This window comes from Hirundo rustica, chromosome 5 (genome assembly GCF_015227805.2).
Source record: "Hirundo rustica isolate bHirRus1 chromosome 5, bHirRus1.pri.v3, whole genome shotgun sequence".
Classification (NCBI taxonomy): Eukaryota; Metazoa; Chordata; class Aves; order Passeriformes; family Hirundinidae; genus Hirundo; species Hirundo rustica.
In genome coordinates, this window is record NC_053454.1 from 26,129,222 (window position 1) to 26,183,688 (window position 54,467).

The 54,467-nt window shown below is 38.8% G+C and overlaps 2 protein-coding genes across 9 annotated transcripts; one reads left to right on the forward strand and one right to left on the reverse strand.

The window, feature by feature from the left end:
- Window positions 1–5,549: 5,549 nt before the first annotated feature.
- Window positions 5,550–21,817, reverse strand: OCIAD2 (OCIA domain containing 2). 8 transcript variants are annotated; one of them, XR_005700934.2, is made up of 9 exons: window positions 21,701–21,817; window positions 17,937–18,071; window positions 15,503–15,593; window positions 14,630–14,683; window positions 12,767–12,814; window positions 11,690–11,795; window positions 10,385–10,472; window positions 7,668–8,687; window positions 5,550–7,335 (listed from the first exon to the last, which is right to left on the reverse strand). XR_005700934.2 is itself a non-coding variant. In XM_040064934.2 (8 exons), exons 2-7 carry the CDS (start codon window positions 17,994–17,996, stop codon window positions 10,391–10,393), a joined length of 441 nt encoding a protein of 146 aa, XP_039920868.1. In that variant the 5' UTR covers window positions 17,997–18,071; window positions 21,701–21,817; the 3' UTR covers window positions 5,550–7,335; window positions 10,385–10,390. The 8 variants fall into 8 exon arrangements, 4 of the variants coding, with proteins under 4 accessions (XP_039920868.1, XP_039920869.1, XP_039920870.1 ...); XR_009207869.1 differs by having other exon boundaries at window positions 7,668–8,236; window positions 17,937–18,074; window positions 21,701–21,780; XR_009207868.1 differs by having other exon boundaries at window positions 7,668–9,478; window positions 17,937–18,074; window positions 21,701–21,780.
- A 5,061-nt stretch (window positions 21,818–26,878) lies between these two features.
- On the forward strand, window positions 26,879–53,327 carry CWH43 (cell wall biogenesis 43 C-terminal homolog). The gene is made up of 16 exons (XM_040064930.1): window positions 26,879–26,969; window positions 27,807–27,998; window positions 31,801–31,921; window positions 32,033–32,187; window positions 33,537–33,738; window positions 34,707–34,795; window positions 36,083–36,337; window positions 39,104–39,229; window positions 41,360–41,439; window positions 42,387–42,492; window positions 45,258–45,393; window positions 46,586–46,735; window positions 49,368–49,512; window positions 50,127–50,188; window positions 51,257–51,412; window positions 52,874–53,327. The coding sequence occupies exons 1-16, from the start codon at window positions 26,927–26,929 to the stop codon at window positions 52,959–52,961; spliced, it is 2,106 nt and encodes a 701-aa protein (XP_039920864.1). The 5' UTR covers window positions 26,879–26,926; the 3' UTR covers window positions 52,962–53,327.
- The last annotated feature ends 1,140 nt before the right edge of the window (window positions 53,328–54,467 follow it).

A 54,467-nucleotide genomic window follows, 5' to 3' on the forward strand; every position in this document is an offset into this window, starting at 1 on the left:
TTAATGTGCTAATTGGATAATCTTGAAGTTTTATCAGAAATTTACCTTGTAGAGAACGCTTCTCATGGCTGTAATGAGTGAACTCTGAAAATACACAGTCTGCCAGAATTGTATTGCTGTGTTTTTCAGTGTGCTATTCCAAAGCTGATTTGCTTTATCATGAAAATATTCACAGAGTTTCTTAGTTGTCAGTTATGCAAGTAACAGGAGGCAGAAAATTGACATTATAATAATAGAGCAGGTTCCTATGATGCTGCCTTCCTGTAAAGTGTCTTGCCTCACATTCATATTTTTGGGTGGACAAACACAGTGTTTTATATAAATTGTTTCAGATTTTTTCTTCCTTTCTTAGCGGAGAAAATAAAAGGCATGTCAATTTATGTTGTTATGTTGTTCTGCTTGGGGTAACATTGTGTATTGATAGGATTTTTTAAATTGAATATACAGCTTTCATTCTGTTGCATCTAGTTACTCTCAGAGAAGATACTATTTTTTTTTTTTTTGTACTTGAACAGGTTTGGTTTGCTGTCAATTTAAAATTCTTTTGATTTCACACCCTTAGTACACATTAAATACAGGAGAGTTCACAATCATAGCTGTTAATTTAGTGGGTATTGGGAACTGATGTTTTGTCAAAGTTGGGTCACACCCAGTTTGCTGTGAAAATGTGTATGTTGAGCCCCTGATTCACTGAACAGCCATAGGAATTCAATCTTCTTCTTCCCTTTTCCTACATATCTCCCAGTAGTACTCCCTTGCTTGAGAGTGGGCCTTTACATTCTCATGGTTTTGTAGCAGCTACCCAATCATCCATGAGCAGCTTCCATGAATTTGGGAATTTTTAACTGAAACCAAGTGTCTTAGAGCTGATGGCAGGGTTACTCTTGCTGGGAGCAATGTGACTAGATGTATAGAACAATGGTGTTAAAAAATTTTTCAAGTTTTCCTATGGACCCCCATACCTGTATATTTATCAATAATTGAGAATTAACTCAATGTTTATTGTACAGCTAAGTAAATTTTCTTTTCTTCCTCAAATTAAAAATAACATTAAAAAAATTAACTTTTATGCCTTAAATCAAACAGCAGGAAAGGAGTCAGAATGCTTCACTATGAACATTTCTAAAAAACCCCTATAAAATAATTGTTTTAGCAGTTTCTTAAACCTTAAAAATAAGCAGGCCTGTATAAAGGAGCTGGTAGCATTATCCCCAAGTTCGTTGTTACTAATATACATGAACAGAGAGAATAGGGTTGCAAAAATGTGCCTCAACTCTTTCATAGCCGGTAAAGCTACCAAAACCCCTGGTCCTGAATGTTTCTGTGTTTCCCCAAATTAGTGGGCATGTTTAGAGCCCAAAGTAGGTACTAACCTGACCTCTGCTTTTTTCCCTACTGAAGTTGTTTGGAACACAGCTACATGGAAGAGAAAAGTGTAAATGAAAAGTGATTTGATTTGATTTGCTTATTGAAAGCTAAGCAGATTTGCAGAAACCTGGGGAAATCATTAATATTCCAGACTGAACCCCCAACTTTCTTGCCTCTTTGAGATTCAAGAAGAAATACGCACTTGTCCACTGTTTGCTGGAAGCTGAAAGACCCGTTTGTTCTCCTCATGGGGGACTCTTGTGTGTGGCCCTGAGTGAGGACCTTGCCCAGCTGCAGGAGGCATGTCCAGCTCAGCTCCTTGGTTCCCACAAACACACCAGACCTGCCATAAGAAGGCTTTGCTTGCAGCCCAGTCTTCTTCACCCACAACCAAAAGAAGTTCTCTGTAATCTTGTACATGAAACAGGGAGTCTCAAAATAGAATTTTACTTTTTGCAATTTAGTTTCCTATTAAGTTATTAGTAGAAATCCACAAATCCTTGGATTTTAATCTCAAGGCACCAGCTGGGACAATTTGCATCCCATTACCCTTTCAGACCCTTGCCCTGGGTTTGTGCTAGTTCGGCACAGCCAGTGCAGCTTTGGCACACATATGCCTTGAGTTTATACTTTGAAAAATATAAACCAAGAGCCTGGTATGGGCTGCTTTCACAATGTGATGCTGCAGTAAGCAAACAAAGGATATGTGATAAAGACTCTGTGCAGTCATCTGATACAATGGACATTGAATCAAGTAGAATTTTCACCTATCCTTGAAAGGAGAAAAAAAATCTTAAGGTGAAAGAGAAATGGAGAGTTAGATTTCCTTTGCCAAAACTTGAAGTAAATTATTCAGGATTTAAAATTCATAGTGCATAATCTTTGTGTTGTTGTTTTTCCAGTTGCTCACTTAGGGTTCCATTTTCAGGATATGAGATCTTGCATGAACAGCTTCTAAACCCCAAAATTTTCAATTCATTCCTTACACAGAATGATACACATTCTTTTCTACTTCTACTAACTCACAGAGGAAACATATTTCTAGTGCATTAGATTTTTATTTTAATTATTAAGCTAAAGTTATTTTCTATATAAATCAAATACCAAAATAATAATAAAAAAAAGTTTGGGTTAATTTTATACTTTAAATACAATTATTAATCTTAACTATTTTAGGGTAACTAGCATTTTAAACAGTGCAACTGATACAGGTAAGGGTGAATTTGGTCGCAGTGGCTGATGCCTAAGCATCAATGCTGGGTTATTAACAACATCAAAATAACATTAGCTATGGTAAGTAGAAAACATTTCTGCTGGTACAGTGCCGTGGAGTCAGTGCGTATGGCTGTGTGTTCGTGCAGGGGGGCGAGGTGTGTTTTTTAGGGTCCCCTGAAGATGTTATGTAAGACCGCATGCATTTTTCCTCCCTGCCCCTCCACACGCCAGAAAACGTGCAGCTGTCAGCCCGCTTTGAGTCTGCATTGTGGCCGGGAGCCGCGGGCGAGCGGGAGCCGGAGCCCTGCTGGAGCCGCTCGGACCTGCGGCGGCCGGCGGCCAGAGTTGCCAGCTGTGCAGCGTGAGACACGAGCGGGCTCCGTGCCTGGCACGGCTCAGCACGCTACGGCACTACAATCTGCTGGATCTGCAGAGCTAAGCAGGAGAATGGGAGTGAGTAAATGGCCAGCGTTTGCTGCTGGAAAGGTTTCCTACAAGTACTGCAGATGTGACGGTGTAAAAGGAAGTATGCGTGGGCATGTCCAGCCCAGCCCTGGCAGACCTCAGCCTCCAGCGGAGTGAAGGGCAGGTTTAAAATGTGCCTCTGGGAGGAAGTATTAAAGATCTCGTTCTGAAATACCTGAGCTTGCTGATGTGCCTGAACACAGGCTACAGAAAGCTCAAAATGCTCACATAAGAAACATTTCAAAGTCTGGGTAAGTGGGGTTTTTCTATACAAGAAGTTGGAAGTGCCATTGCTCTCAAACAATCTGAATGCCAAAGACAATGGGAAAAGCATCCACTATCACCCTTAGTCTTTTTCACCCTTCATCTGCAGAGGAAGTCACTATACTGTAATAAAAATAATTTAAAGGTGTGTTTTCTCAGGAAGGGTGAATTTTGTGCTTTCTGCACAAGAAGATGTTTTAGTCTCCATTTCTAGATATGCCCTACCTGGGGTTTAGTTCATTCGGCAAGGCTCTTAACTTGGTTTTTCAACGGCTATAACAATATAGGAATTGCCATGATGGTCACCCTGTCTTCCACGCTGGCTAGTGATCCTTCTAGGAGGAGAGCTTCACTGGTGCCCACTCACGTCCTTCACTGATCAGAGCTGTGCAATTTCCTTACACAAAGGCTGCATTTGGATCATGTAAATGCAGGTGTTTTGTAGCCAAGGCTCTGTGTAGGTCATGTGTCTTGAAGCTGTTTTGTTTGCTTCTACCATATCCTGTGGCAAGAATGCCCCTGATGTAATTGTGCTGTGTAAAGCAGAGTTTCTTTTCTGTTTGGTTTAAATCTGATTTTGCTGAGTGCTGATGAGTTTTGATTTTACAAAAACATCAGTTACTTGCTCCTTATTCATCTTTCACTCTTTTACAGACATAGTATTCCTCACCTTGAGATGTTTTCAGCCTGGAAAGTAAGTTAATCTATTGTGATGAAACCAGTTTCAATTCCTGATCATTCATTTTTACTTTATTTTTTCTTTCTCCTGTTTCTGTCTCTGTGTTGCACAATTTCTGAGATACACTGGAAGGACCAAAATATTCAAAACGAACACATGCCATAGATTGGTCTGTAGTCTAAATCTATCTTTTCCCCATTTTTTTCCCTGGGAATTGTTAATGTTCTATTTGCCTTTTGGCTGTCATAGACCACTGATCCTGCATCTTGCAAAATGACTCCGAGGTCCCTGTACTGAAAAAGTCAGAGTAATTTAAAATCAACTGTGTGATGCAGTTAGTATTTTTCTGCATGACTATGAAGCTTATTAGTCAGTCTCTCATATAAAGGTTTTTTTTTTTTTTCCTGGCTCTGTAATTTTGTCATCAAGAAATACTTGTGCTTTCCTTTGTCAGATTATCTGTTAAAATCTTGACCAGATGCCCCCTAACATGTCCCCAAATGCCTTCTCAGGCATTCTAGATTTTAGATAGCCTTGAGAAGTCTCATTTATTTCCTGGAGAAACTTACTTTTTTGAGGGACTTACTAGGAAAAAAAAAACCAACCAAACCAACCAAAAAACTCTCCATACCCATACAGTGTACAAGTGGCTTAGTATTTCAAGGATACTGAACTACTGTAATACTGATGTCAGAAGTTGGATTCTTTCTTTTCTCAAATGGATTTTTTGTGTGTGATACCAAAAACAAGTTGGGTGAGTGGGATAAATTACCAACACTCTTTCACTGGTAGAAATGAACATGAGGAAGGGACTGCTGCTTCCAAGTTAGTGTTGCTGCCACTTCTTATTTCCCACAGGGCCTGGTCCAGCTTGCTCCTGTTGTAAATCCTGCCCCAGAACCTGCTCTCCTCTTACCAGTTCACTCCAGAGCTCCTCTCCTATTACCTGTTGTTGCATAGCATGCCCTATTCTCTAAAAATACAATAAAATGAGCCCCAAATCTTTGTTTTGATAGGGATTTATAAAAACCTGGATTGTGAACTCTCATGTCCCTTTCATTCCCAGTTTTAGAAGAGAATTATAGATCAGCTGGCTTGACTAGAGTCCACCGACTAAGGATTTAAACAGGAATGTGCTCTTTTCAACCTGTAATTGCTTTCTCTTCTAAAACACCTTTTAAAAAAAAAAAATTGGAGTGAATACCATATTTGTAAAATGAATGCCAATTCATTTGGCCAATGAATCAATTAAAAGTAAATTCTTTAATCTGCTTGTATGGAATGCACAATAGTAACGGCCAACAATGATTAGCTCATTAAACTACACATAATTACTACAAAACAACTGCTTTTAAAGACCTTCAAAAGAACAGTTTGCCCATTAGCTGTGCTCATTTTTCCTTTGATATGCATGAATTTAGTGCAAATACACCTTAGATTCACAAACTGCCTTTTTTCATACCTGTATCAAGTAACTCATGAACTTAGATCCACACAATTAGATAATCAGCCTTTTGCAAAGTATGGAAACAAAGTTAGAAAAAAAGGAGACAAGAAATTTTATACATCAGTATATTTATTACAGAAAAATAATCAAAAGTAAAAACCAAAATTACATTTAAAGCAAAGTTCAGTAGCTAAGTTTTAATCACAAGAGGTAACGCTGGCCACAAGAACAACCTCTGAGAGTCTGACATGCAAGGTCCTCTGTCCCACACGTCACTCTCCTTGGCATCACCTGCACGTAATGGCTTCCCTCAGATAACCCAGGCACGAACCTTGGTGCAGCTTCTGGTGGTTATCTTGACAGCAGATGAAGGGGAAGTAGCTCAGACATGTCACCATGCAAGTTTTGATGGCCATCACAGTACCCCCATGACAATTACATGATTTTCACAACGGAGGTCGCCTTCTCTGTGGTTGTGTAACTCCCTCTCCCTGGAGCCCCTGTAGAAGGCTCCCCAAGGCTCACCTGCCTGTACACAGCAGCAGCTGTGACACAGCACTCCTGTGTATCCCTGATTCCAACTAAAAGCACTGTGGAAAAATACTGTAGAAAAGTAGCAACTGTAAAACTGAAGCCCCTGTTGAGACAGGGGTTCATAGTGGCTCAAGAATTCAAGAGGCTAAACATCAAGTATAAAAGTATAAAATTTTATAGTAAAAAACAGAACAGAGAGGCTAGTCAGTCTAACCCTTCCCCTTCTGCCTGGCGGTTGCTTGGCTAGGAAAGGCCATCCAAGTGCTTTATCAGAGAACTAAGTATTCAATCTAATCACTTTGTCAAATCCAGAATGTCTTTTGTGTTTACTAACCAATTAGTAGTTACATTACACTCTTCCACCCTATATATTTTGCTTACAGAATTTCTTTGGGGCCAGGTAAAGATGTCCATAGAAGCTAATTCAAAAGAGGGGCACTAACCAAAGGCATAGTATAAAAGCAAACAGAAAAAGCCCACAGAAAAGTGTCTTCATCAACTGACAGCAAAGCCCAAACTTTTCAGTAGCTGCACATTTATTTCCATGGGAAAGCCATCACTGTGTTTAGGGGAAGTGCCTGCTTTTGATGTCCTGAGATGTTTCATGGAAGACTGTGTGTCCTGCTGTTTGTAGAGAGCATGTGCTATCTAGGTTTGGGTTTTTTTCAGCATCTGGTGGCCTGAGATTTTGTGCAACCATAAACTGTTCCAAAATACTGTGTGTTCTTGTTCACATGCTTTTGAATATCCCTGGCAAAGCGGACCTTTGTGTGAAACTGGCTTATAGGAAGTTGGTTCAGCACAGTAACCGCAGTCTGACAATACTCTGAATTTGGTACTCTTAAAGTACTCCAGAACCAAGGGCTGAGCTCAGAGACTGAACAGCTGCTTCACTGTGCAAACCATTTCCCAGAATTCACAGAATCACTAGGCTGGAAGAGACCTTCAAGATTATTGAGTCCAACTCATGCCTTAACACCTCAACTAAACTATTTAAACATCCTCATAACCCTTTCCGTTTGACATAGACAAACGTTCCAACATAAACCACTTTGTTACCCAAAGTATTTCCAGCATCTAGATGCACTAGACAAATGTAATTTTTCAACACTAAGAGCTAAATTGCATTGAAGAGAGGAAAATAAACCAACACGTGCTGGAAAGAGAGGAGTGTATTTCAAAAATTGCATTTCAAAAAACAGGTAGGTAGTACAAACAGAACTAAGTAACAATATACAACTATTTCAAATAAGTGAATTTATAGCAAATCTAAAAGACAGGATCACAAAATTATTATTTCTAGTCTACAGGAAAGTGCCTTGAAAGAAGTTGGTCTGTAAGGTTTTTATCACGTTCACCACATCTGTAAACAGAAGAAAAGGACCTGTTATTTATGTGAGTGCCACCTTGCTTTCAATGCAAAACATGGAGATTCTTGGTGATTTCTCTGAGAACATTCCAGAGTCCCTGAGGATAAAAGATACTACCTTTACATTACTCCTAAACATGAATACAATTTTATCTTGGTGGTCTTCCTAGGTACTGCCAGAGCTTGCACTATATATTTCACATGGATAGTAGCAGGATGTGCTCAGCACGGACTCTGTACATTTTTAGAGCACAGCATGCTAAATTAATAATTTTTATTGGAACATAGAAAAGGTTTAACAATACAGAAAACAACATAATGCTTACAGTATGTCCTGGTTTGGGGCAGATTCGGGAGGAAACCTCTGAATAGCATCCCTCTGGGAAGCAAACCCAAATAGGCCTCCCCCAATCAGTCCGGGAAAAAATCTCCTTAGAGAAAAGTGGAAAAAAACTTTATTTAACAAAGTGCCCACAAGCACGAAAGATGAATAATATGAAATAACAAAAGCTCTCGTAGCTCTGAGGTGAGATGGCAAACTCAGAACGTCCTTGCAGGTGTAGCTCGGCTCACTCAGTCTCTTATCACTCCTTCTGGTGCTGGAAAATGCCCAAGTCCAGGCCCCGGTGGGCTGCAGGTGTGAGCTCCTGGTGCTCTTCTGGGTTTTCAGTCCAGAGCAGGTTTGAACAGTCCCCAAAAAAAGAATAAAACAGTCCAGGGAACTTCTCTGCCTCAACTAGCTAAAAACTAAAGCAAAGGAGGTCTCTGTCCCACTGTCTGTCCGTGCCTCAGATGATACAGTCCAGGAGTGGAATGTGGAATGTGTAGGAGTGAGGGCAGTTTCTGCAAACAAACTCCGCGCTTCTTCTTGTCCCCCTTCGCTCTCAGAACCAGTCTTAAAGGTACAGAACACAATATCCAACACAAACAGAACAGAGGATTGGGGATACAAGCATCATAAAGTCACTCCAGGACACAGTACTTCTTTTCCCAAGTTTCTAAAACTTGTCCATCAAATTTGATTTCCAGCAAATTCAAAAGACCACACTAGCCCAAACATAGTGGCTTTTTCATTACAGCAATTAAAACTTGAAAGAACTACACATACCTTACATAAGTTTCTGACTAAGCTTTCAAGCCCTTTTAAAAACCAAACAAGAAGACCTAAGCTGCTGGTAAAATGTGCAGCAATCAAGGTCTTTGATGAACATGTGAGCTGGAGGAGGGAACAGGTTCCACAGCAGAAATTTCAGGATCCATTACAGGAAAAAATGAGGAGAGGGGCCTGTGGCATTCTGTGTTCTTCTCCTCAAAAAGCTGCAAGGCTCCTTTGTATTTGAGACAACCTGGAATTTATTTAAAAGCTAATTGGTACTTCAGGTACACACCTGAAAAAATATTGTCAGCTGACAGAGGAAGGCTGAAAAATAAAATTTATTTGGATTGAAGGTTCAGCAAGCTGCAGCTCTGACAAACAATAGGGTAAATCCCACAATAAATATTTGATTCCCCTACACAGATAATTGCTAGTGAGTGACCATTCTCAGTTAAATATGCTTTGGGGTCCTTATTTGAAATAAGTGAGCCTACAAAAGCATTTATTTAAGACAAAATCTTCAAAAGCAGTTAATCAGCACAGTATTGCAAGATGTTAATTAAGCTTCTAGGTGCTAATGGATTTAGAGTGTTATTTATTCAGAGTTATCTCAGTCTGTCTCACTCCCTCCTTCATGCTGGCACCAGCGAGAAACCCTTCAGAAAGCTTTGGGGGATTTTTTTACCCGTGTCCTCATACCAAACAAGAGCAGAGAGCTGGTCTGGAGGGCGAGCTCACTTCATGATCTCTATAGCTGGCACAAGAGAAGCACTGCTTCTTTTGGCACAACCCTATTAGGTGAGCCTAAGCCAAAGTGCATTTTCTCCTGGTGGCTGAGCACTTGCAGCACTTGATATAAAATGCCGAACCAGTGGCAAAGTTGATTAAAATCAGGACTTTATTCTAATGGCTTCTTTAAGGACTCCGAAAACTCTTCAATCCTCACTGCCACAATGTATTGTTGCATAGTAAAAGTCCATCAATATCTCTCTTCTGGGCAAGTAAACAGGTTCTGATAGGATATTCCTCCTTGCAGATTGTCTGTGGGCATGCACTTTAGAGTAAGAAAAGGACCATTACCAATACCTTTGTCCAAATTCTTACATTATATATACTTGACTCAATCCAACAATTTCTGCATCAGACTTCTGTTTTTAGCTGTATAAACTCCAGTGGCAGGGTTTCAAACAGGCCCTCTGCTCTCCTCTCTTGCAGGCAGCCAAGCTATTTGCAAACACTTTCACACATTCTCGTGCCTGAGGGAAATGCAGAGCAGCTTACCACAAGCAGAAAGTGTGAAAGCATTCTTAAAAAACACAGCCGCTGGCCCATTTTTCATACAGCGCAAGTCCTTTTAAGCACTCCCCTACCTTCTACCCTGTAAACCCTCCTTTTTCACAGAGGGAACTTCCCCCTTTCTGGGGTGAGAACACCACATGAGCCCTGCCCCACCACAGCAGACTGCTCTTGCACCTCTATTACGCTTCCCCACTAAGGCTCTAGCCAAACTGTAGTACTGAATTCAAAGAACCCAGACCCAGTTGTGCCTGCTTTTAGCTCTCAATATTTCAATGCATTTCTAAACATCAACATTATCCATAATTATTTTATTCTTAAGTAAAACAAGCTAGAAATTGAAAGAAGTTGTATTTGTCTTAATACAGGCAGTCAATCCAAATTAATTCCACTTAGGTCAATCAGCAGTACTCAGCTACAGCTAAAGAAAAACTTCTTCACAGATGGGGGATTTAAAATTAGCATGAAAGGTATGTACTGTAAAAATTAAGAAACAAAATTAATCAGATATTACAGAATGTTTCCTTGAGTAATGATTGGATTTTGATCCATTATTAAAATCTGTGATTTTCACTATATTGTTCAAAAGAATACCATTCAACATGGAAAATAACATGAGATTTAAAAAAAAAAAATTACAAGGTTGCCTACCTGGGACTAAGATGCTGAAGGAATTGAACCTTCTTTCTCATTCGATCCCAGTTTTGCTTTACATTCTTTGCAAGCATGATGACACTGCCTACAATATTGAAAGCAAATAAAACATTGAAGAATTTTGCTGGATTTCTTCTAATACAACCATATAGCATGATGGCAAAAGTTCTTGAAGAAATAATCTTTTGCTTATATTCCCAATTTTTTTTTTAATATGGGATATAAACTGCAAAATATGACATCTAAATGTCTCAGCCAAAAATGCCCATTAATTAGCATTAAGTACTCCTTCTAACAATTGTTAAAATATAACAGGATTTTCTAAGCAGCAGAAAACAGTGCTTGCCATTGTACCTACGAGCAAACTGAGCTAGGAGTAAGGTGTATAACATTTTGTGTAATATCAAGTATATACTTCGTTATGTGGGGGAAGAATAGAAGTAGAGAAATAGAGGGATAACAAAGGAGTTTCCCATTATCAGTCAGGCATTTTTATAGGCATAAAGGCTCATGCTGGTCTGGGGGAAAGATGTGGAAAGACAAAGGAGAATAATTTTTCAGACAGTATTTTTGGAAATGTGTTTTGTAAGTGAAAGATTTAGACTTTATTAAGTATAAAGCCATATTTAGAATGGAGAGTATAACAGGCAGCTGAAGGAGGAGATGGGAAGGAAGTCAGAGTCTGATTTGATGTGAAGGAGTACTTTATGTGAAGCTGAGAAAACAATGACTAAAACATGGAGGCACCAGGTGACAGAAATCAACCATTGAGATCTTACAGTTAGAGATGCAAGGTAGAAAAGCACCCTCTCAGTTTGTGCTCTTCATGGTTTGGTATGACAGCATGAGCTTGGGCAAAGCCACAGAGGAGAGAGAGGTTGGAATGTGGGTTGAGATTGATACTGTTGTTAAAATATGAGAACGTTATAAAGAAATCTGTAGCATATTTGGCCTGAGGTATGTTCCAAAGGAAGATTTAACGGATTGAAGTGATAGCATGGACAATCTTAGCAGTATGATACTAGATGAAAAGAGAATGAGTAACTGTTGTCACATCACACCTAAAAGGACAATAATTTCATTTAAATCATGGATATCCTAGTAAAAGGTATCACAATGAGTTTAATTTGCATTTTCTCAAGAATGTGTAGTAGTTTCTAATACTGCAATATATAGCCCAATACTATGATTAGTACCTCAGGATCTAATCAAAGAATATAAATTCATCATTTTGCTGCATATAATTTTTACTGTGTTTTAGTTTATTTTGATCTAAGCCTAATAATTTAAATAAGCACAGACCTTTTTTGTTGTGGACCAAATGGTGCAATACCAATTTTCTGAAACTTTTTTTGGCATTCCCCCATGTATGACATCTTTCCAAGGGCAAAACCCAAGATACCTGCAACTATAGAGAGAGAGCAAAACATTGTTAATACAACAGCTTAAATCAGGAGTGTGCTATTGGCTCCATTTTTATTCTTCTGACAAATTGTGTACCACATCTTCTCAGAACATGTCACAAACACATGTGAAGTTATACAAAGGTGAATTCAATAATTACTGAAAATTGGTTACTTATCATGAGAGAGAGCAACTGGTCCAAAATAATATTCCTGCATACAGGAAAATGATATAATATTTAGAGGAACAGATTATAGAAGATAAGATTAATTCACAATGTCAGCACTAATTGTTCTTGCATTTGATTGCACACCATGGTTTACTTCTAATGATCACTCTTTTAACCAAACTTCTCTGGCCTTCCAAGAAGCTAGAACATCAGCTTGCCATACTGCTGCACTGTGCCTTTCACTCACTAGGGTCAGAATAAAAGACTACTTCAATGTCCTTGATGTCCTGCTGAATTTCTGCTAAAGTGGGAATCAATTTAATTTCTTATCATTTACACGCCACCTCACTGTACAGTTTTCTGTGCTTCTATTTGTTTTCTTTATCAATCCATGGTTCTGAATTGCACAGTTGAGATCAATCAAATAAACACACCAAAAGGATCATACCATTTTATGTATTACAGTATTGTGACTTCTTGATACCATAAATTGTGCAATCTGCCAAGCACAGCTGATCAATGAGGCTGACACAATTTATAAACAAAGTGGAGACTAGAGTTTATACCAATTTGAGAAATTGCATTACATAAATATAAGCTGCTACTGAAAATATTTACACTAGAAGAATCTTGTTTCATACATTTCTTTTTAAACACATCAGAAATCTGATTTCCTAATCTGCTAGGGTAACATACAAATTCCAAAAAGAGAAGATTTTGGAAAGAAATTCAGCGAGATGCATCTAAAGTCTGCATATTGCCTGTAAATAATCTTTTCTTTGCTTTTAGAATTGGGTACAACTTACATGCCATCTTGGGATATGGACCAAATCTTGGGCTTGCTGAGAAAATGCCTACAATAAAAGGAAATAGTCAGAAAGCTTATTCACTTGAGGAACTCACCAGCACTCAAAACCAGGGCACTAATTTTCCTACGGCTTTTGTATTTCTTAAGGTGAGGATGGTATGAAGTCCACTAACTCAGATTTCAATACATTAGGGCACTTTCTATTCCACTAGTTCTTAGTGCACGTGTTTTGGGGCAGTCCTAGAGTCATAGGAGGAAGAGAATCTGGACCTTGCAGGATTCAGTTCAGGTAGGAATTCAGAGTGTAAACCAACATGAAAGCAGCATGTCTGCCACTGGTGACACCAGCAGCACTGCAGAGGAAGTGATGGTGGCTTATGCTTCAGCACAAACCAATCCTGCATATAAAACAGCAAAATTAAATCTCTTACACAGGATCCAGCTTCTTGTGCTGTGATAAGTAGTATGAAACTGCTCTTTGGTAGCTTTCTGTGGCTATCAATTAAAACAGTACCATTGGTATCTAGCCTTCTCCTCTGGAGAGGAAAGATCATACATTTTGGCCTTCAAGAGGAGAACACGGTGTGCTAAACAAGAAAAGCAAAAGACTATCTTTAGCTTCTCCACCAAAATCCACGTTCCCGCGGTGAATCTCAGGAGGTGAAACCAGTATTCCTCTGAGAACTAGTGTGTCTGGCAGAGTAATGCCATACTGTGGAGGAGGGCTCCACACAGCAAGGTTACCGTGGCAAAGGGAAGTGAACACTGGTTCCACTGTTACATACATTCAGACAGTAATAATGAGGCTTAGAAGCTCCAGCATCTTCTAGAGGCAGGGTACTGTGTGCAGCCACCAGAAGAAAGTATTTAGACAGAGGAGCATTCAGCCTACGCTAAGCACAAAGGCCTTTGCCCGCTGTGATCTGTGCAATTTTATATTGTGTCTCTAGGGGGAGGGGAGGAACAAAATGTTTGTTTCTAATCATCCCTTTCCAACTGTTGACACACAGTAATGATTATTTAAAAGGCATTTGTTATTTCACAGCTGGTCAGAAACATCCAAGTGCAATGAAGAGAATTAGAGAAGAGTACCTGATGCCAGAGGCTGGCATGTGAGCTACGGAGACAGCCCCAGTGCTGTTCCTATCACTGCTCACCCTCTCTCGAATGTGTGATCCTTCTCTGACACACCCTTACTCCTTCCCTCCCTGTCTCCCTACAAGCTCACAGGTCAAGGATGGAATAGGGAACCCACATCAGCCTCTTGTGATACAGCTTAGCAGACTTCAGGATGGATGCCCCTCACTCTTGCCCCAAAACACCAACCTCAACCTTATACATAGTCAAGACCCGCAGCGGGGAAACTGAAGGTGCCATGTGGAGAACCAGGCTCATCCACACATAAACAGAATACAATTTTCTTTTGTGTTAGCCTGCAGATCATGAGCCATCTCCACAGAAAGCTGTCTGTCTCCTCACTTTGGCAGTACTCCTTGTCCCTTTGCAGCAAAGCTGTAGTCATATTGATACATGGTCACTGTAAAAACATTGCCAGCATTTTCAAACAACAACAGTTAAAGCTACAGTACCCAGTTCTAATGCCTCTGCTTGGGTTGTACAATGCTTTGCCCTACCAGCTGCCCCAGTGAAGACTCTACTCAAATATATGTGAACTATGGTGACAAAATCCAGCCACCAGTCTCTGGATTTGAGAATTCTCTTTTCAGTTCATGTTCTTGCAAAAGGATGATTGTGGCAATGCACACATAATAATCAAATCACCATAGCAATGATGGTAATGAGCGAGAAGAATATTGATCTTGCAAAACAGCACTTCATTGATGTACTTTTTTATCTTTACCTTTTGAGATTAGCCCCTGGGTGACAAGCATGCTCCCAAGAGATAAAGGAAGAGCTGTGAAAATGAAAAGGAGAGTAGCTGGTATCAGCCAAAAATTGTTTTGTATTTGGTAAATACTCTCTTTTATGTTAAATGTTTTCTGTTTCTAATGTTAAACACATTATTTCTAAACATTAACTTTGCCTACTGTCTTAATCACCTGTCACATGTGCTCATTCAGATGATATTCTCTTCAAAGAAAAGATGTCCTCACACAGTGCCAGGCATCAGCCATGCTATAACATCTGGAGCTAATGCAATATATATGTATTTTTTAAATAATAAATAATTAATAGTTCAGTTTCCACAATCTGAGTATCTCCTCTAACTACTGCAACACTTGTAATGACAGCAGCTCCAATGGAATGCTGAAACCCCTTCCAACCTTCTCCATTAAGGAAACGTAATTTAGATCCAAACTGAGAGGGTGGAAGTAAAGGCACTAAAACACCAAGCACTGATCTTTTAGATGTCCTAACGTATGAAGTATTTCACAAATCAAAGACACATAGCCATGCCTGCCTTTCATTCAAAGGCAAGGGTAAGTATGTAACAAAGTAAAACATTCCTAAGGTGGTTGTAATAACGAATTTCAAGAATTCAACAACTGCTAAATTTCATATTAAACAAGACCTCAATTCAACCACCTTTACCTAGAACAATTATGCAAACAATTCAATTAAACCTTTAAGAATACAAAGCTTAACTTAACATGAGAGAGTTAACTTACAACAGTGATCCAACAAAAAAGCATTTGGCAGACAGTTTTGCAAACATACATCAAGAAGTCATTCTGTGTAGTAAGTCTGGTAAGAATTACTTCGGATCACTCACCTCTGTACCAGAAACTTTCCTGTTTGCATTCTCTACTGATCTTTGCAATCTCTTTGTCTTGAATTTGGGAGATGGGACAAAATAACATTGGCTGAAAGTATAAACCTGAATTAGTTTACTGAATTCAATCTCACAGGAAGGAAAAACAAACAAACAAACAAACAAACACAACAACAACAAAAACTTCCAAGCAAAACTCCTTATTCTGTTGTAAGCAGTGTGATGAAATCTTGATACCCCAATACAGAAACAGAAAGAACTACACAGGTTTTAAGTTTAAACCACCCATCTTGTTGGTCTTTACTTTCCTAAAATTGCCCAGCTGCTGCTTACCCCAGAAGCATATTGCTGTACGCCTGTTAGTCATTTCATTCTCATGAGCTACATTATGTCTCCCAGAAAGAAATGACAGGAAATAAAGGCAGAATGGCAGTTTTGAAAAATCAAGTTCTGCTCTGTACAGAAGTCAATTGAAGTTAAATAAGAGCAGATTTTGCAAGTATTTAGAAGAGGGTCAACACAACTCTGCCAGACTCCCCACAAGCAGAACTTTCTCTCTGAGCAATTTAAATATATCCATGGCATTAACTGAACTCAACCATACTGGCTTCACCCTAACACAAATCACGCCTCCAACAGACTTCTTTAAGGTAGCTCTTTTTTCACCCATTGTGATTGTGAGGAAAAAGGGACAGTATTCTCCCTTGCATTCTACTATCCAGGGTATTGACATGCAGACGTAAGATTATTTTTCTCTCTTTAAGAAAAGACTCAGTGTTGGCATTTGAAGTGTCATTATCAGACATAGGAGATAAATGGGTGTACTGGTTTCGACTGGACCTTTGAGAATTTATTTTCTCCACAGTAACTGATATGGTGCTCGGTTTTGACTTTATGACCAAACCAGTCTTCACAATACAAGGATATTTAATTACTGCTGATCTTACACAGAGTCAAGGCCTTTTCAGTTTCTCAGGCTGCCCCACCAGCAAATCAGCTGGGGGTGTAGAAGAATTTGGTAGGAGACACATCTGGGATAGCTGACATTCCAATATCATTATTGGGATATTCCAATTCCATACCAAGACACTGTGCTCAGCAAGAAAAGCCAAGGGAAAGGAGTTGTTATTAAATTAAAGTTAATTGAAATGTAAACATTTTTCTGTAAAAACACAACATGTTCAAACATACATATTCTTGAAAGAAAAAACAGATATCATAGAACAAACAATGCTTTAGAAAAAAGAGTACATTCATCTATTACAGGATTCTATCTCCTTTTATGTCTGACTGATCCATGATTTTATAGCCATAATAAGGAAATGCATTTATTGGCCATAGCCACCCATTTCACTTTATAGGTATAATTAATATCTCAGCCCTTCTTCAGGCACTGCTCCCACAGAAGTTAATGGTGGTGCTGCTTGGGCAAACAATATACAACTGGCTCCACTCCAGACCACAGAGAACCACATCAAACTGGTTTCAGAGCAAGGTCATAGGAAATACAGTAAAATACAAAAAGGCTGACCAAAAGATAAGGAAATGCATGTCAAGTGCACTGACAGGCTTTGCAACCTTTCTGCCTCCATACACACCTCGCCAGGTGTTTAGTTGCTTGGGCTCAGAGTCAGCTCTGTCATGGCACAATTGTGTAACACTGAGTTAGACTGCTGTGAAAACAGAAAACCTTGGAGAAAGCAGCAAGAAGCTTTGCCCAGCGCCTCTACTCTTCAGCTCAGGAGCTGTATATAAGCTTATATATAAGCTTGCCTTAACTGTTGTATGTATACCATGGAGATCCTTACCTTGCCTCACTAACCTGATCGCCTGGCTTAGCATCAGACTTGCCTGGCAATCACTGAACTGACTGCAGGCTGACTCTAGTTAACATCACTGGATCTGCTCTCCTCCCCTTTTTGGGTACTGTGGTACTGTGCTCCCTGTACCTGAGGCCCCAGCCACCCTGCTGTAACTTGTGTCCCTTTCTTGCAGATCAGCCCAATACTGCTGCCCTCTGGTAGTGTCTGGTTAGCAGAAAGTCATACCACACTTAAATTCCTCGGTTTCTCCATCAGAAGAGAATGTTCACATTCTGCAGTGCTGCGGACCAGATTCTTGTGCTGTACTGTTCCCTTCTCCCCTTCTGAACATGTGCATGCAGACCTTGATGGGGACAGGTTGTACTGGACTTGTACTCAGACACCACGGCTATGCCAGCTTGTAACTCAGGGCTTAAATCAGAGCCTTAAGATTCACAACTCCTAGCCCTCTGAGGACAGTGAACCAGGAAAAATAATACACCATCCTTTCCTCTCTTCATCCATATGCTTAAGCTGACATCTATTTCTCTCTTCAATAAGAGCAACTGAGACAAAATCCCAGTTATTCATTAGCAACAGCATCGAAATATAAGGGGGGAAACCCAGCTTACCCATCCAGGTTGCTTAACTGGAGGTGTCTGACTTCCCTGTTGGACTGTTTCAGAAGACATTGTCTCTTTCCTTGTAGTCTGCTACTGCTCTTGTTCAGCAGAAGCTATGCGTTTTATGCTTGGCTACTTCTCTTTCTGCTAGGTACAAAGGTAAAAAGTCAAGATATCATACTGATACTCAAAAGTCCAATGTTCATCTAGAAAGAAAAATTATCAGGTTGAAAGGAGTGTATTTTTTTACAGCAGATAGCATCCAGCCACTCAATACAGTTTATAGCACAGGTTATCACTTATCAGCAACACAGAGTTGTGTGCTACTTAAACAGGTAACTCAGTAACTAGAATTAAATGCTGAATCATGACTTAGTACAGTGTGCTCAATCATAAAGAAATTAAAATAAATATGAGCAAGTAATTGAAAACCTTTCTAATTTTTTAATGTATTGCAGGTCCAAGAAATAGCTTCTAGAATGCTGTGCAGAATTACTGCACTACTGCTACCCCCACTGCCATCATCTGAAGCCTGGATTCCATGGGCAGGAATGCCTATTCCCCACCAGGCATGCCTATCACAAACCAGATCTGTATCTCCAAAAACCCAATTCGGTTACACACATCCTTTAAAAAATAACACAAAAGAACAAATAGATTCCAAAGAGTTTTAGAGTTGCAATCTTCCATGCTTGAGAGCTGCGCTGCTAGGGAAAAGCAAGAAGGAAACTTATTTCTAGAGGAATTCAAACATCTAAATTGCAATTTTTACTGGCACTTTGCTGCATGGTCTGGCACTTTATTAACACAAAGGGCACTTCTGCTTTTCCAAAAGTACCCTCTGAGAATGGTGGCACTGAAAATCCAAAGTGACTGCAAAGGGCAGGGTTAAATAGAAAAGATATGCAACAATTTATTGAACTAATTTTTTTTTTTTTTTTCTATTGATAGTATTATTGTATAAACCAATCCCTGCACTTATTTTGGGGTCAGTTACACAGCTATGAAGTTCAAGCAATACTTCACCTACATTAGATATTGAAACAGCACAGCTTTTTTCAGTAATAGAAGCAACATAATCTCCTCTCCCCTTGGTAAAAAAAAAACAAAACAAATAAAGCATTGCATTCACACCAATCTGCACTTTGTTCTCAGACATTTGCAAAAATCACAATGATCACTATATCTTTGAAAACACCTAAGTCTGAAAACCATTAAGGAAAGGAATGAAATCCTGAAATCAGAGAACAAAGTCTAACAAATCCTCTGGAAAGGAGATATGATCAAATAAAATGCAATTGAAAAAAAAACCAGAAAATTTGGAAATGGAGTGAGTATGACCAAATGGACTGAGATGAAATGAGGGGCAGTGAAAATGACCAAAACTTGCCAAAGTTACTCCAATTAAAATCCTGAAATCGGGGAAGAAAAGTAACCAAAGAGAAAGGAGAAGAAACTGAAGAAATGTCATTTTCAAAAAAAAAAAATAGGAAAAATTCTGAAACCAAGTGAAAACAGCAAAAAGTGAATGGGATGACAAGAAGTACAGGGAAATGGACCAAAGCTTGACGAATTAATCCTCATGGAAATTGCAAGATTTCATTCACATATGAGGAAAGCTCACAGCCCTACACCATCCCCTTAGCCTGAGAGCAATTTAATTTTCATCAGTCTCTTGGCACTTAATGCAAAAAAAAGGACACAAAATATGAGAAAGATGCATAAAACTTTAAAGAAATTTGTGTCAATCAAAAATGAATCAAACTTTCTTATTCTTATCTGCTTTCTTATTCTTATCTACTCACAAAGCCTATTTGTGCAGAGGGCTGCATAAAAATAATCACTGGAAACAGTTTCTAACTGCTGCAACAGATTTAAAGTGCTTGTCCTTTTCATGATGATAAAACAGCTGAGTCAGAGGAGGAAAAGAAATAAAACAAAATGAAGGAAAAATAAAGGGTATAAATTAAGATTATAAAGATTTGCAGTTTGCCTTTGGCCTCCTATATTGTCCTAAGTACATGTTTCTCCTGAATTTTAAGTTATTCAGCCATGCTACTGCTTCAACATAAGAAGAACCCCAAAAATATTTAGCCCTTTAAGCAGCCTCATGGTACATCTCCCACGTGGGATGAAAGCTGAAAGCTGTACTGGCAAGAATGAAACAAAGAGACAGAGTTCATGTCATCAAAATATTATGTAACTGAATTATTAATATTCATACCTAGCAAACATGCTGTCCCCTATCTGAGGAATGTAAAAGTGTTCCAATATTTTAAGGCCCTGTGTCCTGGAAAGACAACTGTCATCCCAAAAAATAACTTTATTTCCATTAGCTTACTGGAGAAATGTAACTTTCTTGTAATTTTCTGTAATACTCATTGCTGTTTTCTCAATCTTACACGTAATTCTTAATGTAACAATTAAGTGTATATTCTGGGAAGAATTCCCCAATTATATTATTCTGTTTAAATGAAATACCCATATAACAGAAGATTAAATCAATGTGGTTTTGCAAGGATCAAATATTCAAAAAACTTAATTCATATTCTACAAGAAATGTTCCGGTTAATTTATTCATTTACAGAAAAAAAATGCTAATATTAGGCTCCTGAAAAAATCTCACTGTTTGAATACCTCTAATGGGATGATAAAGAAGTAGTATGCAAGAAGATAGCTAAGTTGTTCGATATGAGAGTTGTCAACTTCATATACTGTGTTTTCAACAAAAAACCTCCTTCTGAATAGGAATGGTGACCTCCTAATTTCTAGAACTATTTCAGGCAAGAAAGGGGGAGCCACAATTGCATGTATTAACTGGTCCACGCAGTGGGCTGTGATGCCCAGATCAGGCACCACTCATCAAAGATTTCAGAGAGGCACTTCCAGGACCATTGTGAGGAAGGTGGAAGATGACAAGGCTCAACATGATGTTTTACATCTATCTGAACTGGCTCTGCCTTAAACTCAGGCTCTTATTTCAAAGGTGAGTCTACAGAGCAGCTGCACTAGGTAAACAATGAAAAGGTCCCTGCCAACAACCTGACAGCACGGGGCTGGGAAATGCCCCATGCTTGCTCAGCCCTGCAGCAGCTGCTCAGTGCCCCCGCCCAGGGCAGTGCACACCCGGCCAGCACAGAGTATTTCTTGCATAGAATCACAGAACCAATTAGGCTGGAAAAGGCCTCTAACATCACCGAGTCCAACCTATGACCGAACACCACCCTGTCAACTGAACCACGGCACTAAGTGTCACGTCCGCTCCACCACCTCCCTCCTGGGCAGTCCATTCCAACATCTAACCACCCTTTTTGTGTAGAAATTCTCCCTGATTCTCCCTGCCTCTCTCCTCTGGCAGAGTTTGAGGCTATGTCCTCTTGTCCTGTTATCAGTCGTTGGGAGAAGACCAATCCTCACCTCAACCTCCTTCCAGATGGTTGTAGAGGGCAATAAGGTCTCCCTGAGCCTCCTTTTCTCCAGGCTAAACACCCCCAGCTCCCTCAGCCGCTCCTAACTGGACTTATACTCCAGACCCTTCAGAGGCTTCCCTGGACACGCTCAAGCACCTCAGTGTGCACCCTGAACTGACAGGCGACGGCCCCGTCGGGCTGTGGCGCACACGCCCCAGAGCAGCCGCCTGCGCCGGGCCCGCTGCCGAGAGCCGCGCCCCGACCCCCGCCTGCCCCGCCGAGACGCCGGAGAAACCCGGCCCCGCGGGAGCCCCTTGGAGCGGAGAGGAGGAGCGTCACACTCACGGCTCCAGCCGCACTTACCTTCCGCGGGCCGCCGGAGGGAACGGAATGGGCTGGGCTGACCCACGCGTGGGCCGGCCTGCGGAGAGCCGTGACTGGGCGGGGCCCGGCTGCTGGCCGTGCTGCCGGGCTGAGCCGTGCCGGGGCGGGGGCCGGCCCGCCCGTGCTGCCGGGCTCCAGCGCCACCTCCCGGCCGCCGGGCGCAGGGACACCGGGGCAGCCGGCCCGCGGAGCCCGCCCCGATCCCCTCGTGCCCCGGCCCCTCGCTCTTACGAGGATCGCACGAGCGCTTCTCGCCTCCCGGTGGGCTGCTCCGGTAGAACAGCGAGCACGCCAAGAAAACTCCTCCTTCTCGGATTTACCCCCTGAAATTCAGAACGCTCTTTTAGCAAGGGTATGTGTTAATGAAGGTAACAGAATCACAGAATAGTTAGGGTTGGAAGGGCCCTCTGGGGGTCGTCTGGAACGGGTGACACAGGAAGTCGTCCCGGTACGTTTGGCATGTCTAGAGAAAGGGAGACTCCGTGCCCTCCCTGGCCAGCCTCTTCAGTGGTCTGCCACCCTCAATGGAAAGACATTCCTCAAGCTGAGGTGGAACTTCTTGTGTTTAGTTTATGGCCACTTCTCCCCGTCCCGTTACTGAGCACCACCAAAAAGGGGTCTGGCACCATCCTCTGACACCCGCCTTTGAGATATTTATGTGCACTGACGAGACCCTCTTGTAGTCTTCTCTTTTCTAGACCAAACAGGCCCAGCTCCTGCAGTCTCTCCTCAAGAGAGATGCTCCAGGCCCCTCATCATCTTTGTGGCCTCCACTGGAGCCTCTCCATTAACTTGTCTTGTCTTTCTTATAGTGAGGAGCCCAGCATACGTGGTCTGTCCTAGGAATTGAAAATATTTTTTTCTGGAAATGAAATCTTGTTCTTTAAAAAAGAAACAACAAATTCTACTTTGACCATTTTGGAATGAAAAGTGTTGCTTATCTACTTCGATTTTAATGCTACAATGCTTATGTGAGGAAATAAATAAATTTTAATATTAACAAGAATTAAATAAGAAAGGCACTTTGATCAAGTAAAAATAATTTTGCAAGAAAATGTTATCTTGAAAATGTCAGTTGGGTGGGGTTGTTCTAGGAATATTGAAAAAATTTGTTCTACTTTCTCTGAAATGAGAAATGCAATGCCTTTCTTTATGAATAAGTTTTCTAAAACAAAAAAAAAATACAAACATGAGTCTTATTTTGCATTTTATTTTAATAAAAAAGGTCTCAGTTTTTATTTTGTTTTGCTTTTTTTTTTTTTTTTCCACAGCAAGACAATAGTTTTCAGTAGAGTATGCTAAATGGTGATATGACACTTCAGTGCTTATCATGAGATGAATAGCCTGTGAGATCACCATTAAACTTCCTCCTTTTGCATGACCTTGGCATCTCAGTTTCATAAGAAACATAAATAGTAGTTAATTTTCTAAAGTACAAAAAAAGTTTTCAGCTTCTGAGTCTTGGCTACTTGAAGCCCCTTTCACCAACTATTCTCCCACTCTTGCCTGCCAAAGCAGAGGATCAAACTGCTGCTGCAAAATGTGTTTTTCACATGGAGGCTGAGCAAGGGTGTTGTCCAAAAACAAGTCTTGAAAGTGCATTTAATACCTTCTGGGTTCTAAAAGGTATTCTTGAAAACATACACGAAAACTATTTAATAGATACTGGCTACATGCTGTTCTGAAAAATACAATACACAAGAGAATCCCATGTGAAGTGAGTACTTAATAACCAATAACTTCTTAACTGGTCCAGCTAAAACTGAACATGAAATGAAAGAGCACTGGAATGACAATTTTCTCATAGGGCATATGTGTGCCTGGGGATAGTGATTGCCTAGAGAGAGGATTGTTTGGATTCTTGTACCTTTCTGTGCAAAAGTGCCTATTAAAATCAGTTTAAGCTTCTTTTTAGTTGTAACTTTAAATGTAAAGTTGACTATTAAATTGAAGATGTTCTTCAAATTCTCTTTCCAAGATTTACCTGACAGTTCTTCAGAGTTATAAAAATGGAGAGAAGGTAATAGACAGAAACCAGTAAATGTTAGTGATTTGGAAGAGTAAACACAAAGCAAAAGAGATTCTTACTTCTCCTGGAACAAAACCAACTTTACAAATCAAAGAAAAAAAAAAAAAAAACAAAAAACCCTGAGTGATACCAAAAATAAAGCAATCAATATGGAATTGAATGTTTGGCTGAGGAATTATCTGTTGTCAGAGTAGAAGGAGATCGAGGACTCAGATTTCAGGCTCAGGGAAGGTTTACAGGCTCTGGCTGCTTGACTGAAGAACCTCTTAGAAAACGCTGCAGGGTTGCCGGGGCTCTGAGGTTCACCACATTCACCAAAGCAAAGCCTTTCCAGTGCACATATTTAACAGAAACACACCACACATGAATGCAGTGCGTGCCAGCAGGAGGAACCCTTACCACTTATGATAAGCATGGTTTATTTGTCTGTTACAAAATCAAACCCTGTTAATTGCTTAAAAATTCCCTGAGAAACAAAGCTCCACTCCCTTGCTTTGTAACCGTAACAGAGCATGGAAAATGAAGTAAGAATTACATGATGGGGCATTGTTCTCACGCTGATGGGAGAAGGAGTTAAAGGCAAATGAAAAGACATGAAAAGTCACAGCAAGAAACAGTCAACATACTTCTGAGTAAAACACTAAACTGTCCTCACTACTTGCAAGGAATCATGTAAGTTTTCTCTGTCTTGGCTGATTCTTGGATGCACTTCTATTTTATACTTGGCCTGGGCTGTCTTTTAGAAGTGAATAGTTGGTAATTATGAAATGTTCAAGGCACAGGATTTCCTCTTCTCAATGTGAAGAACCCAGTAAAAGTGCTTGCAGAGAGCTGCATGTGTTCATGCTTCTGCTGACGCTGTGACAGGTGCCTAACTGTAAGCTCACCCACTCCTGCTTTTTTCCAGAGCTGCGGTTTTAATCCTAATCTGTGCTCGCTCATACTTTCATGCTTTTTCTCCCCCATTTCTCTGGCACTTTCTTCTGCTTCTTCATCATGCCCATTCAGGCATCTCAAGCAATATGCAAGGACAACTTCTCACTGGGGTCTGAAAGTTCTTTTAAATGCCGTGTGTGTACTTGGGTTTCAAAACATGCTTGTAATTAGCTTAAACCCAAATAAACACCATTTTTTACAGTCACTAGCTTTAGAAAAATTTACCCCTTTCAACCAATGTACTTAAATGTTAAATTTAGGGGACCGTTAAGATCATTTTTTATGTCTGCCTTAGGGTAGGGGTGTCTTAAATACTATTTTAGAATGAAAATGCTTCTTGTTTTGTGAGTGGAAGCTCCTGCTCTAGTGTTTTCTTGACTTCACTGTTTGATATCATTGTATTCCTATAAAGATCAAATGCTTTTGCTTTATTTTTTTGCCAAGTACACCTGTGACACTCCAGGAATAAAAAAAATACAGTGAAAGGCATTGCTACACATATATGTGTAACTAAGCACCTTGCAAGCATTGACTTTTGTATTTAAGACATTACACTTGAAAACTCTCTCCCTTTTTGCTCTAATGCTCATATATATACCAGCCTTATGGAGAGCACCAGAATGTAACTTTGTGACATGTGAAGCCAAACTTAATAGTTACTAAGAATCTCAGAGAGAGTATCCAGAATACAATTGCTAAATTTGCCAGGATTTGTATTATTTTCATTGCATTATGACTTTAATGGAAGCCACACAAGTATATCAGGTTCACAATTCCAGTCATGTCTAGTTTTACTGGAACTCCACCTCTGAACCAGGAAGCAAGGTACTGTAATTACAAAAAGTGTTGCAAAATTTTTTCAAATCTTTATTGGCTGAATACATGCTGTGAGCCTCATGCTCCTGCTGCACAGCTCCAAAAGCAGCCACATTCTGGTTTTATTCTGGCCAAAGATCTTATCTTCCATTTGCATCACACCAAAGCAAGCTTAAATGGTGTCATCACTTACATAATCCTGATATCCAATGATAAGTGAGTTTAGTGACTATTCAGGTATGACTTTCCTTTACTGAAGAAAAAGAAAGATGCTTTTAATGACATGGAACATGGAGAAAACAGAGAAGCTCATTAAATCTGTAAGTCTCATTCCTCCTTCCCTAGTGAGGTCAACTTTTCCATCAAAATATTTTAATTTTTTGTGGACATTTAAAACACATTTCAGAATTTTAAAACATTTTCAAGTAGCAAGCCAAAATTCAACAGTGTTTTTGTAATGGCCAAACCCCATCATACTGAAGGGTAAATTAATCACTGGACTTTGAGACTTCTAGGGCAAAATTTAGTTTAGTACCATGTCCTCTCAAATGTCTAGAACAGACTTTATTGCTAATAATAGGTCATATAGATGTTAGGTGTTTATAGTTTACTCCTATGGATTTAGAGTTTCACAGACCATAAGTCTCATTTAGAATCAGGACAGTAGTTTTAATATAAATGAGGAGATACAGATGGCAGTTCTGTAGGATGCTGTGTGAAGATTAATAAACTTATGATGATGTATTCCAACAGCAAAAGGACTTATTAGTTCTTAGCTTATATTTACAGGTTCACTTTTCATGCCCCCCAAAACATTCTAAAATTGGGATTTTGCTTACGTAATCTTTTTGCCAGGACTTGGCAGATGTGACAGTGGCTGTGTCGATTTAACTTACGATTTCTCCTAAAATTAACAAACGTAGTTACTCAGGAATCTTCAGCAAACGAAATGCTTCTTTTGGTGCTCTTTGTGGACACAATTGCTCATCAGAAATCTTTACTCTGCTATAAAACAACTCACACTTCACAAAGGTAAGCACAGCACTAGTTCGGACATCCCCGAACCCCGCGTAGTGAACCGTGCGCTTGTACAAGCTGCCAAGTGGGTTAGCTCCTCTTTTCCCCTCCAGCTTGTGCTATGACAGCCTTCTGCATTTATTTTTCTTGCTGGCGTGACTGCTCCGGGGACAAACGCTCCTTTGCCGGCAGCCGAGTGGCGCGGCGAGATGCGCCGGCCGTTCAGCGCGGCGGGGCTGTGAGGAAGGCGCAGCACACGCTCCGGCCGTGCGGGCCGCCCGCCCCCGCCGCGGGCCGCCGCTCCGTGAGGCGGGACGGGCGGCGGCGCCGCGCCCTCCCGGGCACTCGGGACTCGGCTCCCGCTGACAGGGACGCAGCCCCCGCCGAGCCGGGCGGCGCCGGGGGCGATGTTTCCTCTCTGGAAGGCCGTTCTCTCGGAGAGTCTCTTGGGTAGGTGGCGGCGGTGCCGCCCCGCGGGGCTGGGGGCGAGGGCCCGCGGTGAAGGGCGCCGGGGGGCTCAGCCGGGACCGGCCGTAGCGGGGCAGCCCCGCAGGGTGTACGTGCGGGCGTGTCGCCGATGGACGGCTCCCCTCTGGAAGCAGTAAATACTGCTCACGTCTGAGCGCTCTTCTTCGGGTTCTTCTTTTCCTCTTGTGCTGGAATGCTTTTCGTCTCTCGGATCAGCCTAGAATTTATTGCTGCTCCCGGCCGAGTGTTTGTGCAGGTGTTGCAGAGCCGGAGCTGTGCTGTCCTGCTGAAGGCAGGGCCCCAGGGTGGTCGCCGGCCCCAGCACTCGCGGTATCGTCCGCTCGGTGCATCTCCTGCAAAGCATGGGTACTCACGGCGCGCTGCTGCTGTGTCTAGATAAGGCGTCTGTCTCCAGGGGACAACAGCACACCGATTTTCTAGAATAATTCCTTTAGCCACCAGTCTGCCTTTGAGGAGCCCAGAGACTGTGGGTGGATTGCTTGTTTAGCCAGCCCTCTGAACACTAATCTTTTCCGAAGTTGAGCACTTCTCTGAGGTTCAAAGTAGGATCTGCTGTCTGAGTGGGGGAAGAGTTGTTTTATTCTTATCATTCTATTTCCTCAGAAAATGTGTTTGTTTAACCTGAAATAACAAACATTTCTTCACAGAAGGTGATTGTTGTTGCTTGAACTGCTTTCAAATACATTTGATAGTCTATATGCGAAAGTATAAAATGATTCTTTTTAAGTACTCTCCAGGAAATGTTGTTGTTGAAAATACATGATGGGGTTTTCTTTTTCTGGTTTGTTCTTGTTTTAGGTTACATTTCTTGGTCTCTTTACCATGCACTGCCACCAATGATCTACTACTTCCCACTTCAGACACTGGCACTCACAGGCATAGAAGTTTTTGCTGTTGCCTTCTTTTCCCCGATACTCTTGACAATTGGCCCGTTTTGGAGGCTGGCTAACAATGAGTATGTCCTGGCCTTTCTGAGGTTAATTATGGTTGGTAAGTATGCACTGCAGTGAGTTATAGATTCCGTTCTGGTATCAATGTGTAAGAACAAATATTCCAACTGGCCTTAAAATTCAGACGATTACAAAAAGAGAAAAGAATAAGAAGTTCTTGCTCTCCCCATACTCACATTTTGTTGGTTTCTTTTTTTTTCTCTCAAGCTTTTAGCTATAGTGAGAAAAATATAGTTTGCAGCCATTGTATTGCATAAATACAGAAAAATCTCATTTCACTTTTATTTCTAGGAGATTTTAATTTAGTAAGAGTGATACCCGATAGGAAAGATGTTTTCAGTATCACTCAAATACCAGCAGAGAAGATGTTTTTTGTATTGTGACAGTGGGTAGGGCTGAGACATTGCAGAACAGCTTGGGGCTATTATAAAAGTAGTCTTCTGTGAGTGAAACATTATTTTTTAGTTTCTGAGGCAGTTTTTTCTTCCAAGAATGTACTTTTTAAATTAAATCTATCTATCTACATGCTTGTAGAGGGGTTATAGGCTCATCCTAAATATGAAATAACACTTATATGGTCAGTTGCACAGGATGAAAATCTGATCTTGAGCTCAGGAAATAAATGCCCCATTTCCCATGCCACAGGCTCCTCCTTAAACCAAGACTTGCTGGGATTCCCACTTTGGTCTTCAGCTAACTGGTGGAAATCTCAGCTCTTGTTGATTTTTTGAAAGTTTTTGGGGGAAGGTCTGGCGGTTACAGCCATGTTCAGGAGCAAGTTATTGAAGAAGTTTGCCACACTAGACGAACTCTGGGGAGACAAGGGTCTCCATCCCGTGTTGAGGTGAAAATGCTGTTGCTGAGTGATGTGTTTCAGAAGCAGCAGATCCTAGCTCCTCATTTGTCAATATAAGATAGACAGATAATCACTTTCCTTATAGTTTTCCTTTTATATTGTTACAAGACACAGTAAGATTATCTTATTTGCTTTCCCTGTATAGTTTTTTTTTAAAAAGAATTCTTGTTCTGTATCTCTAGAAAAATACTAGAAATGAGCACAGTTTGTTGGTGTCATTGATTTTCATGAATAATCTTAGCATGTTCCTTTCTTTTCCTACTCTTCCCATTATAGCCATCCTAATACTTTCCTTGTTGTTTTGTAATAAGCTTCTCTGTGAGCAGAATCTTCAGCTTCTTGCAGCAGTGCCCGGTGTATTGCTTTCTGCAAGATCTTCTAGTTTAGAAACTAGGAGTCAGTGTAAACATTTAAAATAGCACCTTACCTTCCTTCACATGCGACAGTAACACAAAATTTGCCATGTTTATTTAAGATTAGTCCTTCAGATCACCTTGCTGTGTTTACTAGTTCGCTTTACCAAAGGTGATGGAAATCACTTAAAGGTGTGTAATTTTTGTTCTGCTATATACAGAGCAGTGACAGGCCTATGATGATCTTCTATGTTAGTTCGGTCCCATCACACTGTGCTGTTGATTCTCCTGTTTCTCAGTTCTTCCTACTTTTTTCCTCCTTCATACTGAGACAATTTTATTCATTCTCTTTTGATCTTTTTTACTTCTCAAAAAGGCCATGGCCTTCCTCTGGGACTTGTTGAATGTCAGGCAGCGCAATCTACCCCATGCATGCTCCACCCCATTCTACTCAGTCTTCAATTTCAGTGAAAAAATAAGAAAATTCTACATGCTTAGCTAACACCAGAATATTTATGGGGATTTTTTTTTTTTTTAAATTCTGTTTCTTTCTGCCTTTTCAGGAAGCATTATTTTCCCTGCAACTTCTAATTTCTATATCCTTTCCTACTACTTGATTTTGTGTTCTGTTCAAAACAAATAACAACAAAGCACCCTGTGGTAATGTCTATTTGCGTCTGTGTCTTCAGACAACATACATTAAATTTGGGTATTTGGATAGATATATTTAAGGCTTGGGTGTACTTGCCTAGCAACAAAAGGTGTGTCTGCTCTAACTTGGCAAACCCATACTACCTTTAATCAGGGTAGTGCATATGATGAAATATTTGAAGAGGCAGGTTTACGGATTGCCAGCACAATTTAGTGACAGAAATCTGTGTGTACTGTACATAAAACCTCTGTTGAAATCCATGCAAGTACCGCTTCACCGCACATTGATCTTGTTTATTGTCTAGGCTCTAAGCTTTGCATTTTTCACTCTGAGCAGAATGAGCAGGTAAACTGTTGGAGGATTCCTAGCACGTGTTGCCAGAATCTGCAGCTCCATTTCTGACATTACTTGCTTAACATCTCTTCAAGTTTGACTCATACTCACATAGCAAATGGCTGGAATCATAACAGTGTTGCTGCTTCTCCTGCTGTTTGTCGTTGGTCCCGGACCAGACTTTGCCACACCGACTGAAGTGATGAGAATATATGTGGTCCATAGTCACTTGAATTGGAAACCTGTTCGCAGAGTTTAAAACTGCTGGTAATGTGGGGTCACTATGCCTGGGAAATGGCAAAGATGTGTGCATGAGCTCTCTTTCAGAGGCTGGGAAAATGGTAGTTTTTAGTAATAAAGCTGTGAAGGGTGGTAGTAACCATTTCTGAGACCAGATACTGAACCAGAGAAAGCCTTGTTCACTCCTACTGAGGCAGTTGATTAGTAATCCCTGTGCTATGTGTGCTGACTGCACCTGTCTAATAACGAGTGTGGCTTTTACCATAGTACTCACTTTTATAAGTGCGCTGAGGCAAAAGCCATATCCTTTTTAGAAAGGAGCAGTCACACTACATAAAACTTTATGGCTTTTGAGTTATCTAAGTGCATGTGATTATTAAAGAAATGTGACGGATGAAAACTCTCTAACAGTTTAAAGTTAGAAAGCGCATGTTTATTACGGTGCTGGACAGCATGTGGGATAGCTCCCAAATACACACTGTGATTTACAGGTGAGCACAGAGTCCTTTTATTTACAAAAGCATTGAATACCCAAAACACAAATGCATATTCATAACCCTGGTACATCCCATTCCAGGCTTCAAATGGTAATTAGCTCAAAAGATATTAAGCATGTGTAGTTTGTTCTTTGAAATGGGTCGGTGCTCCTTTTCATGGGGACGGGTCCCCAAAATGAGGAAGTAAAGAATTCTTCCTCATTCTGACCTTTCTACCTGTTCAATGCAAATGTGATAAATGAACCCTTGGTAGGACTCCTATTTCCTGTCTTTGTGACCGTTCAATGGGTTTCTGGGCAGAGGAGACCTACAATTGTCTTATGTTCCTAAAAGATATTTATCAGTTTCTGTATTCTTCGTTATAAACACAGCTAACCAAACATAAAGCTGACAAGTAATCAGTTATTCTAATATGGAAGAGTGATCCCAAACTAAGTTTCTCTTAGTTAATTACTAACTTTTAATTTCAGCAAAGCCTACTTATCTACTTTAGTTAATTTCAGCAAAGCTTATCTCTAACTAAAATATTAACTCCTCTAAAATCCTTAATTCTCTAAAGTTTATGTCTCACATGGTTGAGGAATATCTGTATGTTTAGATATCTTATCCATATACCCTCTCTATGGAATCAATCACCATAAGTACTTAAATAAAGGTAATCACATGGGTCGTTGGATAATTGCTTCATATAATTTTTTTCCTTGAAATTTATGGCTGCTATGAAGTCATGTATACCCAGTTTCTATGTATACCTACACTTCTTTGGTTTGTTTAAAAATGTGTGGTGTCATGTGTTCTCAGATAAATGGTATAGCCATTCGAATTACAGACAACAGGAAATTACAGGAAATCCTTTTTATCCGGGGTCTATTGATCATTAAAGTAACCTCTGTGTGTGTATTTGTTTGCAGGAAGCTTAGCATCATACCATGCACCAAATGCTTCAATTAGACTGCTCATCTTGGCTGCTGGTGTTTCTTCTTCATTGCTAGCTCAAACAGTAACGTGGTGGTCAGGAAACAGTTTACAAAGGTATTTTCTTATACTGATGGAATTTAACTGATATTTCTTCATATTAAAAGCTGATTTCTTATTTTTTTTATCCCCCAAATGCCTCACTGCTTCAAAACCTGATTCTTACAGGTTCATCAGGATATGGGGCTTCATGCTAGGCAAGATAATGCTCCTTGTTCTTCGTATCCTGTACACATCACTTAATCCAGTCTGGAGCTCACAAACTGCCAATACTCTCATACTGACAATTGGTTTTGTAGCAGCAGTGGAGCGAATTCATTCAGGTATGCATATTACAGCAAAGATGGTGGTTATAAAAAGAGCCTAAGGTTATAAAAATAGCCTAGCTATGTGTCACTGGGTTTTGATTCTTTGATTTTTTTTTTTCCCCAGCAGTCTGGTTTTAGACCTGCTGCATGAGCATTGCAGGCTTTAGAAGTCATGGGGTACTTCTATCTGCCCACAATATGGCACAACTGGTGTCACAATTCATACAAGCTGTAGTAAGTTGGTGCTGGAACTGCATCTTTTTCCTTATTGCAGTGGCAACAATATGACAGTAAGACAAATGAAGGCATAAGATAGACCAATAAAACCAGAATGGATTATTGTCTTTCCAGCATGAAGCATCTGTGTTGTTTTTGTTGTTATGTTAATTCAGTTTACACTTTGAGTTTCTCTGCCAGTGCATATCTTATAACAGAGAAGGGGAGACAGGACAAAGTTGGGGAACAGCTGATATATGGAAATAAACAGAAAGATTTGGAGGAATGGACAAATTGTCTGGGTTAAGCTTTGCCCAAGTTCTTGGAGTGTTTGCACAGAGTACACAGCAGTGGGGGTTGGCATAGGCTAAACTGGGCAGGTAGAATTGCCAAGGAAGACAGCAAGGTTGGATTAGTTAGTTAAGGCAGCTCATGTTTGATCCACAGAATCTCCTTCCTTCTCAGTATAACCTTAATGAATTAATTGAAAGATAAAACCTTATCTATGTGTAAGTGGGTATAAATTAGCATCATGCATATTGTCTGTAAGCTTGCATTACATGATCTAAATTAATCTTGAGCTTTCATCAGAATTTGGAAGGGGAATCTGCTGCAGGAGATTAGTAAGGGAATCTGTCTTGTTTGTGGGTGACAAAATGATATGTCTATGCAATTAAAGGTGCTGCTTTCTCCTCAGATGAGAGAGGTTCTAAAGCGCATGGAAAAAAAAGGAGAAGGAAGACAGTTTATTTCTGGCTTATTTGAAAGTGTCGGGTTTTATTCTTATCAGAGTTTAGAGTTTCAGAGAACACAAGCCTCTGAATGAATTCTAGTAAATTTTCAGATGATTTTCAAAGGAAATTTAAATATTTAAATTCCAGTATTATGGAAAATATTCAGATGGGCCGGTTGGCATTTTTGAACACTTACGGTGTGTGTAATTTCTTGACAGACCTAGGGTTGTTAGTAAAGATTTTTAAATTGTTTTTGTATTATCAATTTCTGATAACACAATCCTAATCAGATAAATTACCTTTTGCATGTAATTTATTCTAGTAAATTTGTGATTTTGGCTATTTCTTTTTCTCAGTAACTTTTGCTAATAGGATTTGACAGTTTGCTTAGCTGTATTTCTATTCTTATTCCAGGTGGAGAAAAGAGGAAACAAGAAACAAACAAAACTGGTAATGTGGTTAGAGAGACTGCTTCCCATCCTCATTGGTTTTTATCAGGGATTGCTTTTGGCAGCCTCATGTTCCTCACTCTGTGGATCTTCGGGGAGGTTTCATTAATTTCTAGGTGGGCAGTAAGTGGACATCCCCATACAGGTCCAGATCCTAATCCATATGGGTAAGTGCATTATTATTATTATTATTATTATTACAAAATTGTAATCAAAATCCAGTGCTGTAGTGGGTGACAAATTAAAACTCAACCTGATGATGGTATAAGAATTTAGAGAGAAAAATGGGTACAAGGTACTTCACACAGAGGATTCATTCTTCCTTTGAGATGTCTCTGAGCATTGTGTCCAGACCTTAAAATTTTCTGATACAGAATTATTTTTATGTCAGCACTAAAGTCTTGGTTTGACACATTTCAAACAATTTTTAGATTAGGACTAAGGTTCAAGGACTTATGAATGCAGTGCATCTATAATATGCAGTAAATTAGTCTAGTGGTTGGCTAGATCATCTCAGTGAGGAGATGATCAGAGACACATGCACAAAGTATAAGTAAACTAAACTGTGTGCAATATTAAAAGATTTACTGCAGTAGAAGTTTTGATTAGTAAGAATGCATTCTTAATGCTGTGTGTGGCTCATTCAGGTTCCAAAATCTAGAAAGAGACCAAATTAGTTATTCTGAGTCAACCATATATGATGGCAGGTGACAGAGTTTAGAATTTGAAATTGGTATAAAAAAGAGCTCCCCAAGACTGAGAGCAGTGTTAGATACTATAGGATTCCTTATTTGACATGGAGAAAATACTTCTGTTTGGGGTGTCTTCCCTCTCCTTTTCTCTGAGTTGTTTTTGCCTTTTGTACCAAGATTTCAGTGGACTCTTTTTGCTGCTGAACACAGCTCACTTATACATTACGATAAATTGCCATTATTTTAAACTGGATGTTTTTTTCCATCCAATAAAGGGAAGAAAATGTAGCCAGGTGTGAGCAAAACTTAGCTTTGTTTAAAGTAAAAGAATTATGATATATTGCTAAGAACTCTCATCTGTATACCTTGAAATTTCTTTTCAATATCAGGTGTTTTTAAAATCACATTAGTGTGTGTTTTCTTTTTCCTTACTGTTGTATCAGAGGTACAGTTCTGTTGGGCCTTGCTCATGGACTGATGCTTTCATTTTGGAGCTGGTCTTCCATCATCAGTTTTGCCTTGTTTATCATAGGTAAGTGCAAAACCTGAGCAGAATTTTTGTCTGTTACCTTATTCCCTTTACTCAAGGCCTCTGACTTGATGCCACATCTCAGAAAAGTGTGTCTAAGCAAAGCCGCACTTTTCTCTGCCACTAACTGTGGTACACATATGTCTGATCAGTTGACTAAGGGTTACAGGAGAAATCTCCAGGCCACTGTAGAGCAGTGTTATTGTCTTCAGAAGCTCTGTTAAGGTTCTGTTCCCTTGAGCAGCACCTCGGTTTTGGCTGTCTGCATTGTTTAACAGTTGGACTTTATGATCTTAGAGGTCTATTCCAACCTTAGTGATTCTATCATAAGGCCACATCTAGAGTTATGGGGTTGACACAAGACTCTCAATTCCACTGGAGGCAAAATAATTTGAAATTTAACAAGCAGTCTACCTTGAGAAAAGCTTGCCTCCCGTCTCTTTATTTGCCAGGTTCTGCAGGCAGTAAAATAGCATGAACAGGCAGGTTTTAGTGTTAAGAAAGGTGTGTGCAGAATGTAAGCATGAACCTTTGATTTTTGTTGTACACACATTGCTCATTTAAAACAAGCACAGAAAGGTTCTTTAGTTGATTCAAGCATTGTATTCTAAAATGTTCAGAACCTTGATGTGTAAGAGTTAAATATTAAAAGTGTTTCTCTACATTTGCTTTCATGGTGTGACAGTAAATATTCATACCTACAATAATGTTTTAAAATGAAGTTACAGAGAGGTTCTGTGGTTGGTGATGTTCTGTTTAGGGTCAAATCCCCAAATCAAAGATAGCATAGTAAGTCAAGGATTTTGCAGTTAGTAAAATATTAATAGTTGCTTCCTTGCCCATCCTATAGTTATCTGCAGGGAAACATCAGGAAAAGGTATGTTTTCTCTTCATATTAATCTATTCGATTTCTTCTGTATTATGGTAAAAGAGGTTCATAACTGACAGACCTGTTACTCTCTTAAGAACTGCATCATTCCTCTGTTGTGCTGAAGAGCACTGTAAGAAAAACGGTTCAGTTATGGCTCTTAATGATGTTTCTCTGCTCTCTTTTTTCTGTACTGTTTCCAGCTGAATGGGCAATGTTTAAAAGAATGAGATAGTGGGAAAAATAAAATACTGTCTTTGGCTACTGTGAATAACTGTCCTTCTAGTGATGCAGTTTTCATGGCTGGAAAGCACAATTATTTTTCCCAGACTTTATTTTTTTGCTAGCCAGAGTATGAAAATGAATGCGGTGCATAATATACCTGACTGAGACTTACTCTATCCTTTTCTATCCCTTCACAGGTTTGGCATCTTCAGCTGGTCTCCTTTATTTACATACCTGGAGTGCTGCTGTTGCAGGCAACATTCTTGGTATCTTTACCATGTGTGTGTGGCCTCAACTAGCTGGACGCTTTGTCAGCTGTTTGCATCCTGGGAAAGCCATGAGTACAGCCATGTTTGCTTATGTTCTTGAATTATTCTTCTGTGTCTGGTGTACAGCTTATAAATTTGTACCTGGAGGAGTTTACATTCGAGAAAGTTCCCATCTTCTTCTAGGTACATTTGTGATAAGGAACAAATAAAAATAAGCTTGTTTTAGCCTCAGGCAGACATGTGAAATGTATCTAGTGTACAAAGAGTCTTTTCAAATGCTCAGTTACTGTTTACTTACTGTGGTAAGAGTTTCAGTGCAAAAATTAATGAGACAAGCAAAAAATAATCTACTTGTTTCTTTACTGTTAGAAATAGTCTAAAATGTGGACAGAAAATGGAATTCAGTTAAGGCAAAATGACAAAGTGGAAAAATGTCTGATAACTAAGTACGCTGTGGAGGAAGAGATCTGTTAATCAGTCAGCCTTAAAATATGGCTGTAATCCAGGGTGTGAATGAACAAATATGTTGCCTACCTAAGGCAGCAGTGCCTCAGGTAACAGGGTAGCTACAGGGACTGTAATGTAATTCAGTGCATTATTTAGCCCTGCTCTGCAGAGCAAAGTGCAGCATCCTGCTAATCTAGCTGGTCTACATTGGAGACCTGAGCTGCTTTCTCATGTGGTTCTACCTTATGTTTTGTGGACACGTTCTGGGGGAATTCAGATGAGCCTGAAGCGTCAGAAATACGTGAACAGGACAGGCAGAAAATAAATTGTCAAGTATTTGCAAATAAGGAAGAACTGAGTTGAGCAAATATAAAGGCTTTGGCAGAATGATTGCTTGATGAGGGTGGAGAGGTAGAAAGGAAACCAACCCTTCCTGGTTTTGTCTCCAGAAATATTTTCGCAATAGGTACTAACAGGTTTCAATGGCATATTTCACTAACTATACTTACACAATGTCAAACGTTGTCTTGGGCTAATTGTGTGGGACATTTTTTTTTAAATGTGACACATTAGCCTGTATTTTATTTGGAAAGGATTAATGAATGTTGTGCTCAACTTGTTTCCAAAGGTTTCAGATTTCATAAATGTCTTGGCAGCCACTCTGTATCACTCCAGTTTGTTACTCTCTATGTGTGTTTCTTAAATTACGGCGTTCACATGAGGGATTTGAGTTCACTGTGTTTTGAGAATTTCATTCCATTATCAAATTTTTTTTTTTTGAAAGCACTCTGAGGAGTCTTTAGAAACAGTTATCTTAGCTAATTAAATTTAATTTTTTTAAGTTATATGAAGAAAGCATGTGGTAGAGAAATGTCAAAAGCTTTCTTGAGTAATGCTTTCACAAAAGAAATACTTTTATTCAAAATTTCTCTCTTTTACTTGCCTTGAAATACACATTTGTGATTAATTCACCTGGCATGATCACTGGGTAGTAACAGAGACTGCCCTAATTTTCTCTTTGGTAAAGAAAACTGTAAATGGAACACAACTGATGGCACTAAATGAGTTTAAATTCCGTCTGAGAATCCAGTTTCTATCTTTTGATGCCAACCCATTATCAAAAATTATACCATGGGACTTTGTATTTGTTGCTATGCTTTTACCCTTACAGCTTGGCTTTCTGGCAAACTGCTTGTTTTCTTCTGGCTTCTTCCAGGTGCAAGAGCTATTTCTTGCTTTCTTCTCCTATTCAATATCCCGCCTTTCTCTTGCTGCAGTTTGGGTAGGGAACTGCACCAGGAAAAGTGACAATGAAAGTAAGATCATTATATTCAAAACTTCTATGCTGCTTCATTGTGATGTGATATAATGCTGAGGGGTCAGATTCCTGATCTTCATTAACTTTAATGGCTGTGAGTCAGTCACCCTTTGAGAAAGGTTTTGTGTGTGCCCCTTCATTGTGCACGCTCAATGTGCGGTGTCCTGGTTTGCAAACTTTCACTACAACTAATGTACCAAGTAAGGGAAATAAAAAAAAATACTGAGTAATAGTTAACTATTACTCTGGAGTAACCTATGGCTTCTACAATTAATTAACTATTGCCATAAAGATATCAAGGGCATATATCTTCTCCAGCAGAGCTCTTATCCAGTTCATTATCCTCCCATGCTTTCTTTGAAAGTAATTGGATTCTTTATCTCATTATGGATTGGAAAAGACTTTGTACTATTAGTCTGAGCTACTTATTGAAAAGATATCATCCCCATGCATTGCAAAAGTTAGAGTGCTGAAGTTGCTTACTAGCTTTAAAAATGTATCTGTAGATGTGTTTAGTTTTCTGTTCATAAAAAGCAGAACTATTTCTGTTCTGTTTCCACTGGCTCTGGAATTCCAGAATACAAGTTGCTGCTGTGTTAAATTGACCTTTCAACCTGCTGCAGTCTGCTTATGCTGCTTTATAACAAAGTGTTGAGCAATTGATTTTGTAGTTTCTGTATGAAAAATGTGTTACTTGTATCTTGGTGACAGAGCAGATAATTGTCAAAGATAATAGATATGTGAAATCATCAATGTGGTTTTTTCATCAAGCTGTTATTTTAAGGTTCCGTAACGTGTAGGTATAACTCACTTGTTCTTGTCCTTGTTAATTTCAGTAAAGTTTGAAAACAGTGGGCCCAGCTGGGAGTTGTAGCCATCAGTAGGGCCTGGAAGGATTTTAGCCTGATTTATCTGCCACGTGTTAGCCTCTTTGACATAATACCCTGGAACTGTACTGCAAATCAGTCTTTACTTGAGAGTACTGTCAGTAAATCACATAGTTCCTGCATTGCTTCATTCGGTATAGCATTTAACTGCATTTTGCTTTGAATCATCTTTGTTGTTGGAACCATAAGGCTGTTGTGTTGTGACACCACAGCTAACAGTTTATAAAAGAGGTGTTTGTGAGCAATGCTTATTGTGTTAAAGGTCTATGAAAAAACGAATTAATTATATTTTTACAGGTTTTATAATGTTATGTATTGGGGTAGACTTTCTAACAGGACCCAAGAAAGACCTTAGCTCTGTCTTTGAAGTGAAAAGCAATCAAAAACCATTCTTCAAAAGGAGTAAAAACTACATTAAACTATGTAAGTATAATTTTAGCTCTTTTCTCCATGACTCTAGGAATACTGTCTGAGGGGAAAAAAATAACACTGTGGAGTATTCGCTCTGATGTTTTAGAAATTTTTTTTTGGTACTAGTTTTAGACACAGACTGGTAGTTGGTATTTCCCTGGTTCCAGGTTTATGATGACATATACTACTGGAGGAGCTGACTCACTGTGATTATGACTGACAGAGGCTATTCCTAATGGAATGTGTTAAACAGAGACAAGAAACTGGGCGAAAACCAAAATGTGAAAATGGATTCAGCATCATTTATCTTTAATTTTAGTGGTTGAGGAGGAGGAGGCCTCCTGGATCTTGGGATTTACACTGTGTGTACAGAAACTATGAATGATTTCCCAGCCATTCGAATTTTGAGGCGGTTTAGTGTGACGGTGTCACCACCAGGGCTCTGTGAGCTGCCCGGCAGTGTGGGGGCCCTTGGCTGGCCCAGAGCTGCTGTACAATAATGTGACACTTTCCTGCAGGGCCTGCTGGGTCTGGCATCGCAGCACAAGGCTTGGGCCTGGCTGTGTGTTCAGACCAGCCTTGTCCTCGGGAAACCATTGTCATCTGCTGCCGGTCAACTATGCCCGGGGATCCCAGATTCTCAGATTATATGGGTGGGGTCTGCTTTTTGCCTTAGGTTTTGAAGAGAAATGAAAATCAAATGTTTGAGGTTTTATCTCTTCTTGGCCTTTAAACTGTAAAAATATTTTCAACTATTTTTCTACAATCAGTAGGGTCCCTGATTTGTTTTCATTGTCAGCTTACTGTTTCTAAAGAAAAAACGTGTGTAAATAGCATGAAGTTTGGTAGAAGAACAAAATGCTAGGCGTGAGGGCATGGTAACCCTACAGAGGTCAGGATGCTGAAGATTCCAATTCCTGCGTCTTTTCTTCTGTCACTTTGGATCAAATCGCGTGCCGTTTGTGTACATTTTGCTGCATTTGGAAAAAGGAGGCAGTAGTGCTTCAGAGTTTTTCAGGGCTGTTTCTGGAATCTTTATGGAGGTCTTTACCCACTATACTCAGGGGCCAGGAGGATATGGCCTGTGAGCGTTTGTGCGTCAGAGACAATATGAGCACCATTTCAAGTGGTTTGAATATTACTGCTAAGAAACATTTCACAAAAGTGAATTAATGTTTCAAAATACTGCCTGCCACAAAGCACAGCCCTCGCTCAGCTGATCTTATAATGTTGCAACAGTACCTCTTACACTTCCTCATCATGCCCAGACTGGTACTGTTTCTCAGCTTCCACTCTAAGAACCTTTGTGTCTTATAGATATGAAATTGTTTGACATATGCTAATATAAGTAGCATGTCCTTCTTTCTGACATCTTCTCTTATAAAATATATTTAAATTTTACACAAAACCGTTCCAGAAAACTTCCATTAAAATAATTTCATATCTTTTTAAATGCATGAAAGAAAAAACTGGAGTTACTGAAATCATTGTAGATAGCATATGCTATCTACAGCACTGTGTAAATGAAATAACTGCAGAGGGCTTCGATCAGCAAATTACATTGTGCTGAACGGTGAGAGCTCTTAAGTGCACACGGTGGTTATTTGTAATGCTACAGGAGCAATTAGAAAGCTCTGAATATGCTTTCTATGAAGCTGCACTGTCTTTCCAGAGTATGTCAAAGAAATGACCACTCTAAGTCTGGCAGGAGTCACATCTTTCTGACATCTAAAGGCTTGCAAAGGAAATTAAATTTTATTCTACAATTCTATTAATACAAGAGAAAAATTGTGTACTACAAATGCATAATTGCACACAGAGAGGAAAACAAGTGTTTACACGACGCTCTTACTCATGTCCTATAATGAATTCTTCAGCAGGTGTAATTTCTACATAACTGTTCCAAGGAGTTTTGGTACATTTTATATGCTTGGCACATTGTGTTTTGGAGAGTGTATTTGCACAAACATACATATTCTGCATGCATAGATACTGCCTTGATCTGGTGTTGTCACTTAAACAGACACATTTCTCATTCTGTGAAGAGCACACCTTAGAATAACATTGTCCTGTTTAACAGCAATAATAACATTATTTTTTTCTTGAATTAAAAACATTTTTTCTGTGTTTTTCTATTTCAAGTATTGTGGCTGTTTGTTGGTGTCGGCTTGCTTGGATTGGGTTTACGTTATAAAACTTACCAGAAGAAGTTGGGCCAAGGGGTGAGTAGGGTGTTTGTGAGAATGATGACTTTCAAATATACAGTAAAATATGTGTGTGATAGCTTAGGTGTGTTAATTGTTGCTGAAGAAATCTTTGTAACTAAATATTCAGAAAAACTAATGCATAAATGAAGATGCAAAAATTGAATTTATAAATTCATGTCAAATTGAAATGTCTGGGTCTTTGGGGATTTATAGTGATGCTGTGAAGGAAAAAATATTTTGAAAATTTGAGAGATTCTTGTCTCATATGCTCAATTTGAACATTACTTTTATAAATCAGTTTATTTGAACTATATTCAAACTGGACAATGCTGTTAGCAGCCTGATCTCATGTAAGGGGAGTCTGAACAGATAATTTCCTGAAGTTTCTTCCAGGTGAAGTAAGTTTATGGTTCTATATTATATCATAACTCTGCATTGAAGCTCTCTGAAAAGTTGGTTGACATAGATTAGACTTAGACTAGGTATGGAAATTGGATAAAAAAATTGAAGATTCCAGTTTTCTATCTTGCAAGAAAATAGGTATTGCAAAGGTAATAAATAACAAGCACTCTTGGAGTTCAGTATTACATTCACAAATGCACACAGATTTATATGGTTGGCCTTCTTTTTTCAATTAATTCAGGTTTGTAGTACCTTATTGTGTGGCAAAAAGTGGTCAACGTACTAAGTTCCTCTTCGTAAGATGAAAAAATGCATTGTCTCTTACTTCTTCATTTTTTTACTGTTACTTGTACATATTCATTTTAATATGATGACTTTTATTCCCTTGTTAATAGCAGATTTAGTATTTTTTAATTCTGAGAGATTTATTAGGAAAATGTTGTTTAAAACATCTCTTCTTGTGTGTCTTTTATGGTACCATGTGTCTGGTGTTGTTTACTACGAAGCTATAATATGTAAAATTCAAATTTTATTTTACTTTTTTTCATTTCTTTTTTGAGGTTCCAAAAAGAGATTTCTCTGCTATGATCTGGCCATTTAGATTTGGATATGACAATGAAGGATGGTCTAATTTGGAAGGATCAGCTAATTTGCTTAATCAGACAGGTAACTCTTTTTTTTTTTCCTGCTTCATTTATATTTGGGAGGATTCATCTGAAGAGACAGAAGTGAAAACACCTGCTGGGTAACTGAGGCCATTTTTGCATTAACACAAGAACCTGTGTTTAGTGGTTTTCTCTTCAATTTGTGAACTGTTCCAATACAACCACTTCAGTCAAAAATCCATTTGCAGAGGTGATAATTTGTTGAATATGTTTTAAAGAGGCTTCTAGTCAGAGGAAACATTTTATTTCATATTTTGATTTTTCTTCTCATATTGTTGATGAGCTGTCTATAGATAAATTCTTTGCATAAAGGAAATAATATCTTTTTAGATAAAATACAATGATATTTTCCAAGGTAAATAAACTTTTAGATAAAATACAATGTTTTATCACTTCTATGGGATTTTTACATGTGAAGCGTTACATAATTCCTACAGGGTGTGAAATTCAAATGCCCTAAACAAAGAATACAGAGAAGAATCAGACAAGTCTATTTCCATCACTGAACCAGAGCAATGTATTCAAGGAGAGTAGCTATTGTAGATTGGTTGTCATGATTTTACTGTAAAGAAGAGGGTCTAAACTGTTGCCCTTGAGCAGGATTTTGGTTGGAAAATTAGCTATAGGAAATGAAGAATTTGGACTCAAGATGAGTGCTGTTGCAGAGGGCATTGAAAGGAATTGGCCAGTAGTGCTTGTAGATGTTACTTTTTTCCTGCAATATCCATGAGATAGGTTAGAGAGGGGACTGACAGTTTAAGATCTAAAGCAGTTCAGGGAATTAGGAAATGTCCATGCTGCCATTCCAGCATTTGTTCTCCAGTCCACCACAGGATTTTCCTTAGCAGCTCAGGCTTTACAGACCCCAGCAATGAAGAGGCACTGACAGGTGCTCCTCTGCAAGTCTTGATTTTGTGGCAGAGATACACAAGGAGTTAGTGAAGAATGAAGAGACTGATTTTAGCCTCCTTCACTCCATTGTCCCATGACCAAAGGTTCAGAGAGCTTGGCTGTATTGGATGTCTGGTGATAGGAGAAAACAACCAGGACATATAATGAATTGAAATTTGGAGCATTCTTCTACATATGTGATTCCATAGTTCAAGTCTGGGTGGTTATTTAATCTTTGCATATTTACTTACGAATTTTAATGAATGAATTCATTTCTGGTACCTATAGTTTAAATTAATGAATGTTAGAAAAAGCGATTACCTGGTTAAGTCCATTGGCATTTCTTTAGGGTAATAAAATATCACTTCTAAAAAAGACAATTGGTAAGTCAAAAAGGCAGCAAATTCCAAAATATAAATTAATAAATCATAATTTCTAATAGGTGGAGATGGTATTCTGGAGTTTTATGTTATATGTACATAGTTATATAAAATACTACATAAACATTGTCAAAAAATGCATTCAGAGTTTGGCTAGAAATTCCTACAAGAAGAGTTCCTGATTTTGAGAGCCACAGAGAAAAGGGTGGCTATCTGCTTTGGGGCAGGGCTTGTCTTCAAAGGTGTCATGGTGTACATTCCTTGGGCTCACCTCTCTGTTGAAATAGTGAAGATGCAACATGTAATGGCTCTCGTGACTGGAATTTCTGTCTGTCCACGAGGGATCCAACATCAGCCCTTCTTAATGGTTTCAGTTACTGTTTCTGTGATCAGCATGCATGCTAATGATGTAGAAGGAAAAACCTGGGAATCCACTTAAGAGCTCTGAGCTCCCATTTTCCTTGCTGACAAGGCTTTACATTGCTGCATGTGATATTTCAAAAGTAAAGAATCTTCTGTGGAAGAAGAATGCTGGGTGGTCATAATTCCTTATAGAAGAGCTGTGGATGAAATGGTGACTCAATTTGCTTTCCTGTGTAGGAGAACACTCTAAGAGGGATATAATGGCAGCAACAAGGGAGTGCTTGGAGCACTTGTGGCTGTAGCTATACTGACCTGCTGCTCAAGCTGTCTGAATGGTTCAGCCATCCTGTGGGCAGCTTGCAGACCCCCACCTTCCTTCAGGCATGGGCAGGTGTTTCTTAGATGCCAGTTCCTCAAGGGACTGCATAGTTCTTCCTCTGTTCTGCACTTAAAATATAGAGGAACCCATCATGTTCCCCTGGCAAAACTACGCCTCTGCATGTAAACAGGGAGGGACCACAGTGCCAAGAGAAAGTGAAGTGGCTGCAGGTGGTCAGCAATTCACTGGAGCTGCAAATCCTTCTGTTACCATGCCTTGGGGCTGAGGCAAGGATGCTCTGGGTAGAATAATTATTTTGGCAACAGCATCCAGCTGTGTCTTGCACAGGACCCTTTGAAGCACAATAGGATTTGGGAGATGAAGGGAAGTTCAGGTGGGCTATGCAGTGTTTGTTCATCAAATTCAAAGCAGTAGACTTGCTACTGTGCTGTTAAGTTGTGTGTGCACAGTATCTCTAATGCTTTTGAGATGGCACAAGGTCTGCGCAGGCCAGCCGTATTCTGCAGTCTCGTGTATCTCTGGTTATGCACCAGGGTTCAGCTATGGCAAGCAGACACTAGGTGCATCTTCATCAGAGTTTATGCGGCCTGCAGAAGCCAAAAGTTTGGACATGACTTTGTTGCCAAAATCAATTTGCCTTGACTGACCCCTGAAGGGCTTGTGTCCATCCCTTTGCAATCAAAAGGGAAATAATGACATTATGTAGTTATTTATAAGTCCCATTTATAGGTAAAAGTTATAATTTATATATAATTTATATAAAATATTTTCTTTTTTTCCCTCCCATCTTAGAAGCAGATTTTATCACTATTATAGAGAGTGATGCCTCTAAACCATTCATTGGAAACCATGATCCAACAATGTGGCTAGGAGAAAGACTGGGATTTTATACAGATTTTGGTCCAAGCACAAGAGATCACACTTGGGGGTGAGTCATCTTTCCATGCACAGTTACAGTAAATAGATGTAAATATATTGCCCAATACAAACTGCACTAATACAGAAGCAAAGAACAGTTGAAATAGTAATGACTGTAATCACTTGTTGAAGCTTGTCTTTTAGGAACAGGCTTTGATTCATTGGCATCACCGTGCAATGTGGATGGAGTTTTCTCACTGCTAAACATGATCAGATTGTGGTGCCTGTCCCTGTAAACTACTTCAGTTTTGGTGATGCTGAGAATGGCATCCTGCCCTTTAATGTAGAGATTTGGAAGTTTAGCATTTTGAGTACTGTATCTGATGCCCTTTCCACAATATTTTGTTTTGGGCTATGGGAATTTTATATTTTAGACTTAAAAACGTGATAGCAGTTGGAAAATGTAGTGCATCAGGAGGTATGAAAAATTTTGAGTCTATTAAATCTAGCTTGGGCTGTATAATGGGAAATGGGAATACAAAGGTGCATATCTGTTTGACCAGATATTTTGTGTCTAATTTTACCTTAATGCTTGATCACCTACCAGTTGCATATCTTTAAATATCTTTGTCCTCTGGAAAAATACTGGCATATAACGTGGCTTTTTTTTTCAGAGGGATATACACATCTCTGTGGCAGACGGAACTTCCTACTGATGTTGCAATGGCTATTTAATTTTTGCCATATGTGAGGGGCATTTAGTAACTTGCTTCTTCCAGACCTTGTCTATTTGAGTCAAAATGGGGCAGAGAAGTCATTCTCTGAGATTTTATTAATGAAATGCATTGAAAAACCTGATGCAAAATGTCCAAACAGAAGCTGAAAAAAGAGAAATCTCCCATTTTAAAGATGTATTTCTACTTACTTCTAGTTTTAATGAAATACTTTTTAATTTCTAGTAGTATAAAATTCTGTTTTGTCTGAAATACATATCATGAAAAGCTCAGTGAAATAATTCATATTTATGGAATTATATTTCTTAGTGTAGGAATTGATAATATTTTTTTAGACATGTAGTTAAGCAGTATTTTAGAGGAAAACTTTCTATATTCAGAAAAATCCACTAGAGATGGTTTATATTCTGGTAGTATAGTTTTTTTCAGTAACTGTTTGTCTTCTGCTCACACTTTTGGCTTAATTCACTTAGATATTTGTGATGCTTGTGAATCACGAAGTGTAACTTTTTGCCTCTCCTCATGTAGGATTATGGCACTGTCTAGGTATCCAATTGTAACATCAACCCATCACCTCCTTCCATCACCAGAGGGAGAGATTGCACCTGCCATCTCCCTGACTGTCAACTTCACAGGGAAGCTGGTTGATTTTGTTGTTGCTCACTTCGGAAATGAAGAGTGTGTATTTTACTTATTTTTACATAGAGCGTACAGTCATGTAATGTAACTTGCAAACTTCTGGGATTTCTTTTGTACCCTTTTAAATATGCTGCTGTAATACTGGTTCTAGCAGGGCACATTGAAGAAATACTATGACAGTTTAAAATTGGTTAAACTACTGGTTTAAAATTTTGAAGCATTTTTTTAAATAGTGCAAATCCGTCATGCAAAACTCAGCTGAACCTGCCATCTGAATTACTAGAAATTTAAAGATACAGTTCTGCAAAGTCACAACAAATGATAGGGCTACAGGTGCATCTCAGTGCAGGATAGCATTCTTTTGACTTTTTGCATGTGGAATAGATGTATTGTATTCCACAATGAGTGCAGATAGCTACAATTACAGATAGATAGCGTCAATGGAAAAATGTTATTTTTTAAAAAAGTAACAAATCTAAAACCTCCAAGAAAGGACAGCGTTGAAACAGCAGCAAAAATATACATCAGCGTCCTTCTGAGAGTATGCAAGTGGAAGTCTGATCTCTGAATTCAGAAAAGCAATATTATACCAATAAATCAAATAAGTGATGGAAAAGAATAAGGTATATATGTCAGTTCTTGAAAACAATGTTTTGATTACTTGTGTGTAATGAATATTAATAAGAGCTGGTTTTGCAAATGCTCCATGTAGCTGTAATTTCTATTTGTTGGGATATCTAGTATGTTTGTGGCTATGTAGTAAGATTTGGAATTAAAAAAAATTGCTACAACTCATGAAGAGGCAAATTTATGGATAGGGTGCAGAATATTATTACACAAAGAAGCTGCTCAGAAACCCATAGGAATTTCTCTGTATCCCGTTTCCTTCCCCTGAGTAGAAACTGCACCAAACCTGCAAATTGTTTACAGATTTCCCATTTATTTAACAAATATAGTTGTCAGAAATCACTTCCCATTTTTAACTCTAGCATGGAATTTAATTCTGTGTCTCACACCAACAATTAGACTTGCCTGTCTGAGAAACTGTTTGTCAAAGTAGAAGAAAATATGTCTGTATTATCCCCTCACAAAAAAATGAGATAAAGATGAAGGAGAAAATATAAGGAGACACATGGGAAATGAGTGCAAATTAGATTGTTTTAGAGGAGAATGAATTTGTATCTAAATACAACACATAACTGCTCATTTTTAACATTTTTTCTTCTGCTGCTTAGGTTGACATAGACTATAGAATACTGGATAGCTAGGGTTGATTTAAATACAGTTTTTAAAATGTGGGACTATAATCATGCCTGTGTGTTACCTTGGTTTTTCTGAGTTTTTTATAGCCTTTTGAATTTTCATAAATGGAGTCAGATTTTTAGTTACTGCACGATATTAAGAGCAGTTTTCTAACTTTTCCCACATATGTAACATAAACAAATCCTTTGTTTTTCCTTCTCTGTCCTTTGTTTGCATATTTCTAACCTGAAAACAATTGTAACTGACGGCTGGTCTGGCAAGTTGGCTTGAGAGGTGAAAACTCTAAAAGCCAATCTTCTGCTAGACCCACAAATGTATAAAAAGTAAGAAATAAAACAAAGAGGCTCTCTCTCCGCGCTGTCTCAGCTTTGAGCTGGATCGGAGAAGGACCTCTACCCTGCGAAAATCTCTTGTCTCGTGTGACTGCTTTGTGTGTCTCAGTGACACCTGTGCCTTTAAAAGACCCAGTCTTCTGAAGAGTGCATTCTGGCAAGAACAGCTAGCTGACCAGGCAACTTCACATATACCTAGGTCAGACTTCTATTTAAGTGTTTGGGGTATTTTTCATCTCCTGTCTGTGTGCTCCTTCTCCCTAATACAGCTGCTTCTGTCAGAAGTGTCTCTATTTAGCAAGCATAGCTGCACTTAAATTGTTGTCTTCTTTTGGGTTTACAGGTGCAATGTTACTTAGTCCAGACTACCAAAACCTAGAAGACAACATGATTTACACAACTGTTTAAAGTCATAAACACGAAGAATCATAGAAAGAGAACTGCTTTTGCATTATTTCATGACAAATCCAAAGACAGGGAATGGGATCCAATGGAGTATTTTACCAGGCTCCTCTTACTCTATTGCTTTTGATCGTGTTGAAACTCTTGTGTAAATCTTGTTAAAGAGATGTGAAATACATGCCAAATGTAATTAAGTAATGCTAATGGGATGATGTAACTCTAGTAACATTTCATAAATTCTGGGACCGAGACTTTAAGACTTTATTTACCGTGGTCTATCCATAAACACATTTTTTTTTATCATGTAAGTTCTTTGTTATGCACATCATGCTATTACAGTTAAATTATAAGTGCAAGCAAAGACAAAGCCTTAGATAAACAAAGCACTAACATTCACATTTCCTAGTGATGGTAACAGTATTAAAAACAAAACAGTAACAGAAAATGTTGTTCCTGTAATGGATAGAAAGAAAATGTGGATTACATCTACCATGCCATGTTGCTTTTATCAAATGTAGTGATAATTTTGAATCGATGAGCTTTCTCTGAACTTTCATACTTTCTAATACTGAGCAACAAAAATGGTACCAGATTTATTTGTGGTTTACTATGTCATAGCACAAAGATTGTGAGCTAAAATGTATATGTCTTAAAGTCTTTTCCATTTCTTTCAGAGAGGACTTGGACAGAAAACTCCAAGCAATAGCTGTTTCAAACCTACTGAAGACTAGCTCTAAGCAAGTTGTATTTCTAGGATATATCACTTCAGCTCCTGGATCCAGAGACTATACTGAATTAATAAGAAATGGAAATGTGCAGGTGATATAAAAATACTGCATCTTTAGAGAAAATATATATTGGAAACACTCCGCTTAATATTTCAAATTGGTAACTTAAATATAGACAGAGAAGAAAACACGTGCCCATTTTCAAATACAATCTTTAGCTACCTCATGATATCTTGCAGAGAAGGTGGAGTCACACAGTGAAAGCAAAGAGGCAACGGCCAGCAGCTGCCCAAGGGAAATGTCAGATAGAGGAAATAAAACGTTGCAGGGTTGTCAAGGATTAGAACAGGGGCCTGGTGAAGTTGTGAAACCTTCATCCTTAGAAATATTCAAAATTTAGCTGCATAAGGCCCTGAGCAACCTATCTGAAGTGACTTTGACAAGGGTTAGGAGTAGGTGACCTCCACACATCTCTACTTCTGCAATTCTCTTGTTTTAAAAACAAGCTCTGTGTTAGGATATATCAAAAAGTTGTCTGATTTGTCCATGTCTAACAGTGAGCTTTTTTCTTTCTACCTTATTACAATGTTTTAGGCAAAATATTTTTCTTCACTGAGTTTACACATTGGTCCTGTTACTGATTTGAAGCCTACCCAGATGAACACTTACTGTATTTGTTTGACTTTTTTTCCCTTTTTCTTCTAGGATATTGACAGTACAGATCGGGACAGATGGTGTAGCTATATTATGTATCGTGGAGTAATTAGGTATGTTAAAGTGAATTGCTTATTTGCAGGTTTAAGTATCTTTATGGTTATCAGTTCTATAATCTTTTGCAAGTGATTGTGGAAGAGTCTTGCATCCCTAAACTACTACTATTATTATTATTATTATTATCATTGTATCAATCATAAAATTATGTGAAACATTGATCTTAGGATCACAAGAAGTGGTGTATCTCTGAATATAATTTGCAAAGACACTATTACAGGTTTCATCATTCTGTGTCAAAGCCTTCAGATCTACTCTCCTTTGGTACCATAAAACTACATTTTTCCAAAGCTCTGGCTTTACAACTTCATTCTAAAATGTGAAGGCTAAGACCTAATTTCTATGTGACACAGAAGATACAAAATTTGAACTATGATTTAGGGTTTGTTGAAGCAAAATGCTAATTTAATCCAGACAATCTTTATGCTGGATTTAGTGGAAACTTGAACTGTGTAAGCCAATATTGAAGCACAGGACCTATGCACTCCATATCTTTTAATACCAAATTGCTTTTAACTCATTATCTTGGTGATGTTTTTACCAGAATGGAATTCAGCTTATTCTGAATGAACTATGCAAATTCGGCAGTGTTCACAAGTCATAAACGTGTTAGCTGTCTTAACAGTATTGAGTAAAAAAGAAAAAAAGACAACTATAAAAACTCAACTGAAACTCTATTTGCAACCTGAATTTTTCTCATTATTCATTCAATTGATGCTTGAGTTTCTTTCCTGAATATTGAAATCTTTTCAGTGATAATTTGGTGAACTTATACCAGCATTCATATTCTAAAGCTGTAACTTTTAAAAAAGGTTTTTAGACATAGAACTTACTTTTAACTGTCAAACACTTATGGTTTTTCAGTTTTTATGCTTGTGGTATGGTGTTATGATCCTGTTTATGGAGCACTTTCAGTTTTTTGAAGGTGAGATTCACAGAAATGGAAAATTGTGTTGATAAGTTAAAGTGTAACTCTCGGGGGAAAAAAAAAGATATATTCATTAAGAATGTGGTGAAATTGTCTTGAGTTATTTTTTCAAATGAACTCTTCTCATATTTGATAGGCTGGGTTATGCCCGTATATCTCATGCTGGTTTAAGTGATTCTGAAGTCCAGATGGCCAAATTTAGAATCCCAGATCACGTGGACAGCTATGTTGACAATGACAGAATTGTCACTGATCCCAGTCAAGTTCCTGAGGACATCCATTTCAATCCCAGGTCAGTGTGTCTCATAGGCAATGAAGGGGATGATGCACCTGGTATCTTGTAAAAGAGAAGTCTAGGAAGAAAATTCTTTCTAAAGTGAGAGGCACTGATCAGTACCCAACTGAGCAGAAGAATAGGAGTCAAGGACTTCTGATTTGTAATTCCATTTTTTCAATTGATTTGGCATGTACCTTGGGAATATCAGTTTATTGTATCACAGCATGAACTGCAAGTAATGCTCATTTCACCCAGGCAATTTTTGAGATTGTTTGATAGGTATATTTGCCAAGTGGTGTGGTGACTCATTTGATAGATGGTGTTTCTCAGCACTCCAGAGACTGGGCTCTTAACATACTATTATTTAGAATATCAAATATACAATATATACATTAAATACTTTTTGCATATGCATTTTAAAACATACTATATAATTGGAGCAAAAATTAAAGAGAATACCTGAGGTATATGAGGGAAAAAAAGGACTAGGTTTAATGTAAAAGAGTTATTTATTTCTAAATTGCTGTCATTTTCCCACTGATATTGCATAAGGAAGAGATATATGGAGAAATATATTTAGTCTAGTATTAGTATCAGTGAAAGAGTCATGAAGTCTGTGATATATGTTGCCACAGAGATAATTCCCAGTAAGGGCATGTTTACTACTCCAAACTTTCTGAACACTTTCTGATATACATCTAACAGTTGAGCTTATTCACTTTTTATGTACCACTCAGCCACCGGCTTCCTCTCTAAGCAGGAGTTTGCCCAGACTTTTCCACATAATGGAACTTGCCTACAGTTAGCATTTACGTTCAGATTTTTCTCAGTTGACTTCTGCACAGAATCTTGTCCTAATTTCTTTTGTCTGCCTAAAATCAGAAAATGTTTACCCTACTGGAATAGATTTAGCTTTTTTCTGATTAACTCTACTTCTTTAGAAATACAATGGCACTGCTCTTAAATATTACTTAGCACCAATATTTTGAACAAGTACTCCATTTTACTTTTGCAAGTCTGTCTACCATAATAGTCAATTGTCAAAAGTTTCATATTTAAATTTGGCATGAAAAATTACAATTTTCACCGTAATTTTCAAAAGCAAGATGTACAATATTAATAACAGAGTTGACTGTCTTGATACTATGGGTGTTTAAATTGTATCTCCACTGAAATCAGGACTAAAAACTTAGCTTAGAATTTAAGTAGATAAATGCAATACTCAGCTTTTTCAGCTGGAGTTCCAAATATAGACTGCCTATAGCATCAGTGGAATCAATGTAATTGTCTCCACTCTACTCAAAGACCTTTAGTAGGAGAGGGTACATAGAACCTGACTTACATTTAATAGAGTTGGGGCTTGTTTCTGAAATAAATTGCCTAGAACATTCAGAAGTAGGGTAGTAATTGTATGATTTAACTGCATGGGTTAAATAACGTTATAATAATATTGCTCTGTTGAATATTTTTTCTTAGGTTTGGATCTTATAAAGATGGACATAATTATATGCCTATTCATCACTTTCATATGAGCACTCCTAAATATTTTAAACGGACAAATTAGAGCAAGAAAATAAAAATTGAGACCAACAAGAAAGGTTTGTTGCTTGAAACTGAATTGGCAGCCAAAAAGACTACACTGTTTAAGGATGAGCAACTCGCATGCTGCACAACACTGTGAATGTCTATGTAATAACTGGTGACTTTCCTCTTTAATGAGCTGCTATCGCTGTGAGGGAGGGAAGACGCATGAATTCTGGTAAACTGGTATCTACCCTGGGCAGATACCTGCTTTGTATGCAACAAAGCAAGGGGGGGAACTTGCTTTGGCAGCAACTTCTTCAGCTTTTGTGGAGGTATCATATATCATGAAGTTTCAGAGTGCTATTGCTGCTACTGCAATAAAAAGCTTGGCCTTAGGTTTTTCAAAGTAGGAATGGAACTAGTGTATTTTTTAATTGGGAGATATGCAGTAAGTATGTGTTTGCACATTTTTGACTCATTTACATCTGCTGCTATTCTACATTTTATTCTTATATGAGTTTTACAACAATTTGCAGATAATTTATGTTCATAATACTGCAGAAAAAGAGGTTACTTTTATAGACTTTATTAACTGGACATTAGTCACTTCAATGCTTTGAATAATGATAGTTATGAGACACCTACATGAACACACTGATGAAGAATTAAAAACAATCATGCTCAACATAACACGGTTTCTGAGAAGAGAGAAAAGTTGGTTGTAACTTTTATTTTAAAGGAACTGTAATAAAGGGAAAAAAACCCCCAAACCCAACAACTTTGTTTCTTTGCTACACTTCACTAGGACTAAATAGAGCTGTTAACTTTTTTGACCTAGGCAGTGAATTCTGTTATGCAATGCACATGTGACACAATGTAAAATGTATCTTCTTAGGGTCTCTGGCAATGTCAAAGAAAAATATTTACCTCCTGATCTAGATCCTTCAGTGCAGAGCTTCCCTTTAACAATGAGGACATCTTCAGTGTTGTCCAAAAGGTGTTTCCTGCTTGTGAAAAACATGTTAGATAATCTAAGTGATGCATTCTGTTTGGAAACCACATTTGTGATGCTGATATTTAATACTATGTGTCTTTCCAGTAATATCTAAGCATACCATAACTGAAAGGAATAGGATATGTTGCAGGAAAGAGGGTTGATTTTTTTTTTTTCTCTAATTCTTCACCTCATACTTTTAAGAACAGCTTGAGTGTACTCAATTTTATTGTTTCTCTGTGTAAGCAAATACAGGATGCATTTTTACCCAGGGTTTCTTGTTCTATGGAGTCAGGTAATTGCTGCCAGCACCACACTTGTTGCTTTATTCTGGTCACCTATCATTTTGCTCTCTTGTTTTCAGAGCTGTGTTTCTGAGAGTGAAACTGATCGCTGGTCTTTGTGGACAGAGGATATCTGAAAGGCATTTAAAAGTCTCAGTGGTTATGTATTCATCATCTCAGATGTAACTGACAATTCACCAGCCATTGTTGAACTAATTTCTCACCTATGGGTGCTTTGTGTGTCTTTATAAGCCCTCTGAACTTGTTC

Coding starts and splice junctions, on each gene's coding strand:
- OCIAD2 (XM_040064934.2), bottom strand. CDS start 17,996: ATGTCTTCTGAAACAGTCCAACAGGGAAGTCAGACACCTCCAGTTAAG. Junction 15,594..17,936: donor CAGTTAAGCAACCTGGATGG/GTAAGCTGGGTT, acceptor TTATACTTTCAG/CCAATGTTATTTTGTCCCAT. Junction 12,815..14,629: donor CCAGGGGCTAATCTCAAAAG/GTAAAGATAAAA, acceptor CTTTTATTGTAG/GCATTTTCTCAGCAAGCCCA.
- CWH43 (XM_040064930.1), top strand. CDS start 26,927: ATGTTTCCTCTCTGGAAGGCCGTTCTCTCGGAGAGTCTCTTGG. Junction 32,188..33,536: donor AGTGGAGCGAATTCATTCAG/GTATGCATATTA, acceptor TTCTTATTCCAG/GTGGAGAAAAGAGGAAACAA. Junction 39,230..41,359: donor TAAAAACTACATTAAACTAT/GTAAGTATAATT, acceptor TTCTATTTCAAG/TATTGTGGCTGTTTGTTGGT.